At 48.1% G+C, this 71,567-nt stretch overlaps 1 long non-coding RNA gene across 1 annotated transcript; it reads left to right on the top strand.

Annotated features, from left to right (window-relative positions):
* Positions 1 to 31,052: 31,052 nt before the first annotated feature.
* On the top strand, positions 31,053 to 43,842 carry LOC134434753 (uncharacterized). The gene is made up of 2 exons (XR_010031920.1): positions 31,053 to 31,163; positions 43,628 to 43,842. It is a non-coding gene; the product is annotated as an uncharacterized LOC134434753 (long non-coding RNA).
* Positions 43,843 to 71,567: the final 27,725 nt, after the last annotated feature.

Genomic DNA, 71,567 nt, shown 5'->3' with positions numbered 1-71,567 from the left:
GTGCCACCATCACCACAGAAGATGGAGGCCAAGAAGAAGAAGAAGAAGGACAGGACATGCCCCAATTCCTCCATCTTACTTCTTTAGACCCCCCTGTACAGAAATCCTAAACCCTGTGTTCTACACCTTAATTAACTTATCCCTTCACCATTCACCCCAGTGAAATCCTCCCAGTCCTCATACAGGTGTCATCTCCTGTGTAGGATCAAAGTCCTGTCACCAGACACTTCTGGCAACATTCCAGGACTCCTGAGCCCCCCAAGGGTGTTCTCGGTCCCTGCACCTCAGTTCCTGAGGTGCTGAGATCCCACAACAGCTCAGGTTGGTTTGGTGTCAAGGAGTTTCCCTCAGAAATACTGGGTTTGTCTTCCTCTGTGCCTTCCCCTCAGCAGCCTTGGGGATGCTCCTGTGTGAAGCCATCTGTCTCACACAGTTTCAGACAACTTCAAACAGGATATTGTGCAATAAATCATTTCCTCTGAAGTGTTCCAACAGTCCATTTCCAGCAATAGGAAATTATTACTGATAGATGAAAGTGGAAACTCCCAACAGTTTATTAACAAACAGAATCCCCCCATGACACGCGTCACAAGAAGGCGCCGGGGTCTCTCTCGGAAGAACAGGAGCTGTCACGGAGCAGTTCCAGCAGCTGATGGAAGCTCGGGGGCTCGTCCGGCGTCGGCTTTCTCCCATGGCAGAGCTCCATGGAGCGGGCAGGGCAGTGAAGCAGCTGGGCTGGAGCCCCTCGCTGCCTTTTCTCCCCGGCGTGGCTCAGCTCACAGACTCTCGGGCTGGGAGCGGGGCCGCTCCGCTCCTGCCGGCACCGTGTCCCTGGGCTTGGACAAACAGTTTCCTGCCAGGAGAGCCCTGCACACTGCTCCACAGATCTTTCATACAGGCCCAAACCAACTCCAAACACTCTGTCAGCTGCAGCTTTTCACAAAGGGCTGCTGCAATCCAGGACAGCATCAAGTGAGTGTCGGAAGGCTCTTGTCTTGTTCCTGACTGCAGAATTCTTGATGATCTTGTGCAATTTTCTTCAGATGTAACATGAGAGCTGAGGTTTTTTTGTTAAAATACTTTATGATGAGTAACAAGCCTTGGGAGCATGAGGTGCAGGACTGACATGCGAAAGCATGAGCATATCCTCCAAAGTGGCCAGTTTAATTGTCCATTTTATTACTCTTGTATTTACTCCACACTAATGAGGAAAACCAAGCTCTGCTTGGAGGGAAAACAGGCATGGGATACACTACAGTCCCTCGCAGGCTCAGCAGGGCTGGCAGTGACACAGCAGGCAGTCTGCTTCATTGTGAACCACTACAGAGCTGCATCCCAATCTGGTTTAAGTGGCGTGGTATTATTAAGAGCTCCTTTTCTGCATGAGATACAAAAAGGACATCCCAAATGATCTTCATGCAAACATGCAGTAAAGAACTGCTCCTGCTATCCTAACAAAGCGTTTGCTTTGGCAATTACACTCTTCCCATTCATCTTTTGATGCAGACACTTCAGGTTTTCCCCTACACCCTTGCAGGGCTGGCAGTCGCTGTTTCCCAGTTCCTGTTCTTCCCTAGAGATGGTGCAGTGGCTGCTTTGAAACAAAAAGCCCTGGGATCTGGATAGCTTGAAGGAGCATGAAATGCTAACTAAGTGCTCATATTGGTAACACCCAGGTCTGCACTGCCCAGTGCTCTGCAGCAGCAGCAGCAGGACCATGCATCATTCCTGTTGGTTGATGTTCATGTTTCTCATGTGCAAGAGCAATGACTTTGAGGAGGGACAAAAATGCCCCTCTTCAAGGAGTGGGTGTGCAAGGAGATGTGAAGTTTCACAGCCTTTCCTAGGATATTTTAGAAAGATCTAAGAGAATATTGTGGCATGGGGTAGGTCCCTAATTTTGTCTCCAGAGGAATCCCCACAGGGCACATTCACTCTGCTGCTGATGGCAACCCCATAAGCTCATGGACCAGTTTTTCCTGCAACGTGCCACCCTGCCTGGGCTTTACTAGGCCGGGACTAGATCCAGAGCTAAGCAAACACAGGCAGCCAGGTGACATTGTGTAACATCAGAAGCTGGCAACCACGAGGACTCGGCTGCCAAAAGGTTACAGTTTGCACTGGGCCCAGAAGTGTTTTTCCCTAAGGCAAAGCAAATTGAAATGTGAAGTTTCAAAGCTTCAAATGACTGTGAAAGGAAACTGCAGAATAATTTCTGGAAGGGCAGCATTGTCAATGATCATGCTGACCACCAACAGCTGGAGCTGAATCCAGAATTGCTTCTTCCAGCTGTGCAGGAATTCATTCCACTGGCAAGCACTCGTCCATGGGAACAAATGATCCCCTAGCTCTGGGCTGAATGGCACCCAGGCTGCAGTGCAGATCTGAGGAACCCTTGCCACTTGTTATTGGCCTCCCAGTGCACTCATCCTTCTGAAAACAAGGGGCAAACAACACAGCTGCACTGCTGTCCTGGGTAAATATACCTACAGGTGATTTTGCCAAAGCAGTGCATCATTTCCCAGTGAAATCCATGACCTCTTCTTACCTATGGAATTGTGATTGAAGACACCTGTGAGCCAGATCTGTGGGAGGTTGCAAAGGAGCAAAGCTTTGGGATTTGGGCACACTTCTCTTGGTTTCTTTGCTCAGGCCTTTGGTGAGCACAGAACACACCTAGGTAGAAAACCTTTGACTAGACAAGATCTTTTGGACCCATTGTCCCTCAAACAGGTCAACAGGTGACTCTGTTGTAATGCTAAGTAACAAAGAGCAGCACAAATGACACAAAGAAAAGATGGCCAAAGAGGAAGAGGAGAGGCCCAATGAGGAAAGGATGTGGTGAGACACTGGCACATTGAGTGAGCTGCACTCCCATAATCTCTCGGCTGGTCTCACATTCTCCTCTTGGTTTTTTCAATTTTGTTTATTTATTTACTTTTTTTCATCATCAAAATGAAATATATAGAATTAAAAACATGTCATCAAAACTTAAAGACAGAATCAAAACACATTAGTTCAAAACTACATCTAAAGATCAGAACATATGTACATCTGTAACTATCAAGCCTAACGCATCAATCCTATTCTTCAAACACTCTCCATACAGGCGGCAGCTTCTTCCTGAGCTTGGAGGAAAGAGAGCTCTTCTGGATGGGAGGCAAGGACTTGGTGGATGAGAGAAGTGTCCCAAGGAAACTTCTCGGTAAGACTGTAACCTGTCAGATCTGCAAAATGGAGACACAAAGTTTAACAGAGGCCACAATGCAAACCTAAAGCATCTGAAGCTCCATATTTCCTGGGACACATTTCCTGGAAATGTCCAAACAGGTGCACAGGGAAACATGCTCCTGCTGGCAGACACTGAGGCAGGCCAGGGCAAACCCTGAGCCACTTAGCCAGAGCTAGCACAGGCACAGCCTGGCCTCTGGGCTGCCCTGGGACAGCAGGGAGCCCAGAGCCCTGTGCTCCCCAGGAATGGCTCAGCTGCACATGCACCCTCCTGCTCCTCTGCCTGCCCCACAGCTCAGCAGCCCCACAGCTCCAGGGGCACTGGCAGCAGCACAGCTCATTGCAGGGGCACATTCAGGGCACAGCTGTTCCCTGGCAATGTGCGCAGCCTCTCTGGGCTGCCACAAGACCCTTCCTGCCAGCAGAGATTGGCCCAGCTCCCCCCTCACCTCTGTGTGAGGCTCAGCCATGATTGCTTTCACCTTGTCCTCAATCTGGAGCTGCTTCAGGCCCCCATGCCATGAGTAGGAAGGGCAATGGAGAGAACAGGGGCAGATGCACACCACAGAGACCTGCAGCAGGACTGAGGCTCTTTTCACCCATGTATCCCCAAATCTGCAGAACTTTGGAAAACAACAAATGCAGGGAAAACACGTTGTGGGCTATGAAGTTGCAGAATATCCAGCAATGCAGCCTGTTTCTTCTGTGGGGCTTGGCAATGGATCCATCTGCATGTTTTACCCTATTGGAAAGCTGAGGAAAGGGTGGCAGGCAGTTTAGCCAGGCTGTCCTGTTCTAGAGAGTGTCTCTTGGGAGCTATCAGGCCCAGTACCAACATTTAAGGCAGCATTTGCTTCAACTGTCCCATGGCAGTCAGCCTGTGAAGGTGCCTGTAAAGTGATTCATCATCTCAAAACTAACATGAAACATCACTTTGAATAGAAAGTAGAGCTCTAAGGCCATGACAGTCATACAAGACTCCTTTGGCAGGAGCTGCACCTGCTGTGCAGGCTGTGCCACACCCAGCAGATTGTCCCCCATGTGCTCCATGAGGGCAAGGATGCTCTTCGTTTCCCAAGTTAGTGGCATCATGAGGAGACATGGTTTTCCCAGGGCCTCTGTGGTTAGCACTGTGAAATACCAAACACTGCTCACAGCTGCAATTGCAATTGTCCCTCTGCCCACAAAAGCACAAGGCTCTATCCTTGGCCTTTGCAGGCACTTTCCCTTCCCCATCAGTCACTACATCTAGGAAAATCTGACAGGCTGGGAGAACTCCAGGAAGCAGCAGGAAGCTGAGTCAGAGGAGCTTTAGTTTGGATATCAGGAAAAAGGGTTTTTCACCCAGAGGGTGGTTGGGCACTGGAACAGGCTCCCCAGCACAGTGGTCACAGCACCAAGCCTGACAGGGCTGAAGGAGCATTTGGACAGCAATCTCAGGCACTTGGTGTGACCCTTGGGCTGTTCTGGGCAAGGCCAGGAGCTGGACTCAATGGTCCTGATGGGGACCTTCCAACTCCCCATATTCTACACTTCTAGGATTCTGAGAACTAATGGGCTGCAGGAGGGCAGAAATAGGTGACAAGAGGAAAGAAGTGAGGTTGGTTGGAGAATCAAGTCACTGAGTTCACAGAAGATGCAAGATACAGGACCCTTCCCTCCCAGCATTCCCATTCTCTGTCTCATCCCTTCTCCCTCCGGAAGGAGACCAGGACATCAATTAGATCATCACAGGTCTAATTTTTATTGATCGGTACAGCAGGTTAAGTACAGTTCATAATGAGCTTCATACATATTGCAAAAGTTGAGCTCAGGATTGGTTAGTTACATATCAGCAACTACGCCTACTTCTGCATTCTTATGGTTCTACTTTTGATACTTTCTACATATTTTCAGGAAGAATCTCTCTTCCCTATCCTCATGTTGCGGCAAGGGCATTCTGTCCTTGCCTGTCATTGGTCACTGACTGCTGACTTCCCTTTTTCAGCTTAACCAGCGGCATTATGTCAGTATGGCCTTTCTCAGCTAACCAATTATTAATAAAACTCTCCACACCCTCCCACACACACAAAGGTGAAGAACATCACTAAAAGAAGAAGAACCTACTTGACTCCCATGTCCATGAGAGCAGTCATTGCTCCTGCAGGAGTCACATTCTCCACCATGATCCCCAGGCTCTGACTGGCTGCTTTCTGAACAAATACTGGGGAGCTGGACACCATCTGGAGAAGGACCCGAGCAACCTCATCCACCTCAGAGTCCATGTCCTTCTTCAAGGTCACAAAGAGCTCTCCCAGAGTGACAATGGCAGAGCAGGACACCTTGGAACGGAGGTTGGTCACTTGGGGAAGCCATGAGGGGAAACATAAGAATCACCTTGGAAAGAAAACCAGTTGCCTTCAACAGAAGTCCCAGGAAATGACAACACATCCCACTGTGTCCAGAGGAGCATACAAGGACAGGAAGAGCAGGAGAGCACAAGCACAGAAAGGCACTTACTCTGGCACCAATTTCTGGCTTCAGACCTGCTCACTGCAGGCGTAAATAAAAATTTCATTAAGTGTTCTACTTAACCCTTCTAAAATGTCCAGAGCTTCGATTTTAGGCCCTTTTACTAGAAAATAAATAAAGAGCTGCTTTCAAATCATGAAGGCAAAAGTCATAAAGATAAAAGAGTCAGGTGCTCCTGTTCCAAAAAGCAACACCAACAGCTGAAACACTCAGCCAGGAAACAGAAAACACAGGCTCAGGTCTACAGAATAATTTGCAGTGTTGAATTACAGCTTGGGCAGAGACTGGGACTCTGGCAAATAACATCATTAGTGTCTCAGTTTCTGCATTTGCACATTGCATTATAAAGGCTCCACACTCAAAGATGAGTGTCAGATACCCGACCTGCCAGTAAATACAGCTGCATGTACCCACAGATCCTACAGACAGCTGACAGACATTAGAAATATCAGGTCTAAACCAGAAATGAAGGCAGACTCTGAGCACACATGGAGGTGAGCAAGCACATACCTACTCTACACACCGTGTATGAAGTATGGGGGACAATTCAGAACAATGTTCTCACCTCACTGGCAACTGCCAAACAAACCTCACCAAGTCTACAAAGCAGGACCTCTGAATGGGACCCAGCCAGATGTTTGATGGTGAAGAGTCCCTCCTCCTTCAGCTCCCTGAAAGGCAGAAGATTGATTTTTCTCTCCACCAAGGCAGCACCCTCTGAAATGACCAGGCTGGCAGCTCAGTTGAACAATGGGAGGTGCTTTACAAGGAGCGCTTAATGAAATCATAGAATGCGTTGCCCCAGGATGCTGTGGCTGTCAAAAGCATTCACAAACCCAAGAGGCAAAGAGAAGGGGTTTTAGAGTGGCCATTTGAGAAGACAGCCTTTCTGAAACCTCTGGCACATGAGGCCCCTCTGTCACTGCTTCCTAGGAGCTGTGAGACCGGGCCATGCTGCTGTTTGTTGTCACCTCCCTGTACCTGTCCCTGAGACACAGTGCCACCGGGCTGTTATTGGGGCAGTTTCCTTCTTTGTCAGCCCCAGCATGCATTCAGCAGGGAGAGTCTGCACTGCCACTCTGGAGCTGAGTTTCCACTCTGTGATCTTGGCCTCTCTGTCACCCCCTCCACTCCCCCTCACACATTCCCCAAAAAAGCAGCAGGATGTCTGCTGGGACCACCTCAGCCTGCAGGAAGGCCAAGTGGGTCCTGGCCTCTCCTGACCCACAGCACAGCTTTCTTTTATCCCAGCATGGAAATATAAAAACTGTATTATCACATCACACAGAGGGCCAGGAGCTTTTTATTTTGGCTGCAAGTGTCCACAGGGGATTGGGGAAGAGAAGAAAAAGAGTGCTTTGCAGCAAGCAACCCAGCTACTCAGGCAGGATGGTAGGAAAAGTGTCTGGGAGCTGCTTTTTAGGACTTTGGTTGTTCTGCTGAAGCTTCTGACAGAGCTGATGGGCAGATCCCAGAGCTGTGGAGAGTTCCTGGGAAACTGGTCCTTGGATATGTCTACGAATGCTCTCCCAGCCATGAACTGCCATCTGTGTCCTGTCCATATGTTACTGCCTTGACTGTTGAGTGTCTGAGGTGCCTCTTGGTGCTGCTATGGACCTCCTTCACCAAGGAATGGATTGTGATACAACTTCCCTTTCTGCTTCTATTTGGGCACTGACAGAGCCTGGACCACTCTGCCTCGAGCTTGGGCTCTGGCCAAGCAAGACTGCAAATGAGAGCAGCTCATGGTCCTCAGCTCTTCCCTGCTGCTGGGACAGACAGACATGGCCATGGGGACAGAATGGAGCTGCCCCATCTGCCAGGGCACTAAGAAGGATGTGAATTTTTCTCTGCCCTGTCACCACCAGTTCTGCCTGGGCTGCATCCTGCAGTGGGCAAAGAGAAATCCAGCGTGCCCACTCTGCAGAAGAATGATAGAAGCTGTCATGTTTTCTGAGTAGGATGAACAGGACTACATACAATTTGCCACCAGCTCCCCCAAACAATTGCTAGAGTCCAGCAGGGAGAGAGCCTGGCCACCTTGCTGAAAGCAGCCCCCCAGACCCTGTGATGGCTGCTCCATCTTCCCCACAGGGAACACTGTCCCCAGCTGAGCAGGGGGCTGCAGGACCAGAGCCTGTGGATAGCCTCCTGCCCAAGGAGTGGGCCCAATTTTTCAAATAACAATGTCATCTACTGGACCAAAGGTGGCCCTGGCTGCACCAGAAGCTGGAGGGAATATGCCAGCACCAGAGATGGCTGGTTAAGGAATTCATAGAGCAGCATCCTGCACGCCCTCTGTGCCTATGGTCAAGTTGCCAAAACCTTGGTGCCAGTACTGCAGCTTCTCCTCTGTAGCAGTCTGAATTGCTGCTAGCACAGTCCAGGGTAAAGAAGCAAAAAGGACCTTTGCATAATCTCCACAGATGTTTTATTCAGCTGTGCAGGGAGATGTTCAGCTCCCAGCAGCCACACACAGAGGGTCTCACTTTGTCTCCGCAGGGGCCTGGGGGCTGACCCTGATCTCGGGGCAGTACAAAGATAAGGGGGCCGATCAGGGAATAGGGAAGGTGTGGCTCAGGAGCACAGGAACAGACATAGGAACAGGGGAAGGAGCCAATGGGGTCTAACAGCTTTTTGAGGGAAGCTTCTTGTGCCTTCCTAGACCAGGGAATGCCCCCCCAGGGTCTCCACAATTCCTCCTGTTTTATATTATTAGGAAAGCTTCTCTGAAGGATCAACTGAATCAACACAAAATTACAAAAACCATCAAAAGCGCTCATAGGAAAATTGTTCAAAATGCAAACAATTCTGAGCTCCCAAAGTGCCAACAGATTTCTTGGAGTGTCTTAGATCTGGCAGGATGGATGCAGGGTTTTCTTAGCACAGTTTATCAGGAAGCTGAGTCATACACACTGAACCTCTGGTCCATGGCCTGCTCACTGCCATCGTGCAGCAAGGAGGCCCCGAGGCTGCTGTGCTCTGGGCCTGTCAGGGATGAACACAGCGGCTCTGTGGCCAGCTCCAGCTCCAGCAGCTCACAAGAGGAGACTCCTTCCAGAAGCTCTGCTGGCTCCAGTGTGGCAGACCAGCAGAGCCCACTGGAAGCCACCCTCCATTGCAGCCACCCCCAGCTGCGCCCATCATCGCTGCAGAGCAGGAGCTGCCCCAGAGGAGCCGCGGCAGGAGCTCATGGCAGTGGCAGGTCCCTGTGCCCGGGCAGAGCCACAGAACCTCTGCTCCTGCCTGGGACAGGGGCTGCTCACCCTGGTGTCCCACCGAGAGGAGGGATCCTGGGCCCCAAACTCTGCCCAGCCCTGCAAAAGGCCACCCCGCCAGCAGTGCCAGCAAGGTTCCTGCAGCCATTCAGCCAAATCAGAGGAAACAAATGTCTCTGTAGCTGACACAGTCTCTGCATACAGCTTCCTCCCCCTTCTCCTGGTGCCTTTCCCTGGCTCCAGCAAGAGCTGCAGGAAATGCTGTGTGAGCCATGATGATGGAAGAGCTACTGATAAAAACACTGGGGTGATGCTTTCAGAGGAGTCATGAATGGAAGACTGACCAACCTTCCAGCCAATGGTATGCCAAAAGATTCCATTCCTTAAATAATTGACTGCGATAAATTAGTAAAAAGAAAGATACGGAAACAAATTAAATCTCCCACAGCTGCTGACTTTCCTCAGGCTCCATGGTCTATGTATTGCTAGAGTCACTTCATTTAGGCAGAATATGAACTGTCCTGACTTGTTGGAGACTGACCACAAGGTCTCATCTGTGGTGGGCAGTCACTAAAATTAGCTCAGCAGAGGCATCTTCAGCTGTCCAAGTGTAGCAGAAATGCATATTCTCTGCTTCATGACTGTGTGGCAACAGCTGCTGGTGTGGATTTGTCAGCGTTGCTTCATGGATTACTCCTGGGAAGGAATTGTGTGCACAGGCACAGTATGATGGCTTCGATCTCCTCTAATTACTCCAATTGGATGATGGCCAGAACTTTCAGGCAAAAAGCATCATGACAGAATAATTTACAATATTCTCCAAACTACTCCTGTGGTTTTGATTTTCTTACTGATTAGGTTCAGTGTCTGGCCTCAAGAAATCAGTCCAGAAAGAACAGGCAAACCTCAGCTTGCAAGTTGGAGTGCAAGTCTTTAATCTGCTGGTTTTGCAGCATGTACAAACAACTCTTCAACATATTTGCAAATAAATCTCTTAGTTCTTGCTATATCTATCCAGAACCTGACTCTCTCCTCGTTTTATTTTGATTTGAGAACCAAGCATTATTTTTTTTCTGGACAGGAAAGTAAGAACCAGCTGCAAATACAGACTACAAGTGTGAATCTATACTGCAGGAACTGAGCTGTAGCTTGAAATTAAAGGCAAGAAGTGATGCTATGGTAAATGTGAACATTTAGTGCTGGCATAGGAGCCTTCTGCAATGCTCCACCAACCCATGATTCACATTGCTACAAACTCTCATTCTGATGTTACAAAGAGTGTTGAAGAGCTGGCTGTAAGTAAAAAAATAGCCAGAATGTTAATTTTTGTTAATATGGCAGACAATGACTATCTAATAATTCAGAGCTCATGGAAGTGAGTATTCAGATTTCCACTTAGTATGTGCTGGCAGTTTTAATTTGAAATCAACAGGTTTCTCCAAATCAAGTTATCCATAGGAATTAATTTGCTCTATGATCTACCTAAAAATGCCTCATTGTCTGATAAGTTTAGTAGAAATTTGCAAAGTCAATAGTCCACAGATTTTCATTTCTTGTTTAGTGGCTATTCTGCAGGAAAGCTTTTACAGACTAATCAGTTTGGAGGTAATTAAAATGCCAGTACATTTCATCCAGCCATTTTGGTATTAGAACAAAACCATATGACTGCTCAGCCTTTTAAAAAATATTTTAAAATAAATTTTCAAATCAACAGTCTGAGTAGGACTCAGAATAAAAACTCTACCAAACTTCAACTGCATTGGAAGATTCCCTTGTCACCCTGTGAATCAACTCTACATTTAGAAGATTAAAAGTCCCCATTATGGTGGTTTTGGTATGGTTAGGAGTTGGGGAAGGGTCTTCTTCCTTCTCAGCTCCATGCTGCAGTGCCTTTGGGATGTGGCATGCTGGCCGTTGTTTGTGCAGCCCTGGTATTTCTCCCTGAGGCAGAAAGTGCAATTGCATTTCCAGCCCAAAGCCCGTGAGGAGTGGGGCGTGCAGAGCTGTGCCAGACCCAGGCCAGCAGCTGTGCCGCCAGAGGGTTTTGGTTCCTGCCCAGGGCAGCTGGTGCATCTCTGCCGTGAGTGCCTCCCCTTCCAGGTGCCCGTGGACAGCAGGTGCAGGGTTCTGCAAGGGGCATGGAACAGGGTGGGGATGTCTGCTGGCAACAGAGTGCAGCGGAGAGCAAACAGTCCAGGATGGTCCTGCAGTGTGTGACAGAGAACTCCTGACACAGCTGGTGACGGAGCCAGTGAGGGAAGGCCCTGCTGGGCCTGCTGTTTGTGAGGAGAGAAGGGCTGCTGGGTGACAGCAGGGTTGGAGGCAGCCTTGGGCTCAGTGATCACAAAATGCTTGTGTTTGAGTCCCAGAGAAGGAACGAGAGATGTTGGGGAAGTGTTGACCTGCAACAAATTGTGAATTTGTTAAGCTTTAACAGGCAGTGCTTAGTTGTACCTTCCCTCACGCCAGTGGTTAATGTGTGCAAGTGGATGTCTTAGCCTTGAGAATAAAGACAGTGGGCCTAATGAGGACGTAGCTGCAATGCATTCAAGGAGAAGAAGGCTCTTAACCATGGAAGGAGAATTTGAGGAACGGGATGTTCACCCCATGACCACCAGAGACCCTCAAGAGACCCCTACTCTAAATGCCAGTAATTTTGGGGAAGTGATTTAAACATGTCAAACACTTTGTGAGAATGTTTAGCCTGTGAGTTTGAGCAAAGTAATGAATAAAAGTAATGAAAGTAATGTCTTAGTTCCGTGGATACTAACCCGTGGGTGTGCATGTTTCAGGAAAGTGATTCCTCACACACCCAGCACTGAAATAAAGTAATGCCTCTTTTCTCACACTGAGCTGGCAGTGTGGATTGGGCCCTGCTCGGTAACCTTCATTTTGGTCATTTCTATTGAAGCATAAAGAATGGTTGAAATGAAATCTTTTCCAGCTGTTTCCCTTTGGTTTACCTGTTTGAGGGTTAAAATTGTGTGCTGCAGGTGTGCTGGGTGTGTGCAGAGCAGTGCAGCCCCAGAAACCCCTTGGCTTGCCCACAGGTTGTCATGCCTTGTTGCCAGGTGTGCCCAGCTGTGGCAGGAGAAGGAGCCCGCAGCGCAGTGGGCACCGTGCCCTGCCCAGCCGGTGCTCTCTGGCACAGAGCAGCAGCAGCGCCAGCACCATTCAACCCGCTCCCTCCTTGGCTTCCCCTGGCACACAGAAGCCTCTGGAAATCAGCGCTGCCAGTGGCGTTCCCAGCTTGGAGCAGCTGCTGCTGGTGGGCAGATGCTGCCAGTTCGACTGCTGCCAAAGGGAAAGAGAGGCAGAGATGTACACGCACCGGAGCCCTGGGCATGTCCAATAAAGGTGCAGATATGTGGGGAGATTTGTTAGGAAACATTTCAGCTGTGATGCCAACAGTGGCCTCTCTCCTGGTTCTGTGTGTTCTGGACGAGTAATGCAATGGTTGGCTCTGACAATTAAGAAGCAGATGTTATGTGGATGTTCAAATGTGTAATGATGGTATTGTAATATATCCTCCCATAGTCCTCTTTCCAGTCCCTCTTGTAACAGCCTGGGTAGTCAGGGCATTTGGGGAGGGCTGGCTTGTGACCAGCAGGCAGGGTGTAACAACACCTGACCTCCAGTCAGGATGCAAGAAAGTCATCTCCACCAATGGACAGCAGAGAAAGAGTTGACTGACAAAACTTTTGGAGGGGCTAAGGGTATAAAAGGCAGAACATCCTTTTTGTAGATGAGAACGTGGCTACTAGTCACAGAGACTTCCAATGCTGCAATTTTTCCTTATTCAGTCCTTTGTTAAGGTTTACTAAACCTTTAAAATGTTAAAAGTGAGAGTCATTTCTCACATGTGCAATGCTGTGGGCCATTGTCTTGGTCTGGTTTCATTTGCTTGGGTCCCATCTGAGTGCTCAGCTGGGGTACAGGCTGTAGGTGCTTGAGGCACTCTTGGAGTTCCTCTTGGATCCTTGAACAACACGGTTCGGCCCATGAGGGGAATTTGTGCTGCTTTGTGACAGAGAAGAACTTCCCAGGCTCTTTTGTGTTTGCTGTAGGGAAGGTTGATTATTGCTTTGCATAAATTCACAGATCAACATGCTTTGTGATGCTTTTCTTTGTCATACTTTGCTTTGTGATGTCACGGCATGGTTGCCACATCGTTGTGGTGACATCAGAAGGTTGCCTTGGTGCACAGAAGGCCTGAGTGTCAGAGCAGCCTTGCTCACATCAGGAGAACCCTCCTGCTTGGAGCATTGGTCAGTGGGTAGTTGCACTCTGAGAGGCCATTTGTTTTTCTAGTGTTGGAGAAGACTGGCACAGCTCTGGGAATATGATCCACCATCTGGCCACAGCAGCTTTTGCTGCTTATGGTGTTTGTTTTTCCGCGTATTACGTTACACACTTTGCACGTAAGTAGAGTTTTCCATTCTACTTAGGTTAGGGTGTATCCTAACCTGGCTTTTGTATGTCTTCCTCCTGGTGGCTGAGTTTCTGATTTTGAAAGAGAAAGAGCATTAGGATGCCACTGGTGTGGTAAAGCTCCTGTCATGACGTTCAGCTAAAAAGGGGGTGTCTGTAGCCACAGGGGCAGCATTTGCAGGGGAACCTGCAGGGCTTCTGTTCCCTCCAGGGGAGAGTCTGTGGCAGCAGAGTCTGCCATTTCCTCAGTTTGCTGGGACAAGCAAGACACCTTTGAGATTGTAGACTGGCAGAGCTTCTTGGAAGGCCTTCTAAAAACTCTGCAGTTGTTCCCAGAATTCAGAGAAAGCTTATTTCTTTTTAAATTTTATCATGAAAGGATTTTACTGTCTAACTTGACCTTTTTCAAAGTACTAAAATAGTGATTCCCTTTGCAAGGAAATGCAAACTCCAAAGCAGTGAGTGTCTGCCACAGCTCAGGGGGATTTTAGGGAAGCTTTTCTGAGCAACTGTTTCAAGCAAGTTAATGAGAACCGGTGCATGCAACTGATTAAAAAAAAAAAAAAAGAACCTCAAGGAGAGGATTTCAGAAGCTGTTTTATGTCTTTGGTAGAACAGGAGCACTGAGTGTTAAAGAACAATTTGCATTTTCTTGGTCATATTTGTATTCATTTACTGGCAAAACAGGCCAAATTGTACGCACAAGCAAGAATATTGTCCTGATCCCTTGCTGGCTGTGTGAATGAAATGTGTCTGCTGGAGGGATGTTGTGAAACGGGAAATCATCTCTGGGTTGACTTGTTCTGTGGGATTCAGCAGCCCAGGCAGTTTTCTGACAGCATCTGGTTCATTTTCCCTTCCCACTACAGGTCACCTGAAGCGTGTATTCAGCAGTGCTGAAGATCCTGAGGTGAGTGAGAAAGGAACATTTCATGCTCCTGGTGTTTAAGAATTGTGGAGCAAGCTGAGAGCTTGGCCAGTAGCAACAGAGTGTAGAGAGCCAGCTAGGAAGGCTGAAAGAAAATCCATTTTCATGCCTGAAGAAAAATAACAAAGTGCGAAATGGATATTTTAAATTTCTATATCAGAGCCTTGAAGAACTACAAACCTAGTTTTGAAGAGAGAACCTTGCTTGCTGACAGCAGAAAGGGTGGAATATTTACATAGGAGCAATTTCCTGTACAGTTGAATTAGACCATTTTAATTTAGTCAGAGTCCCTTAGAATTCTATTCCTATCAAACTTTATGATATCTACTTAGAAGATGTCGTTGTAGAACAGGAAGGCCATCTTGCAATGGTGCCTGCAGTATCTGAAGTGCAATGGGCACCTTTGTGGCTGGGGAGCTGCGTGGGCCCAAAGGACGCAGGGCTGGCGGCCGTGAGCAGCTGAAGATGAGGCAGCGTGGGGCCAGGGGGCCAAGAAGGCCAAGGGCACGGTGGCTGTGCCAGCAGCAGTGGGGCAGCAGGAGCAGGGCAGGGAGCGTGGCCCTGTGCTGGGCAGCGCTGCGGCCACAGCTGGAGTGCTGTGTGCAGCTGTGGGCCCTGGGAAGCAGAAAGTCATGGAGGGGCTGCAGCGTGGGCACAGAGGGACAGGGGAGCTGGGCAAGGGGCGCAGCACAAGGCCAGGGAGGAGGTGCTGAGGGAGCTTTAGCCTGGAAAATGGGGGCTCCTGAGGGACCTTCAGGCAGACTTCCATAGATCCCTGCCTTGGATCCATAGAGCCAATGCTCAGCACAAGGGCTGTTTCCCTGCCAAACATCCCTTCACTGCATCCAAGTGCTTTAGACACTGGAGTGGGTAACACTTTCATATTTTGTTTGTTCATTTGTTTGTTTGTTTGCTAGAAGGGGAAGCCTTGTGTAATTTCTCCTTCTCCAGGGAGCTTTTTCTCAGTCTTATCTGCCCTTTTCCAGCACTGGCAGAAACGCATCACTTTCAGGTTTACAGCTCCCGTCTCTTTTGGCAGCCCAGGGAATCAGTGTGTGTTGTGTTTGGGAACTGAGCAGGAAATCAATGCCCTTGCATTCCAGCTGTTGCTCAGAGATTAGAGGAGCTGGGAGGGGCTGGGCTGCATTTCTGATTCCAGCCACTTCAGCACCATCAGTGTGGTCGAGTCCAAGAGAAGAACTTGTCGAGCACAGATGCACAAAGAGTGCAGTTCCCAGTGCAATGCTCTGGGTCTGATTGCATTTCCATAAGGACCAACACGCTCCAGATTCCCCAAGAGTGTGGGTTACTGAAGCAACAGGAGAGCAAGTTCAGGATGGCTGCTGATTGGGGCACTGCTACCGAGTGCTGATGTGTGTAGCGACAGAAAGGACAGTATTGATTCAGGGTGACTCCCACGTGGCGAATAATGTGCTTTGACTCTATGATTTAGAAGGTTAAACAAATGCTTTCTTAACTATGTTATATTACACTAGTACTATATTAAAACTATACTATAGAGATACTATACTAAAAAGCTACTAAAGAAAAACTCGTGACTGTCTCCAGACAGTTACAACACAGATTTTATCTTATTAGCTAATCAAGCTAAACAACTATCACTAAAATCCACTTAACAAATCACTTTCAGTAAACAATCACTATAACACATTCTACATGTACTAAACAACAAGAACAGCCAGTAGAGATAATTGTTTTCTCTTCTTCTCTAAGTTTCTCACTACCATCCTTTAAAAAAAACCTAGGAGAGAGAGAGGAACTATATATCTCTGTATTCAAAGAATGTAAATGCCCCAGCACAGTAAAGAGAGATTAAAAAAGTGAGATCTGTCTATCTGTCTGTCTATTGAATCTTCCTGGCTCAGCTCCAAACCAGTGGAAGATGCAAAGCTCACCTAAAGGCATCCTTTCAGGAGAGGAGTAGAGACAAGTTCCATTGACTGATCCTGAGCAGGCAGAGATGTTTCCCCCTCCAGAGATGGTTGTTTTTTCGCCTCATGTTTTCCTCCTCCAGCCTCTTGTGCCCTGAAGCCTTCTTTTTATCCTTTAAATTTTTGCATGTCCTAAGGGAGTGGAACTATCCCATGCTGTAGCTGGGGTCTGGTGACTTTGCTCATACATGACACATGGTTTGCATTACATGACACATGGTTTCCTACGCTGGCATCCCCAGGGCTGTGTAAGTGCATTCGTTAATGGGGCCTTATGAGAAACTCTGTTAGTGCTGGTCAGAATTCTCCGTTGACAAAAGAGGGAAAAGAAACACCTTGGTCCTCCTCCATATAATGAGGTGGCCATAGGGGTTCTCTGACTTCCATCAGAGATCTTTGCATGCATCCTTATCTCCTGAATGACCCGGTTTTCTAACGAGAGTGTGGATGTCAGGAGGGAGGAATGCTGGTGCAGGCCTGGAGAGAATGTGAACTCCAGAAGTGTCTCTCACAAGGAGTGAGCTCACCCAGGAAGCCCCTGCAGAGCCAGGATGGAGCTGTGGGACAGGGCAGGGTGTCAGTCACTACTGAGAGACAAACAGGACATGGCAGAAGCAGAGGGAGGCTCTCACCAGACCCTTGAGAAATGCCACCCCTTCCCTGTCAGCTGCCTGAGAGGCTGCTGGAGCTTCAGTCCCAGATGGTCCCTGATTGTAGGGCCAGGGTCACTGTGGAATCTGTGCCTCCCCTTGGGCAGAGAACGACCCGGGAGAGCAGCAGCACAGTGCTTTGGGAACGTGTGAGCCCAGCAGCCTTTGAGTCTTGGCCCACAAAGGGCGTATGGGAAGTTGAAACCCATCTTCTCTTGCTTTCTGTGCAGGTGCTTCTAGAGAAAGAGCAGGAGCACACTGCCTCATCTGAGATGCCATGCCAGACTCAGGGAGAGCTGTTCCCTGCCCGAGAGCAGGAAGAGCAGCTCAGGCAGCAGGTGGAAGAGCCACAGGAGAATGGCCAGGTAAGCCTGACTGGCCAGGGCACAGAGGGAAGGGCAGGGAGAGGGGCATAAACCAGAGCTCTTGGGACTGAGGAGGCCAGGAGTCCCACAGGCACTGGAAGGACAGAGCCTTGGAATCTGCAGAGATCAGCCCTGGGACAGGATGGTTACAGTGGAAACAGAGCTGAGTGGAAAAGCAGAAAGAAGGGGCTGAATAAATATGATTTTGAGGCTAAAAGAGGGAAAAGCTGAGCTTGATGGCAGCTCTCAGTCACTTGCTCTGCTTTTGTGTGTACAGAACATCAAGGCAGAGCCACAAGCAGAGCTGCTTGAAGCTCAGAGTACCATCATGGCAGTGAAGAGGAGGAATGAAGACATCCAAGAGGAGAAGAATCTCCCTATGCAGAGGAGCAATCAACAAAAACAGGTGAATGAAGGAATGGCAGCCACTCCACTCATGAAAGAGAGTGCTTTCCATTGTTGTTTACAGAAAATTGATGAACAGATGGAGGCACAGCTGCAAGAAACTGAGACTAGGATAAAGACAAGGAAGAAGAGGCTAGATGAAAAAATTAAAATCATCAAAGAGAAAATGAATCACCTCCTTCAGGAGCAAAAGGCTCTAGAAAAGCAAGTGAAATAGCACTAGGCACTGCCGTCACCCAAGGGTGGTTTCAGCCTGCCCTGCCTTTCCAGTGCAGAGCAGCAGGGGTGGGTGATGCCTCTGAGGGCCATCCTGATGAGGTCTCTGTCAGAGCTGCTCTCAGGGACACTTCCTGCTCTGCTGGATCTCAGCTGATGCTCTAGACAGTGGCATTACTCCTTTGGCCATTTAGCCAGCAGTCATGCGAATGAACTCCTGCTGGCTTCTTCCAGGTGACCTTGTTTCTTGAGGTGTTTTTGCAGATGAACATGGTCACTCACATAGATTTGGAATATGAGCTACAAGCTGTCTGTATTCCTTGCTAATCTGCTCCTGTCCTTTACTTTCTTCCCAGTCGATGACTCCTGGCTGACGGGGACAAGCTGTAGTCTCTGACTGCTTTGTTCTGTTTGACTTGAGGTGGAAGTGTCGCCATCCTACCTGGCAGCCTGCAGAGAGTTCCAGCAAATGACGGGCAGCCAAGAGCCCCGAGGCTGGCATGAGGCCCAGGAACTGACCCATCCAGAGATGCTGCAGGATAAGCACATCCCGAGGAAGGTGCAGAAAAAGAGAATTTCATGGCAGGAGGTAGAATATTAGAATGAGGAGCTGCAAATGTATCTGCAGACCTAGGAGGGGGAAAGGAGTCTTTGGGAGAAGTGGAGCGGTCGTTGCTGCAGTCATCCTTCAGAACACGAAATTGGCTATGAACTCGAGTCAAACCAGCCTTTGGTTTTGACCATTTGGTTTCACAAGTGGACATCCAAAGCAATCCAGTTGAAGAGCTCTGCATGTGGCTGACAGCAGCTTCCTTAGGGCTTGCATTTCAAATGGCAATCTCTCTTGCATTTCAGGGCAATCTCTGCCACACCTTCCTGACATCAACTCATTTCTTGTCTCAGATCTACATCGACTTTGACACTGAAGCTGCTGCAGAAGCAGCAGTGCCATCCCAAGGAGCCTTTGCTCTCCAGCTGAAGAAGTGGAGCCTGAGCCCTTGGTTCACCTGCCGTGCTGACCCAGCTGCTGCTCAGCAACAGGAGATGGCGGGTGACTCCCTGGAGCAGCAGAGTACGTCTGGTATCTTTCTTATCTGAGGGACAGTGTGTTGTGTGCACGTGTCAGCACAGCTGTACCAAAGGGTTCTGCTCAGTTTAGTGTCACAGAAGTGCTGGCAGTGCTCCAAGGCAGCAAGAGAGAGCTCTGGGTGTTCCTGCTGCCTCTGAGGGCAGCTTAGACTGGCTGGAGTTTGCCTGGGTTTCCCTTCTCTCTCCCGAAGGCAGAAGCAGGGATTGTTCCTGGATCAGCAGAAGGCTGTGACTGCTTGAGTCCCAGCCACTGGCAGAAGCCCTGCTGAGATCAGTCTCTAGGAAAACACATGAAGCCCTTTGTGATTCTGCAGCACAACCCAATGAATCTGCTTCTTGCCCTTAACGGCTGCCAGTGCTGTGCTCTCAGATAAAATCTGGTAGGGTTGAGAACACAGCGCACTGGATTCTGTGTCTACCATCACCTGTTGGGACAAAAAGGGCACTGATCTGCGCCTCGGCGTGGCTGATCTCAAAGCCCATCCTGTTGTGTCCTGAATGGGGGCAACAGCTTGTCCAGGGCTCAGGCTGACTCTGGCTTCTTCCAATCAGTGCCTGTCAGTGCTCATGCTTGGGCTTTGCCAGCCTTGTTGTGGTCGCTGCCCTGCCCCTGAGGGCTGTGGGAATGCAGAGGCTGGAGCCTTCCTTAGCTGGGAGGGTCCCGCTGCTGCCCGGCTGCTGCAGCGCGGAGCTGCCTGAGGCAGCAGCCCCTGCTCTGGGCCGGCTTCTGCCTCGCACGGCCTGGACTCACAAGAGGGTCAGCATCTCCTCTGGGCAGCTCTCTGTGTCACAGGGACGCCTGAGGAGCACTGCTGTCCTCTGTGCCCGTGCCCGCCATGCCAAGTTGGGAAGATGGGGACGTGTGCGGTGCCGAGAGGGTGAGTGCAATGGGAGCGACTGAGCCGCGCTGTCAGGGTGAAGAGAAGCGGCGCGGTTCTTCACGCGGGGCACGGGCAAGGGCGTCTGTGAGCTCAGCCTGCTCATAAAGGGTGAGGGTCCTGATGCTGAAAGCCCCGTGGGGATCGGTTCTAGCATGAGCTGCTCTGGTTTACAAACACAGAGGCATTCTTCTGGCAAACTGCTGCAAGGTGGAAAAGATGGGAACACTTGGCAATATTCCTCCTGTTCTGGACTTGGCATCTGTTCAGAGGAATTGATTCTACATGTCCAGGTGCATTTAATCTTAGCAAGTAGGAAACCTTTTCTAAATCTCACAGTGTTTATTCCCAAGAAAACAAAGGCACTGTTAGTTCCAGCTCTCCTTAATGTTTCTAGATGACAAACTTACTTGCCTAGGTAGGTATTCTCTTCTGGTCTCAGTGTCCTCTGAATGTATCTCCCTGTGCTTCCCTGTGTGCCTGCTGTCAAGAGGTCTCTCCCTTCAAAGGATGCTAGATATCAGTCTCTGTGACAGCCACTTGTGCTGTGGGCCTGCTGTTCTTTTCTTGGTGTTCCAGTTGCTGTTCCTGTTGTTGTTAGCCAGCTGTCCACCAAGGAGGCTCAGAGCTCCAGACAGTGGGGCTGCCTTTTGTATCTCCTAGAAGCTGGGATCTCTGCTTTAAAGTGAACATCTTGCATTTTGTTTCCCTCAGGGAGAATGGTGAAGATGGAAGGTCCTATTCTAAAATACATTGAACTGGAAAATATTGGCAGTGGGTGAGTCCAAGCAATGTTAATGGTACAAAACTATGCATCAGATGTTTTGCTGGTGGAATAGGTATCAAGTGTGAAGTCAGACAAACTGCAAATGTGTTCAGGCACTGGGCTTAGATTGTCAGTGCTGATCAGAATTTCTAGGTGTGCTCAGAAGGCATTGTCAAAGACATCTTCATGCTTCCAGTGTCCTGCAGGCATTTACAGCAGAGATCTCCTGTGTGGGCTGGCTTTCACTGCAAGATCTAAATGGCTTCTCCTTTCTCTGCTTCTGTTTTTTTCTAGGAGTTTTGGAGACGTTTATAGAGCGCTCGACACTGCCACAGGAGGAGAGGTAAATATTAACAGCCCCTGCAGACTCTGCTGCACTTGAGGGCTTTCCCCTCTGGTGTGAGCTGTGACTGGAGCTTTGGGCAGAGCTGTGCTGAAAAGGCACAAGAAGCACAGACTGGTGCCAGCCCACAAAACACATTTGGGACTTTGTCCTCCTCAGCTGCCGGAAGGAAGGCATGGAGGGCAGCGGCTCCTTTCAGAGAAGGACGCGCTCACTCGCTCTCCATTGCTAAAACAAAGGTGGTGCCTTTGAGCATCTCACTGCTCTTTGGGGCTATAGCTTCAGAGTCCTGAATTCTCATTTCTGGCTGCCAGCAAATCCATCTGAAAGTTACTGTAGTTCCTTAGCCACCTGCAGTGCTGCACTTGGGAACTGCACATAGGGAGAGATCTGCAAGGCGTCCCTGAAAGCCCTAAGCCCTGCCCATAGCCCAAGATGTATCCACAGATTATTAAGGCATGGATTACTTCTTCTGAATCCCAAGCCAAGCAGCAGAGAGTGTGGTCAGAGGTTTGTGCGTGATAACTGAGACACCGCTGTTACCATGTGGTCAAGGCAAAATGTCAGTGGCCCCACGTGTCCTGTAACTGGCTCTCAAGGGAGCAGAGAAATGGGCTGTTGGAATGTCAGTTCCTAATTACTGCAGTGGCTGATCACAAGGCAGTTTGGCACAGCTCAGCTGTGTCATTGCAAAATCACTCGCTCCATGTGCCTTGTGGTCTCGTGCCACCAACCTCTCAAGTTACTGATTTTCAATGTCATTTTAGGTGGCCATAAAAAAAATACAGCTTCAAGGACTGAGGAAGGAGGAACTAAAAGTAAATGAACTCATGGTCATGAAGGTGAATAGAAATCCCAACCTGGTCAACTGTTTAGACAGGTGAGTTGTGTTTTTTTCCCATGAATGTTTGTTCACATATTGCAAACATGCAAGTTAAAATCCCACTTTGGTCACTGGCAGAAAATAGAGCTGTAATTATTGGCTAATTATTATTGCTCTTTTCATCTCAAGTGGGTGGGAAGAGATTGCATTTTGTCTGCATGAGTCTTCGCTGGCACATGGTATTTGAAAATTGTTCAAAAACCCGGATGAGTCGTGTCTTACTAAATCAATGATCTCTATATTCACAGCCACCACTTTGTTTTGGAGCTTGATTTTTTTCAAGTGTCTTCTTCTGTCCAGGTAAACTAACAAGGATTTCCCTTGGATTGTTGCCACTGGTTTTCATTGCCATGCATGCCAGGAAGATTAGGTGCTTTTTTCCAGAAACACCATGCCTGACACGTTTTTTATCTGGGCTGTTTCTAAACTGCACATTTTGCTTACTGCCCATCTAAGACATCTCCTTTTTTGCAGCTGTGCCTTTCTCCTTGAGACTGCACAGATGGCAAACAATGCACAGCCAAGAGGAAATGTCTATTCCTTTTTTTTGTCTTTGTCTCAAAGGGACCTGAAAAGAAGAATCAACCCATGTTTTCCAAACAGCAACCTAGCCATGTACATTCATCTCCACGCCCTTGTTTTCCCTCTTTCAGCTACCTTGTGGGTGAGGAATTGTCCCTGATTATGGAGTACATGGATGGAGGCACTCTGAGCAATGTCATCAGCCAGACCTACCTGTCGGAAGATGAGATGGCAGCCATCAGTCGGGAGGTCCGCAATCTCATCTGTGTTTCCAGGGGCTTGGGCAGCATTGTCTGGGAAACAGGGGCTCAGAGCTGGAGTGATTTCCTGTGCCAAGCTTTGTTTCTGTGTTGCTGGTATGCTATGGGCAAGTAAAAGCATCTCAAGGGAAAGGCCTGCCAGTGCCTCTGCACTCCCTGTACTCAGTGCCAGTACTCTTATCTCCTGCTGTAATATTCTCGCTCTGTCTCTTGTATTTTTATTTGCTGTTCTCCACCTTGCCTCTCTAAACATTTGCCTGGAGTCTGTCTTCACTGCATTCCTTGCCTGTAAAAGCAAAGGAGCTGGTGGCAGGATTTGAAATGACCAGCAAAGAAAAAAGACTCATTTCTCATAGTCCTCAGCTGAAAAGAATAAAAGTGCAGCCAAAAATGCTCTTTGCTTCCACAAAGTGACTGGTGTGATACTTCTAAGCCTGTGCTGAGGCCAGCAAGAAAATCTTTTCCATGCAGCCTCCCACCCAAAAGTGATCCACTAAACACCAAAGGGAGGGACTTTTCCTTTCAAAACCCCTCCTTTGTCCTCTGCATGGAAAAAGCACGCCCACTGCAGCAGGAGTCGTCCTGGCTGGTTTGCAGGGGACAGCCTACAACAGCAGGTCCTGTTGCTCTTTCAAAAGCTGACATGCCTTTCCTCAGAAAGGTCCTGCTCTGCAAGTGTTGGAGCAGCAAGCTCTTCCTCTCAGTGGCCATTACTGTTCTGCCCTTACTCCCCATTCCCCTGGAGAGGGAATCTTTTAGATTCTTTGTTTCCTTTCTTTTGTGATGAAATCACATCACTCATTTTTGCCCTCCTCTTTCTGTTTTCTCTCTCAGTGCCTGCAAGGACTGGATTTTCTTCATTCAAACCATGTCATCCACCAAGATGTGAAGAGCAGCAACATCCTTCTCAGAACTGATGGTTCTGTAAAGCTGGGTCAGTATATTCTTGGTCAGGTGCAGCGTTCCAGGGATGTGGGTGTGGGGCTGCTTGGAGTGACTGCCAGCTCCCCAAAAATGGTGCTGGTGGCAGTGCAGGGACCCCAACTGCGAGCTGAGGGCACAGTTGCAATGTGCACAGAGGTATAAGGAACCACAAGCAGTCAAGAGTGGCCTTGCTCTGTGTGTGTCCCTTCCAGACAGAGGGAGCTACAATCTAAAGCTTCAGGGGAATGAAGTCCACTGCTGTGAGGAGCATTAAGAAACCTGGGATTTTTTGGAAGTGGCCAATTCCATACTCCCTTGGCTAAAGCCCCAAGGAAATCGAGCATGGACAGTTCTCCAGGAGATCCAACAGCACATTGTTAGCCTGAGAGTGGGAAATTCAGTTGCTTGGTTTCCTAACTGGAGCTGGCTTTCATGGTTTGCTGTTTTCTCCACAGCTGACTTTGCCCTCTTTGCTCAGCTCAGCCCTGAGCAGGGCAGACGGAGCTCCGTGGCCGGCGCTGCTGGGTGGCTGGCGCCTGAAGTGGTGACAGGCCAACCATGTGGCCCCAAAGTGGACATATGGTCTTTGGGAATCGTGGGCATCGAAATGGTGGAACGAGAAGTTCCTTCCTGGAATGCAACGCCTGTCTTGGTAAGGTGCAAATACTCACTGATCCCACTGTCTTTCTCACCTGTCCCGTGTTCTGTGTGCCATTGGACAAAATCCCATTGCCATCTGCTGGCACCACTTCCACCAAGGTCCCCTTCTAAAAATGCCCCTGTAGCACAGCAGCATCTGCTGTAGCTGTGGTTGTATCAGAAAGGGAAGTGGCAGTTCAGAAACCTAACCAGTTCAGAAACCTGCCATTTTGGCCTCCAGCCATGCCTGACATTGCCCACTTGTTTTGTGAACAATGTTGGAAGTCTGTTTCTGAAGGACAAGAATTTTTCAGTGGACAGGGTAGACATGTGATAAACATCCTGAGAAATGGAGGTTAGACCTTCCCAGTTTCAATTTTATAGAAAACATAGGAAAAAAGGAAAAAGAAAACTAAACAAAAAAGGAAAAGAGAAAAAAACCTACTACCAAAGCAATGCCCAAGCAGTTCTGCTTGCTTTTTCATTTTTTAAATGCAGCTCTTCTCTTCCATTCTGTAGCATCTTTTCCAAATCCCGTGGTCGTTGAAACTTTCAGGCTTTCAAGTCATCTGTACATTGTTCAGTCATGTGTGTGGGTGGCCAGGATAAGTGTAGGATATGTTTATCTCCGACTGCAGTTAGAATTGTTTGCCAAACCCTTGGCTGTTTCTGGGTACTTTAACAAGTTGATGAGCTTGCAGGCAGGTGCCTGGGCTGGGATCCACCGTGGGCAGTTGACACCGGTGCTGTGTTTCTTTACCTCAGGAGCAGGGCCATCCCTGGCCTGCACAGTTCTAATGACAGGGAGGGCTCCATCTCCCCATCATGGCCAGTGGCTGAGCTCAGCTGAGAGTCAGGATAAAACCCTCTTTGTCACCTCTGGTGATGTGGGAAAAGGACAGAAAGCCGCATCAATTATTTGTACACAAGGGGAGTGCATTGCCATTTCTGGCTTTGAAATTCTCCTTTGGGTTAAAGAGGATAATAGCAAAGTCTCTTTGGTCACCATCTATTTCAGTGCCATGAGCACAGAGTTATCATTACAGTGGTGGGCATTTTTATGGAGACTCCAAGACCTCTTGCCACTGTTATTTTTGTCTATTTGAGATGGATTCTGCAAGTTGAGGTTTGAATAGTTCCAAGTCGGTGTCTTATGTTTCTAAATACCATCTTGCAAAAGCAGAATGAGCTCTCTCCCTCTGACTTGTCAGCGTGTTAAGGGCTTGGTTCCACATGAACCACACTGGATAAACATCAGCCAATGTCTTGCCAATCTACACTGTAATTCCTTGGCCTGAGGAGTATCAGAAAGACCTGCTGAGTTCCACGGACACTGTCAGCTGCATGGAAGTGAGCATCCTTGGCCTTGCTGAAGAAACTGGAGCTCAGCTTAGGTTAGATGCTCTTGAGCAGGAGAAAGGCTGGAATCGTCAAGCGTTTCCAGAGGCCTGCGTGCCCAGAGGGACTGAGTTCTGGGGAGCAGCTGGATGTTTCTGCACATCATGGAAGGGGACTGCCAGACAGCTCAAGCCTCACCACAGGCAAACACTCCCCAGCTCTTCTCAGGCAACATTTGCTTTGGGTTTCAAGTTTTCCCACTTGTCTGTCTGTGAAGATGCCCCTCAAACACAAGGCAAGCCTCTCAGAAGTGGTGTTACATTTCCAGAAATGAAGAAAAGAAGCCCAAACACAAGAAAGTTGCTAAGGCACTGGTTTTTAGAGAGGAACGTAACCCCCTGTGCAGTTTCTTCTCACTAAGAAACGTTCCTGAAACCTGGGCATGAGGGTGTAAAGGCCACAGAGTCTCTTCTGCTTCTTGTGCAGTGCTGCTGAAACACTCAGTGACCGTGTTTCTCTCCTAGCCCAAGCCACATTCTGCCCGTCGCCAAGCCAGAGCCTGGTGATGTGGAGAGCCTGCCAGAACCTCCCATTTGTTTCCTGGCACTTTCTGGGATGGACCTACCATTCATGCATTCACTTGAGTGGCCAAAGGAGTAGAGGGTGACCATAGGGATGGAACCTCTCCTTCTGATTTGACCATGAAAGGTTTTACTTTTCCATGTAAGGAAAGCAGAAATTTTCAGACTGCTGAGAGACAGAGCTGCAGGTGGCTCCTGTGTGTCCAAGCAGGCATTTTCATCCCAGTACATTTGTGCATGGATCTTAATGTATCTGTGTTGAAGCTGAGATTCCAAAGATTTGTTTCCTTACCTGAGGAATACCTGGTGGATTTCCTTTCTTTTTTTCCAATTCTCATTCTTTTCAAGAACAAAGCAAAAAGATTGATTCGTTTTGTTTTATGGCAGCTGTGCTTAAGGGACCAAGAAGCACTGCAGAAATACTTTTCATGTATTAACCCTTGGATAGAGTAGAGTTAGTATAGCAAAGTCCTTCTTCCAAAACACCTCTCAAGCTGGTATGAATCGTCAGGGAAGGAAATGTGCTTGTGCTGATGTAGTTCCCACTAACTAGGTCAGTCAATGAAATCAGCTGCCAAGGCAAGATCTGTGGGATGTTGGAGAGGCTGTGCATCAGGGTTTGGGTTTTTGGTTGGTAAAGGAAAGTAATCTCTGGGTCTGTGCCAGGGCAGAAACTGCCACTGCAGAGTGGAGCTTAATCAATGGGATCTGGGAAAGCAGTGACAGATGGGAAAGAAGCAGGTAGAGCCTGGTGTCTCCTTTTTCCCCAGCCCCAACTCCTGATAGCCACAGGAGGAAGACAAAAGCTGAAGCAGCCCAACCTATTTTCATCCTGCCTGCGTGACTTCCTGAGCTGCTGCCTGCAGAGAGACGAGGCGCGGCGCTGGTCTGCCAAGGAGCTCCTGCAGGTAAAATGTGAAGGGGCTGCAGGTGAAACAGGCTCTGAGGGATGGGCTCCTCCTCCACTCAAGCCCAAGGCATCAGATGAGCCCCCTACCTCCTCACCTCCACTCTTGGTGCTCTTCAAATGAAAACAGTGAGGAATCCTAGACTGGGCTGGGCTGGCAGGGTCCTGTAAAGATCCTCTGGTGCAAGTGTCCTGCAATGAGCAGGGACCTATTTAAAGACATTAAGTTTCTCAGAGCCCTTTGCCACCGGAGCTGGAATGGTTGCAGGGATGGGGCTCCTACAAGCTCTTGGGGCAACCTGTGCCAGGGTCACACCATGCTCCGAGTAAACAAGATCCTATTTGTGTTAAAAAATATTCACCCCCATCCTATTGTAACTGGCCCTGTTAAAAAAGATGTCCTCCACTTTCCTCAAAGCCACTCTGAAGTCTTGGAAATTGGCAATAAAGTCTCCCTGGGGCCTGTTCTTCACAAAACTGAATAACTCCAGCTCTCCCTGCATTTCCTGACTCAGAGAGGTCCTCTGGCTGTTTCTGTCACCTTCTTTTGTAATTTGGTGGGGTGTTCAATTTTATGTAATGGCAAAAGAATTGAAGTAGAGCAATGCAGGGTACAGAGACATGAAATGGTGGTGGAGGAACCCAAGGAAGCCAGTCCCAGCCTAGGGGTCAGAGATTTGGCTGTGGGCAGGAGGGGCTGTGGGGGGCTCACTCTGAGGGGCCCTGGTTGGTGCCCCCCAGCCCACCCTCAGAGGTTTCTGCCATGCAAACAGGGACAGCTGGGAGGGACTTGGCCCAGCCCCATCTGCTGCCTGGCACGCTCAAGCAGACGGGAACTGTATCAGTGTTACTGCCAGGCTGTGTGGCAGAGAGGGAACTGCAGGGCCCAGTGCCACTGGGCTGGCCCTGCTGGGAAGGAAGGTGCCATCCAGCACACGAGGGGCAGGGCATGGAATGGTAGACACTGCTCTGTCTCCCTGTGGAAATCAGCACAGTGCCTGTCTTTCAAAGAGAGGGACCAGTGTGAGGCTTTGGAGTTTCCTGAAAAGTAGAAACTCCAAGGACAAAGAAAGCACCATTTCTAGAGCACTGGCAGGACAAAAATCTCAGCAAGATGAAGACACCTGGATAAATGGATGAGTGGGATTCTGGGCCAGGTTTGCCTGTGATGGCAAATTCCTGCACATAAAGTTGGAGGTGTAGATGGTCCTCTTCCTGTATCCTTCTAGGAGCCAGAGGAATCCTGTGAAGCACTGAGCTTGGAAAGTCATGGTCCATTGTTTTTTGTTGATTTGTTTATTTTCCCTTTGGGCAGCATCCATTTGTAACATTTGCTGAGCCTGCGTCCAGCCTGGTGCCGCTGATTGTTTCAGTGAAGAAGAGGAGGGAGACAAGAACGTGACAATCACATCAGGACCATTTATTCCTCAACCAGTTTAGAGTAGAATTGTAGGTTAGGACTAGGATTAGGATTAGGATTAGGATTAGGATTAGGATTAGGATTAGGATTAGGATTAGGATTAGGATTAGGATTAGGATTAGGATTAGGATTCAGGATAGGGTTAGGGTTAGGGTTAGAGTAGGATTGTCTAATAGGACTGCAGAGTAGGATTGGAAATGAATAAAGTTTCTGAAACCACACCTCACCTTGAAGATTCCCTTCCTTCTCACTCTGTGAATAAGCTCAAAAATTCCTTCTGAATTGTCTGTTGTTTCTTAAAGGTGACACAGTGTCTTTGGCATCGTGTCAAAGAGGGGAAGGATGTTCTTCATTCATCCTCTCCAGACCACACTGCCTTTGGAATATGGCCCACTGGTCTGTTTTTGGCCAGCTTTGGTACTTCTATTTGAGGCAGAAAGGGCAATGGCATTTGAAAGCAAAACCAAAAGAAGAATGAGGCATCCCAAACACCCTGTGCAGATGCAGGCCTTCAGCTGTGACTGGAGAGCATTTGGGCTCCTGCCACTTGGATTTGGATCCCTAAATGCAATAATCTCTTTGGCTGGAGGAAAGCCTTGCTCAAGTGAGAAAGCAGAAAGATCAGAGAGGGTGCTCGGGAAGGTCTCCTGTGGCGCAGAGCTGTCAGCGCCTGTGAGGTGAGAGCAGGCCCGGCCTTGCCCGGGCTGGAGCCCCAGCAGAGCCCCGGCAGAGGCCGGAGCAGCCTGAGCCCCGGCAGAGGCAGGCTGGAAGGAGGCCCTTGGAGCTGCAAGAGGCAGCAGCCGGGCCCTGGGTGCCTCTTGCTGGGAGCGGGCGAATCCTCCGCTCTCAGAGCCCAGGTGGCAGCTGGCTGCTGCCGAGGGGAAGCGCAGCCGTGCTGGGCACAGCCCGGCCTGGAGGCATTGGACGTCTGGAGTGTGCCCAGTGTGAAGGTCCACCCAAAATGAACGGGTGACGAATGATTTTTGGGTGCAAAAATAACCAACACAAGGCACAGGGGTTTTGCAGTAACAAATCAACAAGGTGTAGTTTTATTGATTATAACCACAGCTAAATATGCATTTGGTTGAGGGATCCGGGGAAGAGAAGGGTAAGACAAGGAAAAAAGGGAGGAAAGAAGGTCAGGGAATGGGGTAGAGCTACCAAAATGTGATGTCTTCGGGGTCCCGCCGCCGAAACTCGCTGGTACACGTCTTGGGGAGATCTCAAAGGACAGTCGGGCCGAACCCCAATATATATACTGTTCTTGGTTGGGGGAAGGTAACTGAAATTAGGTTTCCATGGAGGGGAGGAGTCCATTGTTTTCATGGCTGAATGCTCACAGGTACGTTAGGTTTTTCCCCCTCCCTGGGTTGGGAGGGAGTACAGTCCCAGTCTCTGGAAGGAGGTTGCCAGGGGGGTGCCATGGGGGTGCCATGGGGGTGTCAATAGGGTGCCAGAGGGGTTCTTGGTTCCTTGATGAGGGGATTCGCATCTCTGTTGGTCCGTCACGGTGGTTGAAGACAGGCAAGAGGGGTCTTCTCATGGAGCGGAGGGGAACCACCCCAGAGCTCAGTCCAGCCAGGTCAGGAGTTTGGAAGAAAGTCCAGTTCAATTGTCCAGAAAAGGGCAGCATGCCCCCTTCGAGTACAGCATGGCGTGTTCTGCAAACATCACTTGTGAACACACTAGATAAGCAGGAGACTTTCTTTCCCAACCGGCTCAGCAGCTTTAACCCTTTGGTAGTCTTTTCTCATGACAATTGTGAGGCAAAAAATGAAGGATTTTCGGATGGACTTCTACACCCAGGAGCAGAGAAAGGCCAAGGTCAGCCATGGGCTGCTGGTCTGGCTGAGGATTCCTCCTCTTCTGCCAGCTGCCCTGCAACTCCTGGCAAAGGCCAGCAGTGTGTGCAGCACTCTGGGCACCGGGGCAGGGAGCCGGGCTGCTCGGCAGGCTGGAGCACAGGGCAGCTCCTTCAGGCCCAGCAATTGTGCCAGGGAAGCGAGGCCAGCGTGAGGCAGGGACAGCTTGGCAGGGCCCATCTGCAGGAGCCAGCGCCTCACGCAGCTCTGGGAGGAAGCGCCTGCAATCCTGCAGTTCTGCACTGAGCCAGAGCAAAGGTGTGAGATTGAGACAGAGTAGGAATTTATTTTGAATTAGGTGAAGTGTTTGGAAGAGGTGAGGGGTCTGTGGGGCTAAAGTTGAAAGAAAAGCTGAATTTTAGAGACAATAAAGAGATAGAGAAAGAAAAACAGAAATGACTACAAAGTTAATCTGTTTTAGACTTAGAAATTTTTTTGATAAAGAAGAACTGGTGCTAAATGTCACGCAGAATGAATATGTATGAACTTATTTTGAAACTGCATGCATATGCATTTAGAAGGGAGATAAAAGAAGACCCGAGGTCTTCAGAGGTATGCTTGCCTTTATGGGGGCTTGCGTCCAGCGTGCATCGTAATTAAAGCATACCGGGCTTTACAACTTTTACAAAGTTGTGAGGTTTCTTCTTTTCTCCGCAAAACATTCTTGGTGAGCCAGGCAGGAGAAAGAGATACTTTCCGTCTCCATCTCTGCCCCCACAGGGACAGGGGGGGACCGACGGACTCCTAGGCCCGCCCCAAGATTTTCCTGGAGGAGGCTCCGCTCCTCTCGACTTGCCTCCTGCTGGGACAGACAAGGACCTGCTGGCCTGCGGAGGAAGATACAGTATGTACTGAGGGGCCCCTGGGGGAGAGGAAGGAGAGCAAAGGAGTAAACCACCCAGAGACGTCTGGGTTCAGCTGATAGAGCAGCTGTATTAGAGACGGGGTTCATCGTTCTGATAGAGCGGAACCGCCAGCAGCTCTGGGGGTGAGCTGGGTGAACCCGTGTATACGTGTATTAAGGTTCATTGTTCTGATAGGGTAGAGCTGAACCCGCGTATGTTTTCTTTGTGTGTGTGTGTGTGAGTGGTGTCCGGACACTGTGTTGCTGTATGTTGCATTGAGTGATCGGCACGCTGTATTTGTAATTGTGCAAGTGTATAAAGTGTATGTTGTATAAAAGAGAGTAGATCCATAGTGCTCTACTGCACGGGGGGAGGAAGTCCTACCTGCCGCTGAAGAAGCTGAGTAAACACAGGCCGAGGCAAGCTGTGGGGGCGGGGAGCGCCTGACAGAGAAGACAGAGTAAACTGTAGAAAAGCGTAGGTGAAGACGTTTCTTGAGTAAAAGTAGTAAATTGCAGTGTAAGTTGTGCATACTTTCACTATCGCTAGACGAACCCGAGGGGTTCCTCTGCCTCAGTGGTTTAGACTTGACCCCTGAGAGTTTGTGAATCCGGTAGATTATTGGATAGATAGGGGAGATGAACAAATTCATTTAAAAAAACTCTACCAGACTTCAGCTAACACTCTTGTAAGTCTAGACTGAGAACAACTTGCCATAAAAGATTTAGAGCTCCCTGTAATAAATAGAATAGCTTGCCTTTGCGAAAAATTTCAAGTAGCCTTTGGTACATCAAGGGGCTGGCACGCTGCGTAAGTATTATTACAGTGTATAGTTTGTGAGAAACACTGGTATTGCTGTTCTAACAAGCGACAGAGCACGTGCCCCAAGTGTAGATTAGAAGTTTCTGATCAAGCTGATTCAGAGGCTAAGATCTTAAAACTTGTGTGTGGGAAATCGCATCTGATACCTACCACTTGGAGTGTGTGGGAGGAAGATTGAGAAGCTACTGTGAAGTCCTCTGAAAAGAGGTTTGGGTGGGAGCGAGATAGGGCAAGAAGGAAATAATGAGAACTAACCAGAGCAAAAAAGTTCCACAGGCCAACCCCTTAGGGTGCATCTTAGCCCACTAGAAAGAAGTCACTAGCTGGGGGAGCTCTGAGAATAAAAAAATTCTAATCCAGTATTGCACACACTAATAACCCTTATACAAGTTAGAAGACAGAGCAAAGTGGCCACCCACTGGAACCCTAGACTATAATACTTTACTGCAGTTAATGTTGTTTTTAAGACGAGAAAGTAAATGACATGAGGTCTCGTATGCTGATAAGTTTTTCTTTTAAGAAATCACCAAGAGTAGCAAAAAGACTGTGAGATTAAATCACCCTCAGACCTACTGGTCTTAGCCCTTGAAAAAGATAACAAGGCAAAGAGAATGCAAATCAAACACTGTTGTTCAGCATGCAGTATAGGACAACGATGTATGAGATCAGATAAGGTCTATCGTTCTGAGGAGCAAGAACGAGACACATTTGAGTGAGTCAAAGCTCCTCCACCTCCTCCCTGAGGGGGGGAGGTTAGAGAAGTTGAAGCTGAAACTGAAGATGAAGAGGAAGAGTACTTCCCCATAAAGGAGGAGGACTCAAGTAGAGAAAGCACATCTACTAGAACCCACCCCACCCGTGGGAGTCCAGTTGCATCTAGAACTAAGAAGCAAGTAATGCTACAGGCCCCTCTGCGACAGGCAGTGGGACCAGAAGGAGCCAAATTAATGATTAAAGTGCCATTTACCACCCTTGATTTAGAAACATGAGAAAAGATTGCGAAGAATTATTGTGTTGACCTGATACTCACTGCCAAATGCCTATGATATGTTATCAAACAACACAATCCAGACTGGGCTGACATCCAGCTACTACTAGATGCTTTCACTGAAACAGAGAAACAGCTGATCCTAAAGACAGCAGAGAATTTGGCAGAAGATTACTGTAAAGCCACACAGCTAGATGTGAAAGAACATTTCCCCCTCCAAGACCCAGAATGAGATCCTAATGTGTCGGCAGAGGTAAAGAAATTAGCAGAGTATCAAGAGTAGATAGCAACAGGAGTAGAAAGAGCTATTCCAAAAACCATAAACTGGTCTGCCTTATATTCCCTTAAGCAGAAGCGTTCTGAGACTCCATCTGAATTTCTAGAGCGTTTAAGGAATACTATGCGTCGTCATACATCATTAGATCTGGAGTCTGAGATAGGGACAAATCAACTAGTTAATACATTTTTAAAGCAGTCTGCTAGAGATATCAGGCATAAACTTCAGAAAATTCAGAGACCAGATGAGAAGAATCTTGAAGCCTTGTTAGAAGAAGCCTAGAGAGTATTTAGTAACCAAGAAGAAAGATATAAACAAAGAATGAAAAAGTTAGTGGCAGTAGTACAAGAAGAAAAGCAGAAGAAATACAACCAGAGACCGCCAAGACAAAGACCACCACAGCCGAGCAAGAACCAGTGTGCAATCTGCAAAAGAATTAGTCACTAGAAAAGCCAATGCCCAGAACGAAGAAGGAGTGACCAACAGATAGCTGCACACGTACAAAACAACTGAAGAGGACCGGGGGATTCTACGCCAGCAGATCCATAACAATGAAGCTAAGAGAAGAAAAGAGTAGGATTTTTAGTTGACACAAGAGCTACATATTCAGTCTTAAATAAAGCTTTAGTACCAGTAGAAAATGATTATGTTGTAGTGCAAAGAGCAACTAGCCAGTCTGAAAGGGCATATTTTTGTAAACCTTTGAAGTATAAATTGAGAAAACAATAGAGTATTCATAAATTCTTGTACATGCCTAATTTGGTGAATTAAGCACTTTTAGGGAGAGATTTATTGGAACAATTACAAGCAACCATTACATTCAAAAATGGGGAAATTACTCTGGAGGTGAATGATCAAAAGTACATGGAGGTATTAAGTTTAACTCTGACAGCTATTGGCATTAAGGAAGAAAGTGATGAAGAAATACTAGGTCAGGTATTTCCTGGGGTATGGGCCTCTGATGTGCCAGGGAGGGTGAAAAATGCCTTCCCCATAGTAATCAAACTCAAGGAGGGGGCGCAACCAGTGAGAATCAAGCAGTACCTCCTAAAGAAAGAGGATAGGAAAGGAATCAGCCCAATAATCGAAAATTTTCTGCAGTTAGGATTACTGAAAGAATGCCAATCTGATTTCAATACTCCAATTTTACCTGTTTGGAAATCTGATGGGTCATACCGGATAGTACAGGATTTGAGGGCTGTCAATAAAATAACAGAAGATCTGTATCCGGTGGTAGCCAATCCATACACTTTATTAACTTGCCTAACACCTGAACTAACCTGGTTTACTGTTTTAGATTTAAAGGATGCCTTCTTTTGCCTCCCCATCCATGAAGCCAGCCAAAAAATCTTTGCATTCAAATGGGAAAGCCCTAAAAGTGGGCACAAAACCCAGCTCACATGGACCAGACTACCCCAAGGCTGGAAAAATTCCCCTACTTTGTTCGGGGAGCAACTTGCAAAGGATCTGGAGTCCTGGGAAGCTCCACAGGAAGAAGGAAGGCTTTTGCAGTATGTGGATGACCTTCTAGTGGCCACTCGGACGAGGGAAGCATGTGTGGCCTGGACGGTAAGCCTTTTGAATTTCCTAGGACTCCAAGGATACAGAGTATCCAAGAAAAAGGCACAGGTAGTGAAACAGAAAGTTATCTACCTGGGGTACGAGGTGAGTGCTGGGCAACGGACTTTAGGGCAGGCTCGCAAGGAAGCCATATGCCCAACCCCAAAACCCCAGACAATAAAAGAGCTCCGAACCTTCTTAGGCATGGCAGGATGGTGCCGGCTGTGGGTTTATAATTATGGACTGCTCATCAGACCCCTCTATGCTCTGATTGCCAATGGAAGCAGAGATCTCCAGTGGACAAAAGAAGCAACACGGGCCTTTCACCAGCTGAAGAATGCTCTCATGTCAGCTCCAGCTCTGGGACTTCCAGATGTGAGTAAACCATTCTTCCTATTTTCCCATGAGAAACAGGGAATTGCCCTGGGAATACTGGCTCAGGACTTGGGTCCATACCGGAGGGCAGTTGCTTACCTCTCTAAGCAGCTAGATGCAACAGCCAAAGGATGGCCAGGTTGCCTCAGAGCTGTAGCAGCAGTTGTGCTGAACATTCAAGAGGCACGCAAGTTTACTCTGGGACAAAAATTGACTGTGCTAGTGTCCCACACAGTGTCCGCAGTACTGGAAGTAAAGGGTGGCCACTGGCTTTCACCTCAGAGGTTTCTGAAATACCAGGCCATCATGGTAGAGCAAGATGATGTAGAGATCGTGGTGACTAATATTGTCAACCCAGCTTCCTTTCTCAGTGGAAACCAAGGAGAAGCAGTACACCATGATTGCCTGGAGACCATTGAAGCTACCTACTCGAGCCACCCAGACTTAAAGGATACCCCTCTGGATGATGCAGAGACCTGGTTCACTGACGGGAGCAGCTATGTTGCCAATGGGAAGCGACATGCTGGGTATGCAGTGACCATCTGCAGAGAGGTAATGGAGTCTGGACCCTTACCAACAGGTACCTCCGCACAGAAGGCTGAGATAATTGCCCTGACCTGTGCCTTGAAAAGGGCAAAAGGGAGGAGAATAAACATCTACACAGACTCGAGGTATGCATTTGGAGTTGTACATGCACATGGGGCCATCTGGAAGGAGAGGGGACTGCTTACCTCACAGGGAAAGAACATCAAACATGCACAAGAGATAATCCAGCTGCTGGAAGCAGTTCAGCTGCCTGAAAAGGTAGCAATTATGCACATTAAGGCACACCAAAACGTGAGCTCAGAATTGGAAGAAGGAAATGAGCTGGTGGATAGAGAGGCAAAAGAAGCAGCAAAAGGTGAGGTAGCTACTGAAGGAGTCCTTATTCCAGATGGACAAATCTCCCTTGAAGGTAAGCCAGAATACAACAAGAGAGATAGGAAATTAATTGAAGATCAAAAAGGGACGTATAACCAAGAAGGGTGGGCTACCATTGAAAAGAAACTGGTAATCCCTTCCCATTTATTGTGGTCACTAGTAAGGGAAGAACACCAGAAAACGCACTGGGGAATAAATGCCCTATACACATACCTGATTGAAAGAATTGTTGCTAGGAATTTATATGCCACTATTACTCAAGTGACCCGACAGTGTGATCTTTGCCTCCAGACTAATCCCAAAAATACCCCCAGACCGAAACTCGGTCAGAGTGGGAGAGGCCATGGGCCTGGACAGCAGTGGCAAATTGACTTTTCAGAACTCACAAGGAAAGGGGGGTATCGGTATTTGCTGGTATTGACAGATACATTTTCAGGGTGGCCGGAAGCGTTCCCCACCAGAACTGTCAAAGCTCGAGAAGTGACCAGAGTATTATTACAAGAAATAATACCGCACTTCGGAGTTCCAGCCACAATATCCTCAGATAGAGGATCACATTTCATTTCCAAGATAGTGCAACAGATTAGTAGCCACCTGGGCATAGACTGGTGTGAAGGTCCGCCCAAAATGAACGGGTGACGAATGATTTTTGGGTGCAAAAATAACCAACAAGAGGCACAGGGGTTTTGCAGTAACAAATCAACAATGTACAATTTATTGATTATAACCACAGCTAAATATGCGTTTGGTTAAGGGATCCAGGGAAGAGAAGGGTAAGACAAGGAAAAAGGGAGGAAAGGAGGTCCGGGAATGGGGTATAGCTACCAAAACGTGATGTCTTCGGGGTCCCGCCGCCGAAACTCACTGGTACACGTCTTGGGGAGATCTCAAAGGACAGTTGGGCCGAACCCCAATATATATACTGTTCTTGGTTGGGGGAAGGTAACTGAAATTAGGTTTCCATGGAGGGGAGAAGTCCATTGTTTTCATGGCCGAATGCTCACATGTACGTTAAGTTTTCCCCCTCCCTGAGTGTGGAGGGAGTACAGTCCCAGTCTCTGGAAGGAGGTTGCCAGGGGGGTGCCATGGGGGTGCCATGGGGGTGTCAATAGGGTGCCAGAGGGGTTCTTGGTTCCTTGATGAGGGGATTCGCATCTCTGTTGGTCTGTCACGGTGGTTGAAGACAGGCAAGAGGGGTCTTCTCATGGAGCTGGGGAGGAGCCACCCCAGAGCTCAGTCCAGCCAGGTCAGGAGTTTGGAAGAAAGTCCAGTTCAATTGTCCAGAAAAGGGCAGCATGCCCCCTTCGAGTACAGCACGGCGTGTTCTGCAAGCATCACTTGTGAACACACTAGATAAGCAGGAGACTTTCTTTCCCAACCGGCTTAGCAGCTTTAACCCTTCGGTAGTCTTTTCTCATGACAATTGTGAGGCAAAAAATGAAGGATTTTTGGATGGACTTCTACACGACCCCGTGACTCACGATTGTCTTGAGGAATCTTCATCAGCAGAGCTCTAGAGTGTCTTTGAAACTCGTTGCATGTCGGTAGCATAACCCCGGAAAAGTAGGGATGACAGGAGAGAGGGGATAAAAGGGGAAGAGAAGGAAAAGAAAGAGGGAAAAGGGGAACCAATAAACATAAACATAATTAATATTGATCATCATAACAACTTCACACGTGGTTATTTGTTATAACAATTTCAAAAATTATGATAATTTTAACAATTTCAAAAAATATTTATCAGTTAAAGCAATATCATTTAACAATTTCAAAATGATTAAAACAAATCACAACAAACAGATCATAATATTATCATCGTCTTTTAAAATTATTTTCTAAGAAGTAAAGTAACTTTCTGTAAGTCACACTTGATATTTAAGAAGTTGTTCTAGGGCACATATGCTTGATTCATAGCTGTTTCGTATCAAGTGTTTTGGGGACATCTATTGTATCGAGTACATCAGCTAAGCGGTGTGCATTGACTACAGCTGACAGTCTCTTAAGCTTTTTCATCATTCTCCAATTCAAAATGAATAGGGCTGCTGACAAGATAAAGCCAAGCGTAACTAGGATCAAAAGAACAACAATTGGATGGCACACACTGTTCAGAACACCTGTGGCAGTAGGTGACCACCCAAAAAGAGTATCCCACCACCTATGCTCAACATCCTGCTTTGCCCTCTCCATAACCTGGTGTATTTGTTTCACATTGTGATGAACAGTCACCAGGGTCTTCTGTCCGCTCTCCTTGATTTTCTCGAGGATGTCCATCAGGTCCTGATGGAGCAATAGTTGTCTCACGAGGGTGAGGTTCATTCCGATAGGAGTGGGCATCAGCTTCTGGATCAGCGTGTAGTTGGATTGCAGTAGGTGGTGAGAAGTAACTGGAGCTTCATAAGAGAAATCGCGTTCTACTATCTTAGTAAAGTTACAAGCACAAAAATTTGAATGATTCTTTGCATCTACCACAACATCTTCTACAAAGACAGAATCACATGTCGTTCTAAAGCATGCACAGCCATTGCCTATGTATATAAGAGCTGTCTGGGTATCCTCATGTGGACGAATCTTGAAATGACAGATATTTTGCTCTACGTCTAAACAAATATTTGATCTATGATTGCATTGCTTTCACAGATGAACTCTTGTTGTTCTCGGACAACACAAGTTTCCAGGTTAACAGTTTGCCATTTGTCATCAACCTGACGGGCCCATCCCCTATGTTCAGTAGGATAGAGAACAGCTCCGTCATGGTTTAATCCTAATGCAATAACAGGGAAGACCAAATGTACAGAGGCATTGCGTATGGTTAGGACAAAAGCAGTGGCTATGTTTGAAATGGGATCATAGGTAAAGTTCACCAGGTTCCACCAGGATTGGAATTCTCTTTCAAATTCAGTGGCACTGTCCCAGATTATTTTCCGAATTTCTGTGGGGAAGGTGCCTTCCTCGCCCTCTCTTATGATTGCAGCAGAGACAGATTGCATCCACAATTGTGCCTGGATACAGCTGAGGGCTAAGGAAACATTGTTCTGTGTAGCACTAAGTGCATCAATTACCAATTTGTGATCATCCACATTCACTCTTTCCCAATTTGGTAATATGCTTGATAGCAGCCACTGGTGTGTTCGCAAAAGCCAATAAGAATGACTGCAGTAGTTGCTGTAATTTGGTCAAATCTCTAATTGTGACAGCCAATTTATTCAAGTTCAATTAATTTACATGTTATGTATAATATCATCACCTGGTGTTACCATAAGGGGAAGGAAAAACATTATTTCTGTTATTCATCACTAGTGTTATCATGGTTTGTCAGGTCTTCATGTCCCTCGGAGTTCTTCTGAAAAAGTAAACACAACAGACTCTGCCACGAAGAGGCAGAAAAGGTTAGAACAATGGAATTGCCAGAGAGGTTTTGAACAGCAGTGGTACTTCCCCTACAGCAGCAGGGGGTCCACCAAAAACAGGTTGTCCAGGGTAATGCCCTGGGTTCTTGAAATCATCTGCTCCCTGTAGTGAAGGAATTGTGCTTGGAGCTGTCTGGCAAAAAGCAGTGATTTTGGAACACTCATTTACCCCCCATCTATAGTAAGAGGTGTGAGAAGTCCATTTAATCTTTTCACCTTCTGCCCTATCCTGCACACTTTTGACAGTAAAGTGAGAAACATTACCAGATTGAATTTCCTGTGGGTTTAGGAAAATCCCAAACCATCCCTGCATTGCTTTTACAGTATTATCTCCTGTAGCTCTTTTAAAAGCATCAGCCTGGAGCAACCCAAATATAAACATAGCATAGGACTTGGTGTTAATACAGACAAGAAAGTAATTCTGTCCCTCACTTTGGAAAATACTCCAAACAGTTAACAGTTCCCCAACCTGGGCATTGTCCTGTTCCTCTCTGTTAGCAGAAGTGGGGGAGAGAGGAGGGGTTGCTTTAGTCACAGAGGCAGGTTTATTTTGGCTGCTACCCAAGCTCCCAGTTTCTTGGATTGCCCAGTTCTCCTCCACCTCCCTGGGAGCCAAGCCAACCACAAACACCCCTTCCCAGGTAGTGTACCTTTTCTCAGCATCTTTGAAACCATAGGAATAAAATCCAACAGGCTTTGTCAGACCCTCGGGACCCTGCTGCCAAATGTTTACTGAAAGTTGTGAGGAGGCAAATCCCCACTCCACCTGAAAGGGGTCTGTAGTATAGATAGGGTCCAGTGCTTGGTGAGCTGTCACTTCAAGAATCAGCAATTGCAATGTTTCCTTCTGAGAAGAAGTCCAATCCCATTTTATTCTTTTTCTCAGCAAGTCATAAAGGGGAACAAAAGGGTCATTCTGGTTACTAAGAAGTTTATCTGGTCTTTCTATAGGAGACAGAGCTACTATGGTTTTCTGAAGGAGAATTGCTGTAGGTTTAAGTGTTCCCGGAAGCCTTTGAGTTAAAGAGGTCATAATTTCAGGCTTTACAGGTGATTGGATTGGAGATTCAAAACCAGGAATTAATTTCTTTTCATGAATCAATTGCAGGCAGCCAGATTTGTGAATGTTTTCCAGGAGTTGGTCAAGGATACCAACCAAAGGGTCTCTCCTTTCCAAGGGGTTAAGCCCCTCAGCCCAATGAGCTGTGTGCTGATTTGGGGACCATGGGATGCGTCTGTCTGCTGTTGTTAGGAACACCCCATGTCTCCAGCACCCTCCAGCTTCTTGTTCTGACAAAAGAATCTGATCTCTCCCAGTGAGAGACACTTGACAAATGTGTTCTGTTTCAGATTTTTGGGGGCGAAGCCCATACTGCTTTGCAAGTTTTGTTAATTCAGTAGCAGTGTACGGGATTTCTTTAGTGGTTTTGTGCGGGCTAAAATCTTCATTATTGATATAGTTGTATTCTGTTTTAATTAGAGGTTTTGTGTTGTTACAGCAGTGTTTCCCGCAATTTTTCATCAGGGTTAATTCTGTTTGAGAACAATTTTGACTAGTGTGAGGAGTTTCTTTCTCCTCTGTTTCTTTTGAGGAATCAGAGTTCTGTGAATTTTTAACATGTTCCTCTCTCAGGGCAGTCCGTAACAAGTTATTTACATTTCTTTCTTCATCCAATTGTTTTTGCAAAACTTCAACTAGGTTTTGGAGGGAGTCTATGATAGCATTTTCCTCACTTTTTTGCTTAAAGCGAGTTTCTATGGCTGCTGTGAGACAGGCACCCAAGACTGAGCAGAGGACGGTTTTATTTTTGCCCAGTTTAAATTTTGTTTCATGTTGCAAAGAAGATATTCTATCAATAACATTTTCTAAGTTAAGCCAATTGCAGTTTGCCCATTCTTCTCCCCTCGGAGAAGGTGTGGCATTGTATTTAGCAAGCAGAGCATAAAATTCAGCTTTACCTTTTGCACTGAAGTTTTTAGTCATTTTGTGAGGGGAACAAAGCTACACCAGGGAGTTAACTTAAGTTACACAAATCACACAGCCTTTCCACTGTCCCCTTGCTTCCCTGGGTAGTTGAAGAGACAGAATCAATCTGGGAGGCCCTGTGAGGTTGCTTCAAATTTGTCTCTTCCTTCCCAGACAGTACAGATACGCACTCACATGAACACAGGCACACACAAATGTTTTCTTTGTGAGGGGACCAGAACCTAGAACAGGGAAAAAGCCACTCAGCCTTCGCTGGGCCACCCCTCGCTCCCTGTGTAGGTGAAGTGACAATATCTGTCTAAAAGGCACTGCTTAATTACTTCAAGTCTGCCCCTTCCCTTTTAGACAGTCCAGGTACACAAAATACAGCAGTAAAAAACAGTTAACAGGTTCAAATTCACCTCAAAAACAACAGTAACAGGTTCAGATTCAATTCAAATACAACAACAACAACAACGGTATCAGTATCAGTATCAATATCAGTAACAGCATCAATATCAGGATCAGGAGAAGTATCAGTGTCAGTGTCCGTGCCGGTAAAATCAGTAACAGAAATGACAGTAACAATTTCCCCTGCTTTTGCACCGAAAAATCTTTTGTGTCAATTCCGGAGCCTGTGTGCTCAATCGAGCATGAGATTTGGCTTTGGCGTGTGTAGTTTGTGAGAGGTTACAAACTACACAAAACCTGCAAAATCTCACTGGCTGCTGGAATCCTTGTCCGTGACGCCAATTATGTGAAGGTCCGCCCGAAATAAACGGGTGACGAATGATTTTTGGGTGCAAAAATAACCAACAAGAGGCACAGGGGTTTTGCAGTAACAAATCAACAAGGTGCAATTTATTGATTATAACCACAGCTAAATATGCATTTGGTTAAGGGATCCGGGGAAGAGAAGGGTAAGACAAGGAAAAAAAAAGGGAGGAAAGAAGGTCAGGGAATGGGGTATAGCTACCAAAACGTGATGTCTTCGGGGTCCCGCCGCCGAAACTCACTGGTACACGTCTTGGGGAGATCTCAAAGGACAGTCGGGCCGAACCCCAATATATATACTGTTCTTGGTTGGGGGAAGGTAACTGAAATTCCATTGTTTTCATGGCCGAATGCTTCCCAGTCTCTGGGAGGAGGTTGCCAGGGGGGTGCCATGGGGGTGTCAATAGGGTGCCAGACGGGTTTTTGGTTCCTTGATGAGGGGATTCGCATCTCTGTTGGTCTGTCACGGTGGTTTAAGACAGACAAGAGGGGTCTTCTTATGGAGCGGAGGGGAACCACCCCAGAGCTCAGTCCAGCCAGGTCAGGAGTTTGGAAGAAAGTCCAGTTCAATTGTCCAGAAAAGGGCAGCATGCCCCCTTCGAGTACAGCACGGCGTGTTCTGCAAACATCACTTGTGAACACACTAGATAAGCAGGAGACTTTCTTTCCCAACCGGCTCAGCACTTTTAACTCTTCGGTAGTCTTTTCTCATGACAATTGTGAGGCAAAAAATGAAGGATTTTCGGATGGACTTCTACAGCATGGCCTGCGCTGGCCAGGCCTGACTGTGCCAAAGGCAGAGCTCAGCTGCCCTTGGGGGCTGCAGGAACAGTCCTGAGCCCAAAGAGCCTCCATGGCTGTGCTGGAGACCAAGGCTGCAGGAGGGAAATGCAGGGCTGCTGCAGGATGGGGAGGGCATTGAATTCCAGCACACACCTCAGCTCTCTGATGATCCCAACACCATGCTGGGCTCTGTTTCAGACTGGAGCAGAGCAGATGATGATGGGTCAAGAGCCCTGCAGGGCCATCAGGGACCTGCAACTTACAAGGTGCTCTGTTCTCCCTCAAGTGCTCTCTGAGAGATCCAATCCCAGCTGGGCATCTCAGGGCACAAGTGGCACTGGCTGTTCATGGGCACATAACTGATGTCAGCCTGGATAGGGGCACAGCTTTTATTACCTGTTAGTTTCATAATATACAAGCAAATCTTTATTATCTGGGTCATTTAAGTACTGTTAAGAAATGGCACAGTTTTCCCATCTGGAACAGGAATTTCCTGGAGGTGTACAGATGGCAGGAGGAAAAATACTGATCTTGCCTTCTACTGGTGTGACCAATATTTTGTCTATTACTTCCTCTCCATTTTTCTTCAGGTGTTTTCAGCTCTTCTGTTGAAATGGCCATGTCTAAGCACATCTCTTCCTTTACAGCAGGTGGATCTATGTACTTCTACTGCTCTCTGTTTTCCTCCTCTAGATGCTCTCTGGTCATTCAAGTGCCTCTCAATGACTGGCTTCATGCTTTGAGCTGGATGAAATTGCTCAATATTTCTGAAGTTCAAATAAATATATAATAAATATCATCTTAATTGTGTTTTTATCTATCACAGAATTACCTTATGTCTTTGTCTAAAACTGTTCCTGTACAGAAATCTCTTGGGGATGGTGGACATGTCAGATACCGCTGGGACATCACAGAGAGCTGAGGAAAGAGCTGTGATGGTTATTAAACTGTTCAAATACTTAATTTGTGTTTGTTTGCAAGAAACCTTTCTGTTCCTCTGAGTGTCACCAGTCCCTGACACCAAAGGACACAAACCTGCTGAGTTGTGGCTCCCACTGCAGGGGCACTTGGTCCTTGGCTCTGCACAGGAGAGCTCTTCATCTCCTTTCCCTCATTTCCTCCCCCTGGGCATGGAGGGAGCTCCTGACTTCAGCCTGTGACTCGTGTGTGCAAAGAGCAAATCTGGGCAGAATCAGGGCAGGAAGGGTTTGGGGGAACCTTGGGATCTGTGCTGGGCACAGAAGGTGTTTTCCATTGCTCTGAGACTGTCTGCTGTAGAATGTGGATTTAATACCCAGCAGAGGAATGACTTTTGCATTTGATGCAGCTGTGGCTTGCCTTGGCTTTGTTGGCTGACAATAAATGAACATCCCTCTGTGTCTCAGGCAGCTCCTTCTCCAAGGAAAGCAGGTGGGAGTTGGAGCCAAGGAGCTGAAAGCTGCAGGTGCAGCCTGGGCTGGAGGGAGCTCAGATTTGCACAAGGCTGCTCTGAGTGCCAGGGCTTGGATGGGGGAAATGGTGGGGTGGGGGTATGGACAGAGTCTGATTGATTGTCAGCCATGAAGGGTCTTGATTTTCATATCTATTCAAACTGAATGAGGAACTACTTGGATTCACTGTCAATAAGAGACTGCACAGACTGATTTGTGAACAGGAAATGTCCCAAACAGGACCTTAAAAATCTTTTCTCACTGTCTTTTTAAATATAAGGCATTCACTTAGAACACACTACTGAAATCTATCAAATTAACCACAAACATTTGAACACTTAAATCAAATCAACACTTAAATCAAACTCCAGAGGCTTGGGTTCTTAAGGTGTTCTGAATGTTAATGATCTTTGGGACACTGAATTCCTGCACTGAAGAGCTGAAGGCTGAACAAGCATCTGCATCAGGAAAATTCAACCGCAGCCTCCAAGGTGCTGAGGATGTCAGCAGCCCCCACTGAGGCCATCCCTGCCCAGAGACCGTGGGGGAATGGGCAGACAAGGAGAGCGTCCCTGGGGCTGGGGCAGCACAACTCAGAGGCACCAGCGGCTCCAGCTGGAAAATGGAGTGTGGAATGTGGCTGGGGAAGCCCTGCCTGGGCTGTGCCAAGCAGGACAGACAAGCCCTGCTCCCATCCACTAAAAAACAACTCTCTCAATGAGATATTTAAAAGAAATTACAATTGTTTGTGTACTCTGAGATGGACTCTCGTGAGAAATACCAACAAGATATTCTCAGGAGCTTAAAACAACAAATCAGCCTTTACTGACAACTTTAGAAAATCAGACAAGCTTTGCCAAAAGATTTATTATGACAGTGTAGTGGTTTTTAGTTTGTTAATTTAAGATTTTTCTAACCTTGAGATTTTTTAATTAATTTATTGATGAGCGTTCTGGGTTTTAGTTTCAGTTAATTATTTATCAATTTACTTTTATTACTTTTTAAAACTCTTCTATGTCAAACTATGGCAGATATTTGATCAACAAAAAACACTTCTCAAAAGCATTGACTTGGCCCATTCAACTTCACACTCTAAGCCTGATTAACTTAATGTTAATCAAAATTTGCATGAGCACAGAAACAGAAGAAGAAGACATAGAATGAGAAAGACCAAAAAGATACTGAGAAGCACACAGACAGCTGCCACCTCCTGGATTCCAGCACTGTTCAAATGGAAATTCCAAGAGGAGGTGGGATCAAGATGTGTGCTTGCCTTGTCATCAGCCTAAAATACCCCTTGATCTTGCTGGGCCCTTCCCCCAGGTGGGTCTTGGGGTCATTTGGTCCCTCAGGAGCTGGGCTGGGGCTGCAGAGGTGGCTGTGGAGCATTGCCTCTGCTGTGCCAGGGACTGGCAGACACTGCTGGGCTGGGATAGAGGCTCTGGGGGGATTGGGGTCACAGGGCAGGGCAGTGTTGGGGTTCCAGGGCAGGGCAAGGCTGGACCTGCCCCTTCCTCCCCCACACACTAAAAGTTTCAAGCCAAAAAATCTTCTCCAGTCTGCCACAGTAAGGCAATGTTGGACGTGAAATCCCTATTCTGGTCATGGGCACCTGGCCGAGAAGGACAGCTCTTTTCCATAGGAAGGAAAGCACAGAATCTTGCCAAGTGTTTTGCAAGATGAGAGGTGACCCTCATGAAACCACTGCCAGCCAGACTTTTCCTGGCAATATTCCTATGGGAACAATCCCTGGATATAAGGAAATTTGGAGGTGAAACTGCAATTCTGGCATACGTGCCTGGAGCAGCATGTCAGATCTTTTCCATAGGAAGGAAAGCACGGAGCACCACTGTTTCAATAGTGGATGAGACCCTCAATATGCCAAGGTCAGCCTGACCTCTTGGGCGGTCAAACCAGCCAGACCTGCACTGTATTCCTTTGTTTTTATGGGGCCCTGAAGTGCCACAATGGTGCCTTGGTTCTGGGGGGCTCCACACTGCCACAATGGCTCCTTGATTACAAGAAGATCTGAAATGTCACAATGGACCCCTTGTTTGATGGGATCCCACAGTGTCACAGTGGCTCCCAGGTTTCAAAATTGTCCCAATGATTCCATGAGGCCTTGCAGTGTCACAATGGTCTCCATGGTTCCCCAGGCCCCACAATGTCTCAGGACTCCTCTGTTCCATGAGCCCTGCAATGTCACAATGGAGCTTTAGACCCTGGAGTTTTGCAGTGTCACAATGGTCTCATTTTGGTTCCACAGTCTCACAATGGTCCATTGATGACAGGAGGTCCTGCAATGTCACAATAGACCTTTGGCTCCATGCAGCCGTGCAGTGTCACAAAGGCCTCTTGGTTTCACCAGGCCCCATAGTATCAAAATAGTCCTCTTGGTTTTGTGGTGACCCCCAGGGTCACAATGGTCTCACTGGTTCCATGAGGCCTCACAGTGTCACAATGCTTTGCTTATGGATCCTCATAGTGTCACAATGATCTCCATGATTCCATGAGTCCCCTCAGTGTAACAATGATCTTCTTGGCTCCATGGTGCCCCACAGTGTCACAATGGCCCCTGGGTTCCATGAGGCTGTGAAGTGTCACAATGGCCTCTCCATGATTACATAAGGACTTGCAATGTCTCAATGAACCTTTGGCTCCATGGGGTCTTGCTGTATCACAATGATCCCTACATTCCATGGAGCCACACAGAGTCAGCACGATCCCCTTGGATCCATGAGGACCAGCAATGTCACGGTGCTCTCCATGATTCCATGAGGCCCCACAGTGTCACAGTGGTCCCTTGGTCTCACAGGCCCCACAGTGTCACAATGGTCCCTTGGTTCTATTTGCCCTGTGCTGCTGCATTCCCCCTTCCCCTTCTCAGGCCACCCTGCCAGCTGAGAAATGCTCCTTGGGTCTGGGCCTTGGCCAACAGCCCCTGGGCTCAGCTCCTCTGCAGCTCATCACAAACACTGTCTGCTCCAGGCACTGCCGCTGCCCAACCAGCTCCTGGTTCCTTAGCAGCAGCCCTGGGAAGTGTTTGTGTTCCCTCAGTGGCACAACATCCCTGTTCTCACACTGCCAAAGAAAGCTGTTGATGTCAAGTGTGGCCAGGATGAACCGTTGCTGGGACTGAAGCCCCTCTCTTGGGGCCCTACAAACAGCGCTCCAAAAGGAGCCCTTGGAGCTCTCCTGGGCCAGCCACTCCCTCTGAGTAGGGCCTCTCCCAGCTGGGAACTCTCCCGTTTGCTGCACTCAGGGGTCCTGAACAACCACAGAGCCTGGGCTGCTTCCCCCACTCCTCCAAGCTCAATCCTTGACCCACTGGAGAGATGCCAAAGGATCCCCAGTGAGCATTCTCTGCCCTCAGGGGAATTGCTCACAGGTGCCTTGCACTGACTCTTTGTGTCTGTGTGCACACAGGAGTGCCTGTGCTGGGGAAATGTGGCAGAAATGCTGCTCCCTGAGGGGTTTGAGTGCCTTTGATAGCTGAGCCACTCAGGCCTGTAAGGGTGAGTCACAAGCTGTAAGGTATGTTAAATGCTCCTAAGGGTTGTTCTTTTACTAAGTAATGAAGTTTAGTATAAGTTATAAGCTAAGCTGAATATTGTTAAGTGTTATTCAACTGTGAAATCATTAAGTCCTAGGTTATAAGTAAGGTTAAATACTGTCAAGTGCTGTTCTTTTGCTAAATGCTGAAGTCTAAGGTATCAGTCAAGATCTGTTAAGTTTGGGCTCTGTTTAGCTTTTTGGCTGCATTCCTTTTTTCCTTGCCCACACTGTCCTTTAGCCACACACACATGCATGCACACACACATGGACATTTCATGGTTCATTTCTGGTTTGGTTGCCTGAATTTTGTTTGGTTTTGTAGTTGCTTTGTTTCCTTGGTGTGCCTGAAGTGTCCAGTCAGGAGCAGAGTGACTCTTGCCAAGGAACTCTGTGGTGCTGTCCCTTAATATTAAATCTGCTTTTTGATGATCCCTTGCTGGGGATATTTTCAGCACTCTCAGCCCCTCGTTGGTAACAGGGTGAAGGAGCCCTGGCCCAGGCTCTGGCCCTGGGGGACACGGGGATGCTGCTGGGGGGTCCCTGTCCCCCTGTGCCACTCCCAGGGCCCCGGCCCCCCGTCCCCGTGTCAGGCTCTGGGGTCCATCTCGTGGAACATCCTCTGGGGGAGGCTGCAGGGCCGGGGCCGGGGGAACCCGTGGGGACAGGGGACCCCGCTGTGCACAAGCAGGGTTGGACTGCTCTGGGGGGACCTCTGAGAGGGGCTGGGGCAGAGCGACCTCCCCAGTGACCTCACACAGCCCCTGTGATATCACACAGCCTCCTGTGATGTCACACTGCTACCTGTGATGTCACACAACCACTCTGTTATGTCACACACAGTCTCCATATGATGGCATTCAGCTGCTGTGTGATGTCAGAGAGCAGCTTTGTGATGTCAGTCACCCTGTGATGTCACAGCCTTCTCTGTAACATCACACAGCTGCTCTGTGATATCATACTCCATGTCACAACCCACACTGTGATGTCACAGAGCCGCCTTCTATGATGTCACAGTTAGCTCTGTGATGTCACACCTCCCTCAGTGCTGTCATACAGCCCCTTGCTGACATCCCAGCTGCTCTGTTGCCCCATGACATAGTCCCAGAGGTGCTGCTGTGAGACAGCCCCCTCTGGGACATGCCACAGCCCCTGCCAGTGCTGAGCCCCTGTGAGCTCTGTCTGTGCCCTGCTGGTGTCCCTGAGGGGCCCTGGCAGTGCCCCAGCCCTGCTGGGCTGTGCACAGGAGCTGCTCCTGGCCAGAGCTGTCTCTCTGCAGGGCTGCCCTTGCCAGGAGATGCCTCTGGGCCAGGAGCCCGGCCCAGCTCAGCAGCACAGACACAGCACAGGGACTTTAATGACCCTCTGGGGCTTTGGTGCTCTTTGCATCAGACACAGTCCCTCAGAGTGTGCTCAAAGAACTTCTCAAGAGCTCAAAGTGAGACTGAAGCACTGAAGTTTCTTGTACTTTAAAGAGATCCCTTTGAGGGACAGGACTGAGAAAGTGTTCCCAGGTTCCAGGGAGAGCAGAACACTGGAGGCAGTGATGACAGCTGGGGACAAGCAAGGGAAACGTGTCTCTGTTCTGAGCACACCTGGATGTTTTTCAGGAATGCAAAGGGCCCAGGCCTGAGCCCCAGCCCCTGGCCAGGCAGATCCTGTCCCTCCCTCCTTGCTCAGGGCTCTTCCCGGGATGGGCACTGGCATGTGGGGATGTGAAATGGCAAAGGCAGGAGCATGGGGCGGCCCCTGCCAGGCTGCTGAGCAGGGACAAGGAGGCAATGAGGCCCCAGGCCTGCAAGGGTCACTTGTCCCCTCGTGGCCTCAGGCCCAGGGCCAGCAGCCATGGCCAAAGTGCTGCCCAAGTTGGCTCTGGCAGGGCTGTCTTGCAGCTGCTGCCCATCCCTGTGCCCTGTGCAGCCCAGGCTGTCCCACGGTGTCCCTGCCCTGCGCCTCTGTCCCTGCAGGCTGTCGGCATCCCCCGGCTGCCCCACCTGGCTGGGCCCTTCCTTTGCTGACAGCTCTGCCTCCTGCCTGCCTCTGCCTGCCCACACAGAGCCTTGGGCTGCTCCAGGCTCCTGCTGGGGACGTGCTGCACCACAGCCCTGCCCTGTCAGGGAAATTCCTTTTTCCTGGTGCCAGTCTGGGCCTTCCCAGCTGCCCTTAGCATTAATTCTTCGTCTCTCTGGGTGTTTTCCATTATATCAAAAGGATCCACCATCCCTGAAGTTGCTCTTTAAACACTCTCATGGCTCTGCTCCACTGTCCTCTGTCTCCAACCCACTGAGCACAGAGCTCCATTGTCCCTATACAGTGCTCATGTGCCCAAGGCCTCCAAACCCCTCCTTGGGACACCTCTGGGCCCTCTCCAAGGTGTTTCCAAATGAAGACATTCAGTTCATAGTCTAAAAAAATCACCAGAGGACAGGGCCAGCCTGACCTGTCTGTCCTGGCTACTTTTGTCTGGGAGCAATCCTTGGATATATGGAATTTGGGAGGCCAAATTCTAATTTTGGCCATGGTCCCTGGACAAGAAGGCTGGTTCTTTTCCAGAGGAATGAAGGAACAGAGACCCTCTGTTTCAGGGGCAGATGAGAAGTGACCACCAGAGGCCAAGGCCAGCCAGGGCTGGCAGGTTTTGTTTTGCAAGATACCCTTGCATAGAGGAAATTTTTTAGGGAGAGTACCAATTTTGGCAATGGGCATCTGAAAAGTGAGATAGTTCTTTTCCATAGCAAGGAAAGCACGAGCCCCAGTGCTCCAGGAGCTGATGAGAGGCAGCCCTTGACTTCCCAAGATCAGCCAGAGCTGTCATCACGTGGCCCCTGGGAGGCCAAGCCAGCCAGACCTGTTCCATGTTCCCTGGGTTCCATGGGGCCCCACAGTGTCCCAACGGTCCCTTGCTTCCAGGTGGCCCTTGGGGACGTGGTTTTGCGGTGATGATGGTGCTGCCAGGGTGCCGTGGCACTAGGTGAGCATCAGGGTCTCTTCCCACCTCGATGACTCTGGGATTCCCTGCTGAGCGCTCTGTCACCAATCGTGTCCCACGCGTGCTGTTTAGGGCCAGCCCCAGCAGTGACTGTGGGTGCTGGGGAGATGCTCCAGGCGGGCCGGGGCAGCTGAGGCTGTGGGGCCATGTCCAGGCCGAGGCTGCCCGTGTGGCTCCCTGGGGCCCCGCGCAGGGAGTAGCCGCCATCGGCTGGCCCAGGCTGGGCAGGGCCATGGGCACTGCTCCTGCAGCTGCCGCGCCAGGCAGGCCCAGCAGAGCAGCGCCCACAGTGCCCGCCTGAGGCGGCCGGGCCGTTTGCTCGGGGCAGCGCTGCTGCCTGTGGGCCTGCGCTCCCAGCTGGCCAGCTGAGGCGCCGCCAGGGCTCTGCGGGGCAGGTCCCTGGCTCTGTGGCCCTGCCTTGGGCCCCTGCTGGCCCACGGAGCCTTCGCTGCACAGGGAGGGAAGTGAGGCACACAGGGACTCCGCTGCCTGCTCCTCAACCCAGACCTCCTGAGGGATGGGTAGTGGTAGCCCATCTGCCACAAGATCTGCCAGCCTTTGGGCCCTGCCTTCTCCTTTGGACAGTTCGTGGATGCTGACTTCATCCCAGTCACTGTCCTCCTCCTCCTACAGCAAGGGAGTGGGCCCAAAGCTGAAGATGCTGTTACCTTCACAGCAGTCCTGTGGCAGGTCTGTGCTGCTGCTTTCTTCCTCCGTGGAATCATCTCGGAGTTCTCTGAGCTCTGGTTCACTGCAGTCTTCCCAGCTGGAGAGGTCTTGGGAGCTGCTGAACTCTCCTTGGGACAGCTCTGGCTCTGCCTCACCTTGGCAGTCTTGGGACAGCTCAGTCTGGCTGTGGGATTCCCAGTCTTCATCATTGCCAGCTGAGGTGCCCTCCTCACTCTCCTTCTCTGCCAGCACTGAGCTCTGCTCTGCCTCTTCCAGCTGCTCCCTGGGGGTTTGGACTCCCAGTGGACTGGGTGAGGGGCTGGAGGGCAGCAGGGGCTGTCTGGAGGAGCAACTGGGCTCTGTGTCCCTGCTGATGGCACCTCCTCCCTGGGGGCAGGAGAATGTGCCTGGTTCTCCTGGCTGTTCACACTTCCTTCCCCTCACTGGCTCAGCTTTGGCTCAGTCACCTCCTTTTCCATTGGGGGCAGCTCCTGGACTGTTGCCCTTTGTTGCCACTGGCGGGGCTGTTGCTGTGCCCGATCTCCCCACAGCACCCTCACAGCCACCTTCCACTGCTGCAACTCATGGGCACTCATTGCTCTGCATGGGGACGCTTCCTTGGCTGCCATTGCTGGCACCGACTGGGAGAATTCATAGCTTGTGGCCTCTTCCCTCAGGCCAAGCTCTCGGGCCCCAACATCTCCCCACTTGTTATCTCTCTCAGGTTTCTTCTCTTCCTCCTCCTCCTCAGTGTCTGACCGTGGCCACGCTGAGGCACCCACTGCCCCCACCAAGTGCCCGCTGAGGGCCTGGTCTTGCCCCCAGCTGGGCAGGGGGCTGGGTGACTGGAAGGAGTTGAGCTTTGTCTTGCTCTCTTCCATCTTGGAGCTCCTGTAGCACGGACAGATCCCGGGAGCTGCTTCCTTCCAAGAGAGCAGCTGTCACGGGACTGGGCACCCCAGGGCTCTGCGCCCCTTATATACACCCTCAGTCACGGTGGAGCTCTCTGATGTCACAATGGTCTCTGGGCACTACCATGTCCTACATCATCAAGGGCCCTGTGTGACAAAGGGCCACACCCAGCAACCCTTCAGCGGCTGAGCCCACTGGAAGCTGCATGGAGAAGCCCCTGGCCTTGGGCACTTGCAGCCCTTGCTGTGCCCAGGCCCTTCCCACAGTCCCACTGTGCACCCACTGTGTCATGGTCCTACTTGACAGCCTGACCTGCACCCTCAGAGCCCTGCCTTGGCAGAGTGGGCACGAGCCATTGGCCAGATGGACGCAGCCGGGCACTTGTGGGCAGTGGCTCCATGTGCAGCATCAGACTGAGTATGGGGGACTGTTGAGAGTTTTTTGCAGATTGAGGAGTTCTTGCTAGACAATGGCCATATTCAGCCGATGCACAATCCAGCCGGCTTGTACTAATGGACAATGGACACATCCACAAACAATGAATAATGGACATATTCAGAAATGGGGCCGGTACATCCTTGAAGAAGATACAAGAAGAAGAGTTGTTAAGACTCAGAAGGTTTGTCAGTGAGCTTGGGAAAGAAAGAAGAAAGTGAGCCATGGTTGGGCCAGATGACCACAGCAAGACACATGAAAAATTAGGTGATCCAAACAGCATTCTAATTTAGATGCGTGAGCAGCTAGGATTAACCAATCATGTATTAGCTAGAGACGCATGGACAGTAGAGATTTATTATAAATATAGTCTTTTTAGGGATAATAAATTTGGCTTCACTGGATCATATTGGTTATGGTGTGATGTCCCTGAACCTCCACACCGCACATTTCTAGTGAGAATGCAGGCAGGCCCAATGTCACAGCACTAAAGGGACTCAAGGTCGGCAATTTTGCTGATGTGCAGAGGATCGGAGCCAACGCTCGAGGAGTGGAGAAGCTGGTCGAAAGTATCCTCACTGTCCCAGGGAGAGGGAAAGGTTACTGGAGCTCCGGTCGTAGATGACTTGAATCTCACTCTGATCAAGGTGAGCGGCCGGGGAGGAGATGGGGTCTGAACATGAAAGGGAAGGTGTTCAGAAACTCCTCCAACATATCCTCTCTAAGAGAGAACAAAAGTATGATGCTTCCAATTTGAAGGGACTACTGCACTGGGATTGGGACCATAATCTCATAGCAGGAGCACAAGTTTCTTTTGAGATTTCGACATGGAAAGCTGTGGGGCGGATGTTGTGGGATAGCATTGCATCTGGCAGGAGTGAGGCAAAAGAGGGGTCTAAATATGCTATTTTGGGGAAAATTATCATAGAGGTGTTGCAAGCCTTAAAGGCAGAGAGGAAAGCTGCTGCTGTGGCTTGCGGAGCCCTTGCCTCCGAGCCAGAACAGCCTCAGACATTTCCATAACTTCAGTTCAGCAACTGTTTTCTACCACCTTAGATATTCCCTCACACAGCCCACAACCCCTCAGCTCAGCATCGAGCATTACACCGACTGCGCCTCCAGCTCAGAGCAGGAATAAGGAAGCTGCTGCCTCTTTGGGGGGGTTAGCCTGCAGACCAAAGGACAGTTGTATTTAGAGTTTAACAGCTGTTGACCACAGAAACGAAACATGCTGTAAGGGAAAAGGATAAGGAAGGAGATGTTATTATGAATAGTGCTTCTATTGAAGAGGATTTAAAATCTTTAGTGGACAATTTGCAAAAAATGGTAATTCAACAAAAGGATTCAGTTGTCTCCAAAAGAGACTATTCTTTTGAGAAAATGGACTTGTCAATGACAGTGGGTTCAGACAGACAACCAGGAAAGTGGTTACCACCCTCTCAGTTTGTCTCTGAGCCAGCGTTCTTACCGGTTAAACGAAATCCTCCTTGTCATGCTGTAAAGAATGTGGAATTAGAGTTGGAATGTGACCCTGAAATTGAAGCAGCTCATAAACAAAAGTGAAAGGGAGTTATTACAGAAGCTATTGTAGAAGGGACTTTTCTCTCCAATGATGTAGAGGCTTTTCCTGTAGTAACTAATGCTGCAAGTAGAGTTTGAGAACCTTTCAACTGGAAGATTTTAGAAAAATTGAGAGCTGCAATTTCACAATTTGCTTGAAAATCCCAATGTGCACAGTCACTTCTGCAGTATATTTTTACAACTATCACATTAATTCCAGCTGATGTGCATACCCTAATAAGACTTAGAATGCCACCCCATCAGCAGGTGATGTTTCATAAAAGCTGGGAGGAAAAGTGTGCTCAAGAAGCAGCAAGACCTAGAGTGCAGGGTGATCCTCTGTATGGTTTAACAGCACAACAGTTACTTGTCAAGTGACCCTGGGCTACTGCCCCTGCCCAGGCTAGGAGCATTGATCAAGTCTTACAGATGAGCCAACAACTAGCATATAATGCTATCCTTGCACTTCCAGATAAGTTACACCCCATGTCTTTTACACAAATTCACCAAAGAAGAATGAAGACTTTGATAAATTTTTAGACAAATTGCATGAAGCTATCTATAATCATTCTGATTTAAATTCAGACACAAAGATACAATTGGATGGACTTTGGGATCATTTCTCCATTCCAAATGGCTTTCCCTTCAGTCACAAGAGCCTTCCATCTCTTCCAAAAATTGCCTGCTGAAACTCTTTTTCTCCCATCCAAATCAGTTCACTACTCCAGCATAACCCTTGAAGCATGGACAGACAACTCTTCAACAAATTATAGTAGAAAAGAAGGGTATTTATTGCAGCCCTGGTCACATGTGAACTAGTTTCCAAAGACATGTGCAAGGAGTTGCAGACTCCTGCTCTCTATTTCTACAGAAAAGGTTTTACATTAGGTTTCTAAGGACCCATAATACATAATTATTACCTGCCTGCTTCACATTTTTATCAGCTGAATATATATTACAGCTGCGCAATTGTATTCCCTTAACTGGATTGGTGGGATTTTGAAATGAGGGAGTGGTTGTATGGGAGGAAGAAAGAAGTCTTCCTCATGGTGAACTCTCCTCCCATGGCCAGTTGGCAAGGCCTTTTGACCTGCTGCTCATGGTCCAAGCCTCTCCTAACTGTTCAATTATTCTTAAGGCAAGGTCTTTCTATGGTCTCTGCTTCTTCACAATTGCTTCCTCTATCCCTGTCACGCCTAGCTTTATGTTCCTAATATATTTGGTACTCTTTAACTAAGGCACATGATTTCTGCTAGCTGTATTACTAACTTAGCTTCTTACCTCATTTTAAAATCTTAACTAAAATATGCAATCTTCTACTATCCCAATTCTATTCCCAGCTGGGCCCTCGACCCATCTGCACTTTTCAATTGTCCTCATTACACTTTCAGCTAACCCCTTGACTCACCTCAGGCCCATCCCCGACTGCCTCTCTCCCAGCAGCTCAGAGCTGCATTGCACAGCGCTTGCTGTGCACCACAGAGCACAAAGCAGGCTGGCCTGGTGGGCCTGAATATTTCTGCCAAACACTCTGCATCTCACACCTTTGCTCTGGCTCAGTGCAGAACTGCAGGATTGCAAGTGATTCCTCCCAGAGCTGCGTGAGGCGCTGGCTCCTGCAGATGGGCCCTGCCAAGCTGTCCCTGCCTCACGCTGGCCTCGCTTCCCTGGCACAAGTGCTGGGCCTGAAGGAGCTGCCCTGTGCTCCAGCCTGCCGAGCAGCCCGGCTCCCTGCCCCGGTGCCCAGAGTGCTGCACACACTGCTGGCCTTTGCCAGGAGTTGCAGGGCAGCCGGCAGAAGAGGAGGAATCCTCAGCCAGCCCAGCGGCCCGTGGCTGCCCTTGGCCTTTCTCTGCTCCTGGGCACACTCCAGACGGCCAATGCCTCCAGGCTGGGCTGTGCCCAGCACGGCTGCGCTTCCCCTCGGCAGCAGCCAGCTGCCACCTGGGCTCTGAGAGCAGAGGATTCGCCCGCTCCCAGCAAGAGGCACCCAGGGCCCGGCTGCTGCCTCTTGCAGCTCCAAGGGCCTCCTTCCAGCCTGCCTCTGCCGGGGCTCAGGCTGCTCCAGCCTCTGCCGGGGCTCTGCTGGGGCTCCAGCCCGGGCAAGGCCGGGCCCGCTCTCACCTCACAGGCGCTGACAGCTCTGCACCACAGGAGACCTTCCCGAGCACCCTCTCTGATCTTTCTGCTTTCTCACTTGAGCAAGGCTCTCCTCCAGCCAAAGAGATTATTGCATTTAGGGATCCAAATCCAAGTGGCAGGAGCCCAAATGCTCTCCAGTCACAGCTGAAGGCCTGCATCTGCACAGGGTGTTTGGGATGCCTCATTCTTCTTTTGGTTTTGCTTTCAAATGCCATTGCCCTTTCTGCCTCAAATAGAAGTACCAAAGCTGGCCAAAAACAGACCAGTGGTCCATATTCCAAAGGCAGTGTGGTCTGGAGAGGATGAATGAAGAACATCCTTCCCCACTTTCACACCATGCCAAAGACACTGTGTCACTTTCCACCTTTAAGAAACAACAGACAATTCAGAAGGAATTTTTGAGCTTATTCGCAGAGTGAGAAGGAAGGGAATCTTCAAGGTGAGGTGTGGTTTCAGAAACTTTATTCATTTCCAATCCTACTCTGCAGTCCTATTAGACAATCCTACTCTAACCCTAACCCTAAACCTATCCCAAATCCTAATCCTAATCCTAATCCTAATCCTAATCCTAATCCTAATCCTAATCCTAATCCGAATCCTAATCCTAATCCTAACCTACAATCCTACTCTAAACTGGTTGAGGAATAAATGGTCCTGATGGTATTGTCACGTTCTTGTCTCCCTCCTCTTCTTCACTGAAACAATCAGCGGCACCAGGCTGGACGCAGGCTCAGCAAATGTTACAAATGGATGCTGCCCAAAGGGAAAAAAAACAAATCAACAAAAAACAATGGACCATGACTTTCCAAGATCAGTGCTTCACAGGATTCCTCTGGCTCCTAGAAGGATACAGGAGGAGGACCAATGGGACCATCTACACCTCCAACTTTATGTGCAGGAATTTGCCATCACAGGCAAACCTGGTCCAGAATCCCACTCATCCATTTATCCAGTTGTCTTCATCTTGCTGAGATTTTTGCCTTGCCAGTGCTCTAGAAATTGTGCTTTCTTTGTCCTTGGAGTTTCAACTTTTCAGGAAACTCCAAAGCCTCACACTGGTCCCTCTCTTTGAAAGACAGGCACTGTGCTGATTTCCACAGGGAGACAGAGCAGTGTCTACCATTCCATGCCCTGCCCCTCGTGTGCTGGATGGCACCTTCCTTCCTAGCAGGGCCAGCCCAGTGGCACTGGGCCCTGCAGTTCCCTCTCTGCCACACAACCTGGCAGTAACCCTGGCACAGTTCCCGTCTGCTTGAGCGTGCCAGGCAGCAGATGGGGCTGGGCCAAGTCCCTCCCAGCTGTCCCTGTTTGCATGGCAGAAACCTCTGAGGGTGGGCTGGGGGGCACCAACCAGGGCCCCTCAGAGGCTCACAGTGAGCCCCCCACAGCCCCTCCTGCCCACAGCCAAATCTCTGACCCCTAGGCTGGGACTGGCTTCCTTGGGTTCCTTCACCACCATTTCATGTCTCTGAATCCTGCATTGCTCTACTTCAATTCTTTTGCCATTAGATAAAACTGAACACCCCACAAAATTACAAAAGAAGGTGACAGAAAGAGCCAGAGGACCTCTCTGACTCAGGAAATGCAGAGGGAGCTGGAGTTATTCAGTTTTGTGAAGAACGGGCCCCAGGGAGACTTTATTGCCACTTTCCAAGACTTCAGAGTGGCTTTGAAGAAAGTGGGCGACACCTTTTTTAGCAGGGCCAGACACAATAGGATGGGGGTGAATATTTTTAAACACAAATAGGATCTAATCAGAACTTGTTTACTCGGAGCATGGTGTGACCCTGGCACAGCTTGCCCCAAGAGCTTGTAGGAGCCCCATCCCTGCAACCATTCCAGCTCCGGTGGCAAAGGGCTCTGAGCAACCTGATCTCTATTTAAAGATGTCCCTGCTCATTGCAGGACACTTGCACCAGAGGACCTTTACAGGACCCTGCCAGCCCAGCCCAGTCTAGGATTCCTCACCATTTTCATTTGAAGAGCAGCAAGAGTGGAGGTGAGGAGGAAGGGGGCTCATCTGATGCCTTGGGCTTGAGTGGAGGAGGAGCCCATCCCTCAGAGCCTGTTTCACCTGCAGCCCCTTCACATTTTACCTGCAGGAGCTCCTTGGCAGACCAGCGCCGCGCCTCGTCTCTCTGCAGGCAGCAGCTCAGGAAGTCACGCAGGCAGGATGAAAATAGGTTGGGCTGCTTCAGCTTTTGTCTTCCTCCTGTGGCTATCAGGAGTTGGGGCTGGGGGAAAAGGAGACACCAGGCTCCACCTGCTTCTTTCCTATCTGTCACTGCTTTCCCAGATCCCATTGATTAAGCTCCACTCTGCAGTGGCAGTTTCTGCCCTGGCAGAGACCCGGAGATGACTTTTCTTTACCAACCAAAACCCCAAACCCCGATGCACCACAGCCTCTCCAACATCCCACAGATCTTGCCTTGGCAGCTGATTTCGTTGACTGACCTAGTTAGTGGGAACTACATCAGCACAATCACATTTCCTTCCCTGAGGATTCATACCAACTTGAGAGGCTTTTTGGAAGAAGGACTTTGCTATACTAACTCTACTCTATCCAAGGGTTAGTATACGAAAAGTATTTCTGCAGTGCTTCTTGGTCCCTTAAGCACAGCTGCCATAAAACAAAATGAATCAAGCTTTTTGCTTTGTTCTTGAAAACAATGGGAATTGGAAGGAAAGAAAGGAAATGCACCAGGTATTCCTCAGGTAAGGAAACAAACATTGGGAATCTCATCTTCAACACAGACACATTAAGATGCATGCACAAATGTACTGGCATGAAAACACCTGCTTGGACATACAGGAGCCACCTGCAGCTCTGTCTCTCAGCAGTCTGAAAACTTCTGCTTTCCTTACATGGAAAAGAAAAACCTTTCATGGTCAAATCAGAAGGAGAGGTTCCATCCCTACGGTCACCCTCTGCTCAATTGGCTACTCAAGTCAATGCATGAATGGTAGGCCCATCCCAGAAAGTGCCAGGAAACAAATGGGGGGTTCTGACAGGCTCTCCACATCACCAGGCTCTGGCTTGGTGACGGGCAGAATGTGGCTTGGGCTAGGAGAGAAACACGGTCACTGAGTGTTTCAGCAGCACTGCACAAGAAGCAGAAGAGACTCTGTGGCCTTTACACCCTCATGCCCAGGTTTCAGGCACGTTTCCCAGTGAGAAGAAACTGCACAGGGGGTTAAGTTCCTCCCTAAAAACCAGTGCCTTATCAACTTTCTTGTGTTTGGGCTTCTTTTCTTCATTTCTGGAAATGTAACATGTCGACGGAAGGGAACCAGGACATCATTTTGATCATCACAGGCTCAATTTTATTGATCAGTACGGCGGGTTAAATACAGTTAATAATGAGCTTCATACATATTTCAAAAGTTGAGCTCAGGATTGGTCAGCTTGCATATCAGCACCTACGCCTACTTCTACATTCCTATGGTTCTACTTTTGATACTTTCTACATATTCTTAGGATGTATTCAGGACTAATCTCAACTCCCTATCCTCATGTTGCAGCAAGGTCGCTGCTGACTCTTCCTTTTAGCTTGCTGACTGCTGACTTTTCTCCTTCAGTTTAACCAGTGGCATTATGTCAGTGTGGCCTTTCTCAGCTAACCAATTATTAATAATGCTCTCCACATTTCCCCCGTTTTCTTCTTGTGCAAGGAGATTAGTTTGCCATGTTTTTGCTATTGTACGGCTGACCATGTTTTGGATACAGTTAAAGATACAAGGCAAAACAAGCAAAAACAGTAAAATTACACCCAGCAGTCCTGTAGCATAGACCACAAGGTTCCTCAGCCACGGTCCGAGTCCCAGGCCTTTAAGCCATTCGTCAATTCCTAAACCGTCTTCTTCCTTAAGTTTGTGAAGTCCCTGTTGTAACTCTTTTATCTTAGTGTGAATGGACACTGAATGATCAGACAGATTCATGCAACACATTCCCTCGAACTCTTCACATCCATGCCCTTGTGCTAAGAGCAAAAAATCTACAGCAGCTCTATTTTGCAAAACAGCATGGTTAACACTTTGCACATCTGCAGTTAGCATGTCTAGAATTTGTGATGTCTTGTTCAGCTCATTCTTTGCCCAGCATCCTAATTGTTTTGCTAAATTCATAGCTTTATTGGCAGATCCTCTTGGTAAGATAGTTGAAACCACCACCTGTTTGAATGTGCCCCAAAACCGTGGATCTCCTATCTTGCTGCAGTCTAAGTCATGTATGCTACGTTTTCTCCTGTTTGAATTTTGACTCAGCTGCATTAGCAAGGACACATTAGGATGAAACAATGACAATTTTCCCAAAAAACAGGGTCCACCCTGTGGTTTAGCTGGTATACTATTCTACGCCCTGTCTCCACAAATCAAAAATATTCTTGTGGGTAATTTCATTGGTGCTGTGATATTTGTGCCGTTACATTGACTGTAATGCTATGGAGAGAATTCACTCACATTCAGGGATGAATCTAGGGTGGCCCATGTTTCTTTAGGTTGGTTTAAATTCTGAGCACCCGAAAGTTTGAAGCTAAACCATCCACCAGCTGTAGTGTTAGATATGCTGGCATTTGTACTTCCAAAAAGATCCAATTCCTCAGGAGGAGAATGCAAAGAGGTGTTAAGTGATTGGATTAGTAAGCATTGACGATAGCCATCACTCTGACCTGCAGTATACCCCTGTTGCACCGGCAATGTGATGTTTGACATGTTAGACATACATAAGGTTTGATTGTTTATCAAACTGCAAAATTCTCCCGGAGACCACACCGGAAGTCCCACCAGGCATGTTCGAAATGGGTTAGTGACTCCTCCAAGGCTAAGACAAAGTGATGATTGGTTAGTTTGATTAGCAAGCGTTACCCATAAATTTTCCCTTGGTTGACTAAAGTGTGTTACTCCTACTGCTTCACTTGCTACAGTATTGAGCAGTATTACAAAAACAAACCTCATTTTTCTTTCTGCTTACTTTGTTTTTTCTTTCTTCGCTGTCTTTTCCCTGGTTCGCTAAATTGTCTATTGTAAGGCTGAGTCAATTTTTGAATACACTGATCTAATTCTAAATCAGCATCCTTGCTCACAAGTATAGCACGAGGTAAGTTTGAAGGCAAATCAGCTTTGCAGCGAGCTGCTATGATGCGTGAGGCTTTAGTAATTTCAAATATTCTAAGGTTTTCCTGTAACTTCCACCTAAGATATGCTATAACCACTTGTTCTGCACTCTCAAAGAGCTGTAATCCTGTCCGTCCTGGCAGGCCAGTACTTTGTTCAAGAGCTCTAACCCAGATATGATTTCGAATCCACTTTCCAAAACAAGATGTACACCATAAATATCAAAATGACTTCTGTGAATACCAATAAACCTGATTACAATCTGCACAATGCAAAGCTACCCATGCATAGCATTTATCTTTATCCTTTTTGCAAACATAACAAGGAAGCGAATGTAAGCAAGGACCAGTATAAAATTGTGTATCTTCAACCCAAAGCAACCAATTCAATGGTGGTGATCGCAAAGCCTCTTCAGCCTTTTTACTATATGAGGCTAACAGCTCAAGGTCTTTCTTTAACACAAGGTGTATCTTATTTCGTAATCGTAGTTCTTGTTCGTTATCCTCCTCAACAACTATATCCTCCCGAGGGTCCCACAACAGTAAAATTGTTCTAATCATAGAAAATTAATTAGCAATCACTGATACCCCTATTCAAATGAGACCGTTCCCTTTTTTGCCTTCTTTTTCTTATCTGTCTTCAATCTTACTGCTCCTAATTTCACTGGTCCTGCCACTTTCAAACTTAATTTTTGCAACTTATCAATGCAGCAATCTAATGCTCTATCAGGATCCCCTTGGAAGGGTCCTACAACTGAATGCTGTGTTAAAGGCACTAATTTCCTACACCTTATAGAAACTATACGTGATTTACTTTGAACCTTAATTCTATTTACAATACATTGTATTTCCCATCGATAATAAGCAAGAACCTTCTGTTCAGGAGACTCATAAAGATTTAAAGCTATATATGTGTTTTGCCCTGTTTGTCTCCTTAATTCATCTTGCCAGCTTTTTCCCCACGTATGCTCGTGTTCACAAGTATGACACCACAAATCCCGTAATAATGATTGTTCTATCCAAAAAGTTCTTTTACAACCCCCACAACGTAGAGCTATCCAGGCAGCACAATGTGGATTGTGACAGTCAAGGCAATGTAGTTTCGCTGGATCTGTTAAATGAAAAGTTGATAATGAGTCAATGAAACAAATCAACTCCTGGACCGTCCGGTAGTGACGTGTCAGTGCTCTGTCCACCGCTTCCGAGTACCCCTTCAATTGTAACAGTAGTGGTTGTAGGACTAGAAGCAGTTTCTTCCCCAGCCGCTCCTTGTCCTCCTCTGTAAGGCGATCCACCAGAGGCTGCATCAAAAACAGGTTTAGTCCACTTAGCAGGCACCCACAAAGGCCCTGTAGGTGAGGAAACACAAAGATACCCCCGACCCCAATATAATACTTTTGCAGGTTTTTTCCATAATCCTGTACTTGGGTTCTTATACTTAACCCAGACCTCTGTTTCCTTAGTATTTTCCTGACCTGACCTTGGATGATGTTTCATTGCAGGGGGGGTATCATCTTCCCCAAAAATGCATAAATGATTAATCACATACAAAACCTTAGCCAAACATGCTTGTGGATCTGTCAAATCTTGATGTTTTTCAATATACTGCTTAAGGGTACCGTTTGCTCTTTCCCGTAAAGCTTTCCTTAACTGTATCAGTAACTCATACAATCGTTTATTATTCACTTCCTTAATTGCTGCTTCCTCTATTCGTTTGACTACTCCTGCAACATACATAGAGTCTGTGACCACATTTAAAGGCTCCTGTAAGTTGGACACCGCCCATACTACTGCTAACAATTCCAAAGTTTGTAAGCTATCTGCAGGGTCTGCTGTGAGGAGTTGATGCTTCCATTGTCCTTTTTCTTGCCAGGTAACAGCAGCACGCCTTGATTTCTTTCCTGCATCTGTAAAAACTGTAATAGCTCCTTCTATGGGGTTTTCTTCTCTCAAAGGTCGAGTAATCCAGTTCCATTCTGTCATCCATTGCAAAACTCTAGGCACTAATTTACTAGTCTCTACTTTAGCAGGTGACATCAATAATGCTTCTTGTAAATTCTTTGAATTTATCAAGTACCAGTCCAAGGTTTCTTTTTCCATAGGTAATCTAATAGTAGCAGGTTCTCTACCATCCACTTCAAGAATTCTGAGACACCCCTTTTTGATTAATGCAGCCAATTGTTCAATTTTTGAAGATATTGTTTTCTTATGCTGTAGTGGTGGTGACAACCATTCCAACACCCGTATCTCCCCCGTTTTCTTTTGCAACTGAGAGAGAGCACCAAGCAAGTGGCAAGGGCTATTCCAAATAGTAAGGTCAATGGGGTGGTCGAGTTGTCGACGAGACACATACCCTTGCTGTACACAGTTACTAATTTGCTGCAAGGCAAGATGATGCTCCTTTGTCGGGTGTACAGGAGTAGTAGGGTCCACACCTTTTAACAAAGGCCGTAGGGCTTCTAATAAGTGATTTGGTATTCCCACAATAGGCTTCAGCCACTGTAAGTCTCCCAGCAACTTCTGTGCATCATGTAGAGTTTTAATGTCCAATTGTAATTCCAATTTTTGTGGTATCACTATTTGATTCGTCAAAGTCCATCCCAAATATTTCCAGGGCTTTGTAGTCTGAATTTTCTCTGCAGCAATAACAAGTGAATATGCAGCAAGAGTATTTTTAATGGTGTTAATCTGTAAAGAGGAGAATGGCTGTTGCTGTGCAAACAAAATATCGTCCATGTAATGATATATTATAGTTGCTGGCCATTTACGACGTAGTGGCTTTAATGCTGCATCAACATAAAGCTGACATAAAGTGGGAGAGTTGCGCATGCCCTGCGGAAGAGATGTCCATTCAAATCTTTTATCTGGTTCCCCACGATTTATTGCTGGTAAAGTAAAAGCAAATCTCTTCATGTCATCAGGATGCAGGCCAATAGTGAAAAAACAATCCTTTAGGTCAATAATTAAAAGTGGCCAGTGTTCTGGAATCATAGCTGGATTTGGAAGACCAGGCTGTAAGGCCCCCATTGGTTCCATTTGGTCATTTACAGCCCTCAAATCATGTATCAAACGATATTTCCCTGATTTCTTTTTGATTACAAAAATAGGTGTATTCCAAGGGCTTGTGGACAGTCGCAGGTGTCCCTTTGTATATTGTTCCTGTACCAATTCATGGGCATGCATAAGACTCTCCCCTTTTAATGGCCATTGCTTAACCATCACTGGTGTATCCGTTTTCCAGGTGAGTGGAATGGGGAAAGTCTAAGCAATGGCAATTACCCCAAAGGGTGCTGATTAGTTAACACCACCCCCAATTGTGTTAAAATGTCCTTTCCAATTAAGCAGGAAACTGTAGGAGGCAGTTGAACAATTGAAAACACAGCAGATATTTGTTGATTCTCAATGCACACAGACAAAGACGGCGACCTGCTTGCCAATGTAAATCCTCCTACTCCTGTGAGCATGTTTGATGAAGGAAATAGAGGCCAATGTTGTGGCCAGGCTTCTGGAGAAATGATGCTAGTATCTGCTCCTGTATCCAATAATCCATAAAGGGTTATGCTTTGATGCCCATAGGTAATTTCAACCTTTTGTTTTGGTCTATTTTGTAAATCCACAGTTAAAAGTGTAACACCAGTAGAGCCAAAACCTTTTTCATCCCGTGCTTGCCCAGTAAATGATTGTATTCCTGATGTCATTTGTGACAGTGGTACCAATTGTGCAATGCGTTGTCCTTTTGTAATTTTAATCGGAGGATAAAGGGTGTAAGCCATAATTTGTATTTCCCCTGTAAAGTCCGCATCGATAACACCAGGCAAAACAAATAATCCCAACATAGTTATAGAGGAACGTCCCAGCAATAATGCTCCACATGTTTGTCCATTTAGTATAAGAGGACCCTTTATTCCAGTGGGTATCCTCTCAGGCTGGTTCGTCATTAGTGTGACGTCTACTGCTGCTGATAAGTCCAAGCCGAGGCTCCGTGTTGTTGCGGGTTGCAGACAGGAGGTAGCAACGATGTCACGGCAGCTGCTGGTGTCTCCGATGTCACTGAGGCAACTTGTGTCTGTCCCTCATTGCCGCATCGGTAACACTTGATGAATGGTCTCCAGCCTCTTTACGTGACTGCCAGTGAGCCGCTTTGGAGAGGAGCAAGAGCAGCTAACACCTGATTTTGAGTAGACTATGCTTTTGCAACCCTAATCCTAATTCCTTTAAGGCTTCTGCTATAAATGCCTGTGAAGCTGTTGGCATTAATGCCATTCACTCTAATGCTTCCTCAATAGTCCAGTTTGCTCCTAAAGTAGCTAACACTCTTTGGGTTGCTGGATTGCTATTTTGCAAAGCACACCTGCTTCAATAGCACCCTGCAACACCAGCTCGATCTATAGCAGTAGCTGTTCTATCGATAAAATTTCCAAATGATTCTTCTCTTCCTTGCTTATTACCCATATAAGCCGGTAACCCTCCTGGCTCTTTAACCATGTCTATTGCAGCACGCACTAACCACATAGACTCTGTAAGTTTATCTGCTCCCGATATCATCTGTGCCTCTGTACGTAAATATGCCCCTAAGCCCATCAGCTCCTCTACTGTCACCCCATGTAATGGGTCTCCCTGGGCTCGTTGTACAGCAACCGATTCATTTACCAACGCGTGCCAATGGGCATTAAATAATAACTGCTGATGCTGAGTAAATATCAACCGAACTATTCCTCTTAAATCATTAGGACATAAAACCTGAGTATTAAAAAGATAATCTAACATTTGCTTAACAGGTTCACTTTTTACTCCAAACTGACTAACCGTAGAACGTAGCTGAGTTAACAGCTTCCAATCTAAGGGAGTATATTCTGCTATATTATGCGTAAGGTTCCCCTGTGCATCATACTGTGGTGTGTATGTAACTGGACATGCAAGACTAGAAGCTATTTCCACCGCCTCACCATCCCCCATTTGCATTACTTCTTTTGCCAAAGCAGCCCAAGCTTCCCTCCTCTGTTTAGCCATCTCCCCCCATGGATCACGGTGTGCCCCTGGGATGGGATCTGGCCCTTTAAGGGTGCTATGCTGCTGGCGCTTCGGTGCAGACACCGAGGTTTCGCGCGGGGGGGGCAGTGAAGCACGGGCTGGCTCCAGCGGGGGAAGCGGGAGCCCCCCCTCCCCCGCTGGAGCTGACAGTGAAACCGGAGCCGGCTCACACGGAGCCAGCCTGCGGGGGGCAATCAGCCCCCCCGCTGGAGCCGGCTCGGGCGGGGAAGGTGACCCCCCCACCGAAGCTGTAACCGGAGCCGGCTCACTGAGAGGTAGCGGCGGAGGCAAGGCTGGCGGCGGAGGCGAAGCTGGCTTGCCCCTACTCCCACCATCCGACCCGCCTGAAGCTGGTGGCGGAGGCAAAGCTGGCTTGCTCCTACCTCCACCATCCGACTCGCCCTCCCCCTCTGACAGGAAAGGTGCAGACGGTTCCACTGCGCCTATAGAGAAATCCTCCACACCACTTTGCTGGGGACTCTTAGGCATAAGTACTTTAGTTACAGAGGGTGCCAGGGGATCATCTTCACGACCATACCCTATATTCCTCTTATGAGCTTCTGTTGCCCTTTCTGCTGCCTTTCTCTCAGAGACCTGCTGAAGTAACGTGTTATACACCACCCGCCATAACTTCCCGAATTTCTTTGCTGTCTTATCATCATCTAGTACTGTATCCCACAATATTTCCCCAAACTTTCTCCACTCTGATAACTCATGAACTGTATGAGGATTAGAAAAGATACCCTTAGCATGGCCATAAGCTAATAACCCTGGTAACTCCTTTTTTAAATCTATCCCTTTTATCCCACGCCGCTCTAAATAGGCGGTAAATAAATCATATGCCGCTTGCCTATCCATACCTATTAATCAGCGCGCGCTGTTGCAGCTCTCCAGGCTCCGGCGGACACGTATTGGCTTAAGTCACAGTTGTGAACCTTAAGGGTGCTTCAAATTCCGGCACCGTCCCGGCTGCTGGGACCCAAACCCCACTTCCGGACCGTGGCGTAATCCCTTTTTCTTTTAATCCGAGAAAAAGGGCAGAGATTCGGTTATGCCCGCATTCTCCACCATTTGTCGACGGAAGGGAACCAGGACATCATTTTGATCATCACAGGCTCAATTTTATTGATCAGTACGGCGGGTTAAATACAGTTAATAATGAGCTTCATACATATTGCAAAAGTTGAGCTCAGGATTGGTCAGCTTGCATATCAGCACCTACGCCTACTTCTACATTCCTATGGTTCTACTTTTGATACTTTCTACATATTCTTAGGATGTATTCAGGACTAATCTCAACTCCCTATCCTCATGTTGCAGCAAGGTCGCTGCTGACTCTTCCTTTTAGCTTGCTGACTGCTGACTTTTCTCCTTCAGTTTAACCAGTGGCATTATATCAGTGTGGCCTTTCTCAGCTAACCAATTATTAATAATGCTCTCCACAGTAACACCACTTCTGAGAGGCTTGCCTTGTGGTTTTAGGGGCATCTTCGCAGCCAGATAAGTGGGAACAACTTGAAACCCAAAGCAAATGTTGCCTGAGAAGAGCTGGGGAGTGTTTGCCTGTGGTGAGGCTTGAGCTGTCTGGCAGTCCCCTTCCATGATGTGCAGAAACATCCAGCTGCTCCCCAGAACTCAGTCCCTCTGGGCACGCAGGCCTCTGGAAACACCTGACGATTCCAGCCTTTCTCCTGCTCAAGAGCATCTAACCTAAACTGAGCTCCAGTTTCTTCAGCAAGGCCAAGGATGCTCACTTCCATGCAGCTGACAGTGTCCATGGAGCTCAGCAGGTCTTTCTGATACTCCTCAGGCCAAGGAATTACAGTGTAGATTGGCAAGACATCGACTGATCATTATCCAGTGTGGTTCATGTGGAACCAAGCTCTAACACGCTGACAAGTCAGAAGGAGAGAGCTCATTCTGCTTTTGCAAGATGGTATTTAGAAACATAAGACACCGACTTGGAACTATTCAAACCTCAACTTGCAGAATCCATCTCAAATAGACAAAAATAACAATGGCAAGAGGCCTTGGAGTCTCCATAAAAATGACCACCACTGTAATGATAACTCTGTGCTCGTGGCGCTGAAATAGATGGTGACCAAAGAGACTTTGCTATTATCCTCTTTAAGCCAAAGGAGAATTTCAAAGCCAGAAATGGCAATGCACTCCCCTTGTGTACAAATAATTGATGCGGCTATCTGTCCTTTTCCCACATCACCAGAGGTGACAAAGAGGGTTTTATCCTGACTCTCAGCTGAGCTCAGCCACTGGCCATGGTGGGGAGCTGGAGCCCTCCCTGTCATTAGAACTGTGCAGGCCAGGGATGGCCCTGCTCCTGTGGTAAAGAAACACAGCACCGGTGTCAACTGCCCATGTTGGATCCCAGCCCAGGCACCTGCCTGCAAGCTCATCAACTTGTTAAAGTACCAAGAAACAGCCAAGGGTTTGGCAAACAATTCTAACTACAGTCGGAGAAAAACACATCCTACACTTATCCAGGCCACCCACACACGTGACTGAACAATGTACAGATGACTTGAAAGCCTGAAAGTTTCAACAACCACAGGATTTGGAAAAGATGCTACAGAATGGAAGAGAAGAGCTGTGTTTAAAAAATGAAAAAGCAAGCAGAACTGCTTGGGCATTGCTTTGGTAGTAGGTTTTTTTCCTCTTTTCCTTTTTTGTTTAGTTTTCTTTTTCCTTTTTTCCTATGTTTTCTATGAAATTTAAACTGGAAAGGTCTAACCTCTATTTCTCGGGATATTTATCGCATGTCTACCTTGTCCACTGAAAAATTCTTGTCCTTCAGAAACAGAGTTCCAACATTGTTCAAAAAACAAGTGGGAAATGTCAGGCATGGCTGGAGGCCAAAATGACAGGTTTCTGAACTGGTTAGGTTTCTGAACTGCCACTTCCCTTTCTGATACAACCAAAGCTACAGCAGATGCTGCTGTGCTGCAGGGGCATTTTTAGAAGGGGACCTTGGTGGAAGTGGTGCCAGCAGATGGCAATGGGATTTTGTCCAATGGCACACAGAACATGGGACAGGTGAGAAAGACAGTGGGATCAGTGAGTATTTGCACCTTACCAAGACAGGAGTTGCATTCCAGGAAGGAACTTCTCGTTCCACCATTTCGATGCCCACGATTCCCAAAGACCATATGTCCACTTTGGGGCCACATGGTTGACCTGTCACCACTTCAGGCGCCAGCCACCCAGCAGAGCCAGCCACGGAGCTCCGTCTGCCCTGCTCAGGGCTGAGCTGAGCAAAGAGGGCAAAGTCAGCTGTGGAGAAAACAACAAACCATGAAAGCCAGCTCCAATTTGGAAACCAAGCAACTGAATTCCCCACTCTCAGGCTAACAATGTGCTGTTGGATCTCCTGGAGAACTGTCCATGCTCGATTTCCTTGGGGCTTTCCAAAAAAACCCAGGTTTCTTAACGCTGCTCACAGCAGTGGACTTCTTTCCCCTGAAGCTTTAGATTGTAGCTCCCTCTGTCTGGAAGGGACACACACAGAGCAAGGCCACTCTTGACTGCTTGTGGTTCCTTATACCTCTGTGCACGTTGCAACTGTGCCCTCAGCTCGCAGCAGGGGTCCCTGCACTGCCACCAGCACCATTTCTGGGGAGCTGGCAGTCACTCCAAGCAGCCCCACACCCACATCCCTGGAACGCTGCACCTGACCAAGAATATACTGACCCAGCTTGACAGAACCGTCAGTTCTGAGAAGGATGTTGCGGCTTTTCACATCTTGGTGGATGATGTGGTTTGAATGAAGAAAATCCAGTCCTTGCAGGCACTGAGAGAGAAAACAGAAAGAGGAGGGCAAAAATGAGTGATGTGATTTCATCACAAAAGAAAGGAAACAAAGAATCTAAAAGATTCCCTCTCCAGGGGAATGGGGAGCAATGGCAGAACAGTAATGGCCACTGAGAGGAAGAGCTTGCTGCTCCAACACTTGCAGAGCAGGACCTTTCTGAGGAAAGGCACGTCAGCTTTTGAAAGAGCAACAGCACCTGTTGTTGTAGGCTGTGCCCTGCAAACCAGCCAGGATGACTCCTGCTGCAGTGGACGTGCTTTTCCCATGCAGAGGACAAAGGAGGGGTTTTGAAAGGAAAAGTCTCTCCCTTTGGTGTTTAGTGGATCACTTTTGGGTGGGAGGCTGCATGACAAAGATTTTCTTGCTGGCCTCAGCACAGGCTTGGATGTATCACACCAGTCACTTTCCAGAAGCAAAGAGCATTTTGGCTGCACTACTATCTTTTTCAGCTGAGGACTGTGAGAAATGAGTCTTTTTTCTTTGCTGATCATTTCAAATCCTTCCACCAGCACCTTTGCTTTCACAGGCAAGGAATGCAGTGAAGACAGACTCCAGGCAAACATTTAGAGAGGCAAGGTGGAGAACAGCAAATACAAATACATGAGACAGAGCGAGAATACAACACCAGGAGATAAGAATGCTGGCACTGAGTACAGGGAGTGCAGAGGCACTGGCAGGCCATTCACTTGAGATGCTTTTACTTGCCCATAGAATAGCAGCAACACAGAAACAAAGCTTGGCACAGGAAATCACTCCAGCTCTGAGGCCCTGTTTCCCAGACAATGCTGCCCAAGCCCTTGGAAACAAAGATGGGATTGCTGACCTCCCTACTGATGGCTGCCATCTCATCTTCCGACAGGTAGGTCTGGCTGA

This window comes from Melospiza melodia, unplaced genomic scaffold, assembly GCF_035770615.1.
Source record: "Melospiza melodia melodia isolate bMelMel2 unplaced genomic scaffold, bMelMel2.pri scaffold_47, whole genome shotgun sequence".
NCBI lineage: Eukaryota > Metazoa > Chordata > Aves > Passeriformes > Passerellidae > Melospiza > Melospiza melodia.
This window is presented reverse-complemented; position numbering and strand designations above follow the sequence as displayed.